General features: G+C 33.5%; 1 pseudogene; it reads right to left on the reverse strand.

The window, feature by feature from the left end:
• Positions 1-24,720: 24,720 nt before the first annotated feature.
• Positions 24,721-26,332, reverse strand: LOC105878054 (fumarate hydratase, mitochondrial pseudogene; annotated as a pseudogene).
• Between the last annotated feature and the right edge of the window lie 45,757 nt (positions 26,333-72,089).

Here is a 72,089-nt window from a genome sequence, read left to right on the forward strand (position 1 = left end):
CATGTTTCTTTATTAGGTTGCCTGTATATTTTTTTCTTATATTTTGTGTGAATTCTTTACTTATTTATTTTTTTAATATTATGGGGGGACAAATGCTTTGGTTAGGTAAATGGCCTTTGGACCGTCCAAGTCAAAGCTACATTTTTGATATGAATCTTTTATTAGTTGCACATGTTTCAAATATTACCTATCATACTGCAGCAGTTTACAATAAGAAGTTTGAATAGTTAATTTTGATAATCATTTTCTTTACAGTTAGGGGTTTTTTTGTCACCTGTTGAGAAAATATTGCTTTATCTTGAGGATAGGAATTTGTCCTCCATCACTATCTTGTAGAAGTTATTTAAATCTTCAGTCTACTTGAAAATCACTTTTTTTTTTTTTTTTTTTTTTTTTTTTTTTTTTTTTTTTTTTTTTTTTTTTGAGACAGAGTCTCACTTTGTTGCCTAGGCTAGAGTGAGTGCCGTGGCATCAGCCTAGCTCACAGCAACCTCAGACTCCTGGGCTCAAGCGATCCTTCTGTCTCAGCCTCCCAAGTAGCTGGGACTACAGGCATGCGCCACCATGCCCGGCTAATTTTTTCTATATATATTAGTTGGCCAATTAGTTTCTTTCTATTTATAGTAGAGACGGGGTCTCGCTCTTGCTCAGGCTGGTTTTGAACTCCTGACCTCGAGCAATCCGCCCGCCTCGGCCTCCCAGAGAGCTAGGATTACAGGCGTGAGCCACCGCGCCCAGCCTGAAAATCACTTTTGTGCATGAGAAGAGGCAGGTGTTTCATTTCACTTTTTAAAATATGAATATTTTAATTTCCCAGAGATCATTTGTTGAAAAGACTACCCTTTCTCTCTTTATCATATACCAAGTGTCTAAATATTTATTAGCCTTGTTTACAAAATCAACATTGTATTGTGTTCTATTAGCCTATTCTTGAACCTATAACCACACTGTCTAAATTATTGTAGCTTTAAAATAAGTCTGGAACTCTGGAAATGCAAGTTCTCCCTCTTGCTTATTTTCCTTTATGATGTTTTGCTTGTTCTTGGAATTTTTATATTAATTTTAACAGTAGCTTATACAGTTCTATAGCTATGCACACAAACTCACATGCTCATTCACACACGTTATTTTTAAGGATTGCTTTGTAATTATATATCAAGTTGAGAATAATTGACTTCTTTTTATGATCACTTATTCAACTCTATACATATGCCATATGTTTATTATATTGTCAGTTAATTGGTCTTTATGATGTTATAGTAACTTATTATAATATTTTCCTATAAGATTTTGAAGATCTTTGGTTAGAATTATTTATTGGTTTATCTTATTCTACACTGTTAGGTAACATCTTTACATTTCATTTTCTGTTTGCTGCTGTTCATAGAAATATAGTTAATTTCTATATATTGACTTTGTATCCAACAGTCTTGTAAAACTTTTATTGATTCCAATAATCCATCCATACATATTTTTGGACATTATACATAGACATTGTCTCTATATATCTAATACATCATATTCTCTAAATATCCAGAGTTTTTTTTTTACCTTTCTATTACTTAAAATCTTTATCTCACTGATATCCACTGATGTATAATTATCAATATATTTTGAGTTTAAATCTACCATATTTCAATTTTCTTTTAATTTTTTCTAACCCACTCTTCTATGTTTCTTTTCCTCTTTTCTTATATTGTTGGGTGTTTTCTGTTTCTTGTTAAAGAGATCTTTTACTAACTCAGTATCATACATTTTTATTTTCTCATGTTTTCTCCTAGAAGTTTATTTTTAACTCTCATCTTTAGGACTATGATCCACTTAGAGTTAACATTTTTGTATTATATGAGGTAAGTATTAAAGTTCATTAGTTTCAATAAGGATGTCAAATTGCACAGCACTGTTAGTTGAAAAGACCACCCTTTCTCCATTGATTTAATATGGTACTTTTGTCTAAAATGAATTGACCATATCTATTACTTGGGCCTACTGTTCTATAGGCCTACTATTCCTACCAGTATCCTCTTTATTTCTTTTCTTTGTTTAATAGCACTGAGGATGACCTCCAGAACAATGTTCAATTGAAGTGATAGGAACTGATATTTTTGCCTTTTTTCTGACATTAAATAGAAAGCATTTAGTCTTTCCCAATTGAAGTTAGGTTAACTGTAGGTTTCTCATAGTTGCTCTTAATCAGGTGAAAAATTTTGGTCTTATTCCTAATGTGCTGTTTGTGTAATAAAAGGTATTGAATTTTGTCAAGATATTTGGATCTATTGAAATATTTTTTTCTTTTATTTGATTAACATGGTAAATTATGTTGAATGATATTCACATGTTCAGCCAAACTTGGCATTTCAAGAATAAATTCTTGCAATGATTAGTTTTCTCCTTTAAATATTATTATATTCAATTTGTACATATTCCTCTAAGGCAGTGGTCCCCAACCTTTGTGGTACCAGAGGCCACTTTTTTCCATGGACTGCGAATTAGGGGAGGATGGTTTGGGGGTGACTCAAGTGCATTACATTTATTGTGCAGTCAAACCTCTCTGCTAATGATAATCTGTATTTGCAGCTACTCCCCAGTGCTAGCATCACCACTTTAGTTCCACCTCAGATCATGAGGCATTAGTTTCTCATAAGGAGTAGTGTGCATCCTACATCCCTCACATGGACAGTTGTGGACAGTAGGGTTAGTGCTCCTATTAGAATCTAATGCTGCTGCTGAACTGATAGGAGGTGGAGCTTATGCAGCGATGGGAGTGATGGAGAGCAGCTATAAATACAGCTGAAGCATTTTTATCATAAAGGTGTGTTGGACTTTGTCAAATGCTTTTTCTGCATCTATTGACAGAATCATATGATCTTCCCCCTCCCTGCAATCTCTGGTGAGCACTACCACCATTTGAGAACCATAGTTTTAATCAGTCAGTACCAATTTGATGAGGAGTACATGTGGAGCCCATTTTGCTGATCTTGTGTCACCTCACTTTGGATAACGGGTTAAGCTTAATCCAATTGGGGCGGGGGAAGACCCACATTTTAGGGATGTAGCGAGCATTTTGGAGGAGAAGGGCATACCTATAACCCTTCTTAGGGAGAGGCAAAGATATACAATGTAACCAAAATGTAAAAAAAAAAAAAACATACAAAAAAACACCCTTTTTATCTAGTGGTGGGCAGGTGGGGCAGGAGCAGAAGGGTGTGTACTTACATAATGTGTGCAGTTGTGCGGGCACCACCTGGGGATTGGACACGCTTGAATCTCTGGCACGTCTGGGGGAGGGCGGGGTAGCAGGGGCAATATATGTAACACTAACAATATTTTTATCCCCATAATATGATGAAATAAAAGGGAAAAAATACAGCTGAAGCTTTGCTCACTGGCCCGCCATCACCTCCTGCTGTGTGACCCAGTTCCTAAACGGCCATGGACTGGCACTGGTTTGAGGCTGGGAATTGGGGACCACAGCTCTAAGGGTTTTGAATCTATTTAAGAAACATTGGCTTGTAGTTCTCTTTTATTGTCTTGTCTTTGTCTAATCCTGGATTTAGAGTAATACTGACTTCACAAAACAAATTGAGGAGGGTTCTCTCCTACTCAACTTTATTAAAGAGTTTGTCTAAAATTGGTATTATTGCTTTTTGAAGTGTTAGACATAATTCACCATTAAAGCCTTCAGGGCCTGGAGTTTTCTTTGGGGAAAGTCTTTTAGTTACAAACTCAATTTATTTCACTTACTTAGTTTGTTCAAAATTTATATTTATTCCTGGGACAGATTTCTTAATCTGTATCTTTCCATAAATTTATCCACTTCATATAGGCTTTCAAATATATTGCCATAAAGTTGTTCATATTTCCTTATCATTTTAAAGTCTGAAAAATGCACAGTGATGTCCCCTCTTTCCTTCCTGATATTAGTAGTTTGTATGTTCTCTCTCTTTTTTAATTAATTTAGTTAAAGGTTTATCAATTTTATTGATTTTCTTAAGAAGCAGATTTTTGTTTTTCCCTATTGTTTTCTGTTTTACATTTCATTGATTTTTGCTTCTTTCTTCATTATTTAATTTCATCTATTTGCTTTGGGTTTCATTTGCTATTTTCAGTTTTTTAAGGTAGAGAAATAAACAATTGATTTGAGATTGGTCTTTTTACCTATGACATGCTATTATAAAACATTAACTTTTGTCAAAGTATGGCTTTATCTGTATTCCACACATTTTGATATATTGTATTTTCAATATTATTCATTTCACAGCATTCTAATTTCTTGTGTCTAATTCTGTTCTTTCTAAATCTAAATTCTTATTTCTTCACTGACCTTAGAAATATATCATTAGTTTCCCAATACTTGAGATTTTTATTTTAATTTTTTCTAATTAAATTCCATTGTGTAAACATTCTATCATTTCAAGCTTTGAAAATTTATTGTGATTAGTTGATTTTTTTATCTTGGGTAACATATAATGCACACTTAATGAGAATATGAAATGCATTGCTACAAGGTGCATTTTTAAAAAAATAAATATAAAATAAATCACTCTGGTTGATAAAAGTGTTTAGAAAATTGTCATTTTCCTGATTTTTCGATTAGTTCTTTTAAGTGCTAAAATATCAACTATGATTGTTAATTTTTTTCTTTCTCCCTTTAATTCTGTTAAAATTTGTTCCATGAATTTTGAGGTCCTATATTCAAAATATACATGTTTATGCCTGTTATGTCTTCTTGTATTCAAGTTTTGTCATTGTAAATTACCTCTCATGTCTCCTAGTAAGTTTTACTTTAAAGTCTGTTTGGTCTGATACTAATCTAGTCCCTCCAGCCTTCATAAGATTACTCCTTGAATGATATATTTTTCCCATCCATTCACTTTCATCAAACCATTTGTGTCTTTCTATTTAAAATTTGTCTCATGGATCCAGCACACAGTTGCATATTTTTAAAATTGTTTTTGTTTGCTTTATATTCAGTTTCTGCCTTTTAATTGGAGTTTTTAGTCAATTAGCATTTAATATAATTGTTGAACTTTTTGGATATAGATCTACCATTTTACACTTTGTTTTTTTACTTGTATGTTTCATTGATGATAGTTACAATAATCTCTAAAATTTATGCCTGCTAGTTCAAATATTTGGTTTGCCTTAGGGCCAATATTGATTGATTTTATTTGCTATTGAAATTGTGTTCTATTTTCTTGGACATTTCTATCTCAGATAATTTTCAACTTTATCTGGAACATTATCAATGTAAAACTGTGAAGATTCAGGATTTTATAATTTTAATTCATTGAGTATTTTTGTTTTGTTTTAGGAGATAATATTCTTGGCTGACTTTGAACTAAAAAACTTTGTTTAGTGTACAACATCCCTAGTCTTTGTTCTGATACTATTTCCCTTAGTTGGCCTTGTTGAGTCTGTTATGCATATGTACATTTTCGGGGACAGTAAGACATGTGGACAGACAGATTTAGGGATTCCACTCTCTAGCTCTTTCTCTTATGGTGTTCCCATACTCTCTTTAGCAACCGTGAGGCCTGGCTTCACTGGTCTGATCTTCCAGACAGAAATATGACGAGGTTTTTCAGAGAGTGCCTCCCCTCACCATCACCCTGCTGCTGTGCATGTCGCAAGGACTGCAGTTATCCCCAGTTTAAAAGTTACAGAGATGAGAAATTATTTGGATAGCCTCTCTGTACATTTCTCCAAGTAAATGTGCACTTATCACTAGAGTCTGTCTTTGTTCACATGCCTATATGGCGGGGTAACAGCTCCAGAATCATTTCAGATTTTTCTCTTTTTATCAGTTGCTTTGTTTCACATGTCATGAACTCCACAAAACAGTCTTATAACTTTAGTTTTTCAATAGTAATAGGTTTTATGTATAAAGTAAGAGAGAAAAAGCAAACTTAAATAGTTTTTTCCTTTACCCAGATTAGGGACAGCTACATAAAATACAGGGCCCAAGAAAATATGAAAATGTGGGACTCTGTTATTCAAAAGGCAGGAAAAACTTTTCCTTTCAACCACAATCTCTCTCTGCCTTAAACTGTCATGGTGTTTTTTTGTTTTTGTTTTTGTTTTGTTATTTAATGCTGGGAATATTCATGGCTGAATGCACCCCTCACAGATGCCCAGTACCCTGCCCATTTCAGTGCACAGGGCAGACATACCTGGTCCTGACCTGGTTCAGCACCCAGGCCCACTTTGGCGGCAGAGAATAGCCATGGATGCCAGATGTGTATGCAGAACCAGGTAGCTGAGAATACATTCTGGGTTCTCTAGGACAGGAGGTGTTGGGAAGTGTGACCAACTTGTGAGCTGAAATTCAAAGTGCCCCGGACTTCATATACAACAGAAGATTCAAGGATAAAATTATGAAGAATTTCTAGACCATGACCATAGAGTGTGAAACCTGGAGCACAGGACCTTCCACTGAGTGTGTGTCTATGTGGGGAGGTCCTATGCAAATGTTCTTCATTTACTTTTAGGTATTAATTTTTTCTAGTATCATTTCCATTCATCTTGAAGACTTCCTTTAGAATTTCTTACTGTGCTGGTCTTCTGACAGTCAACTTTCTTTCTTACTCCCTTTCTCTACTCTTTACTCATTGTTACTTTGAGGTAGCTGCTTTTAAAAATCATGACTAAGGTGTTGTTTTCTTCAGAGGAAAATCATCTGGTATGGTCTCAGTCTTTCATACCTAGAAGCAGGACTTGGTCATTCCTCATATTTGGATAAATTTTTGTTATAACCTCAGTAAGAATGTTAATATGAATTCCTTTATTTTCTGTTTTCATAATCTGAAGACTTTGAACAACAACAAAAATATTGTATTGATTTCTCTCTTTCTACAGAATAATAGTTACCTATTTTCTTTATTGCTTTTTTTTCTACTATAGATATCTTATTTTGAGGAACTACTCGCTTTATGTGTTTAAGTCAGGACTGAATATATTTTCTAAAATCTATGAACATTATGTTGCTTAAACCTGGTCAATCAAATTTCTCTAATTTGCTGGCTATATACATTGATTAAGAGATTGATAGATAACCTAAACCAAGGTAACTGTCAGAGGGAACTCTTTTTTCTTGCCAAGACCAATAGCTGAAAAAATAATATAATATGTTTTCTAAACTAAGGTAGCTACTACTGCTAACACTTGGTGAAGGCCTGCCTAAGAATGCCTCATATGGGTTTATAAAAAGATCTTCATTTATTGAAAGATAAATTCTTGTTATTACTTGAGATCTTCAATATAGTTGTGCCAAAAAGCCAATGTCATGGCTCAAAGTTCTCATATATGAGAGCCAACAAATTCACTTTATTTATTTGTTTAAGATACAGACATTTAGGTTTTGTAACTTTCAAGAAAATGAGCTCTGACCCATGATTTTTTGTCACCAAACAATACATATAGGAAGTTGTATCTTAAGCCGACAGATGAAATTCAATGTGATTAACTTTTTAAGAGTATTTTTAATTGATATTTCTTGTGTTATAATTTAATGGAATGATACTATATAAGCTAATTTGCAATCTATTTACCTATGTTATCTATATATATTGTAGATGTTTTATAGTATATATTTTTCTAATGGAAAAATATCATAAAGCTTTAGTATGCCCACCTTTCTTAATAATCATAGTTCAGTATCCACACTGTGTAAAGAAAGAGTAATATGCACAGGCATCCACCCAAAAGAAAAAAAGTCACTCTATGAAAAAGACATCTGCACTCGAATGTTTATAACAGCACAATTCACAATTGCAAAGATGTGGAAACAACCCAAGTGACCATCAATACATGAGTGAATTAATAAAATGTGGTATATATATACCATGGAGTACTATTCAGCTATAAGAAACAATGATGATATAGCAGCTCTTGTATTTTCCTGGCTACAGCTGTAACCCATTCTATTAAGTGCATACCAAAAATGGAAAAATAAGCACATGTACTCACCAGCAAATTGGTATTAACTGATCAACACCTAAGTGGACATATAGGAATAACATATACCTAGTGTCGGGCAGGTGGGGGGGAGGGGCTAGGTATATACATACATAATGAGAGTGATGTGCACCAACTGGGGGATGGACACGCTTGAAGCTCTGACTTGAAGAGGGAGGGGAGGCAATATAAGTAACCTTAACATTTGTACACCCATAATATGCTGAAAAAAAAAGAATAATTTATTGGTAAAAAAGAGTAATAATTTTGTTGAAATACTTTAATACTATATATTCATAAAGCATAAAGATATAATGTTATATATTTATATGTATTTATTAAATTATTAAACATTTATATGGATATAATATACCCATAAAATATAAACATATTTTAATTGGTACTCTAAAGCTATGCCATGTAAAACCATATGTACATTATTCATGAAGAAGAAATAGATACCTATATATTAATAGATAATAAAAAACTATTTCCTAATAGTATGCAGAACATAAGGCAACTAGAATCTTTTTTTAGTAAGTATTTTGAAATTTGTAAGTGATGTTAACTAAATGTTTGGTTTATATTTTGATCTTATCTCTTATACTTTTCTATTGTCTAATAAGCAATATTTAATGATTTTTTTTCTAGAATTAAAGGCTAAATTGTACCATTCCCACACTATACTGGTGCTCTGGATAGTCATTAGTTAATAATTCTTGAGTACCATGATGGACTTAAAAAAAAAAAACAGAGTACTTAGCATGTCGTCACACTGTGAATCAAGCATACAAGTTGCAGAATAACTAGAAATGTGTTGCCATAGGAATGTTGACTCATTCTCATAGCAGACAAAGTACTATATATTAAAATGTACATTCATTTAAAAAGGGAACTACACATTTAATGTCCTTTTATAGCTCAGCAAACTGTGTCTTTCACATGAAATTTCTGATGTCTTCAATCAAAACATGTGAAATGAAAGATCAGAAAATTTTTTAAAAACACTTAAGAAATTATGAATACAAGGGAACTTCCCTAAACCAATAAAGGCCATCTATAGAAAACTCACAAACTTTCCCTTAAAATTGGGATCCAGACAAGGATGTTTGCTCTCATCACTTCTATTCAACAGTGTGCTGGTGGTTCTAAACAAGGAAATTGTGCAAAAAAAAAAAGTAAAAGGCATATATTAATATATTGGAAAAGAAGTGGTAAAAGGATCTATACTTGCAAATATTGTATATAGAAAATTGTAAGGAATTTACACACACAATCACACAAAATATTAGAACTAATAATGAGTTAATCAAGGTTAAAAAATACAAGATCAATATATAGCTATCAGTTGTTTTTCTACATTCTAGCAAAGAACAATCAAAACAAAATTAACAAAGTAATTTTATTTATGATAGCATCTAAAAGAATAAAATTATTAGGAATAAATTTAACCAAAAAAAGTAAAAAATACTACACTGAAATCTGTGAAACACTGCTGAAAGTAATTGAAGAAAACCAAAATCAATCATTATTATGATGACAGTGTTTCTCAAATTGACATATAGATTCAACAAAGTTACTATCAAAATCAAGCTAATATTTTGCAGAAATTGACAAGCTAATCATAAACTTCACATAGTAATGCAAAAAAACCCTAAAAACGATCTTAAAAGAGAAGAACAAATTTGAAGTACTCATATGTCTTGATTTTAAAACCTAACAGCAAAGCTACAGCAACCCACAGGGTATTGTACTGACAAAATGAAAGACATATTAACAAATAAAATTAAAAGTCTATAAATAAATGCTTAAATTTATGTTCAGTGATTTCCAGCAAAGTTCTAAGACCCTTCAATGGGGAAAGAATAATCTTTTGAACAAATGGTGCTGAGACAACTGGATTTCCACATGCAAAAGAATGAAGTTGGACCTTACCTCAGATCATAAATTAAATTTAACTTAAAAACCACATACAGTTATGATTCAGCTTTTTTGGTATGTCCACAATGAAACTAAGACCTCAATGTAAAAACTAAAACTCTTAAAAGACATAGGATCAACTTTTCCTTACTTTGTATTAGGTAATAGTTTCTTAGGTAATGTGACCAAAAAATCAGAAGTCAGAAAAAACAACTTAGATAAGTTGGACTAAATCAAAATTAAAACAAAACAAAACTCTGTACTTCAAAAGACACTATTAAGAAAATGAAAAGACAAACCACAGAATAGATGAACATATATGTAAATCATATGTATGTATCCAAAATATATTTAAAAATCATTTAAAAATAAAAACAGATAACCCAAATTTTTAAGAAATGCAGAAAAGATTTATACATTTCTCTAAAGAAGATGTATAAATGATTAATAAATATATGAAAAGACAGCATCATTAGTCTTTAGGGCAATGCAAATCAAAACCACAATAAGATACCACTTCATACTTTTCCTCCTGGATGACTGTCATCATAAAGGTGATGATAAGCTTTGGAGCTGTGGGGGAATCAGAACCCCCTCATACATTGGTGCTGGGAATGCATAATGTTGTGACAGCTTTGGAAAATGGTTTGGAGGTTTCTGAAGTTACATAAAGAGTTGCCATTTGACCAAGTACTTCCACTCCTAGTTATGTACATAAGAAAAACTGAAAATTTATGCCCACCCAAAAACTTGGGTGGCATATCCAACAATGCGATGTTATTCAGTCATTAAAGAAATGTAGTATTGATACATGCTATATCATGAATCAAACTTAAAAAGATTATGCTGATTACTCTGTTCAATACTTATGTAATTGTATTGTGAAAGGAGCCTCACACAAACAAACACATACAATTATGATCCAGCTTGTATGATATGTCTACAATAGGCAATTCCATAAAGACAAAAAATAAATTAGTGGTTTTCAGCAGCTAGTAGCAAAGGAGAGGGAGGAGTGACAGCTAATGTATAAGGGGTTGCTTTGGGGGTAATGAAAGGTTCTGGAATTAGAGAGTGTTGTTGTCTATACAACTTTATGAATCCACAAAAAAACCCTACCAAATTATACATTATAAAAGGGTGAATTTTATGGTATATGAATTATACATTAACAAAGCTATTATTTTTTTAAAAGGCCAGAAAGAAATGATCCCATCTTGATGTGAACATTACATAAATATTGAACAGAGTAATTTTTAAATAAGGACTTTTTTCTCTAGATACCTGAAAATAATATACAGCTTCTTGATAGCTGTGGCAGAGACTGATGGCTGTTCAATAAACTCATTTCTTCTTATTTCTGTACAGAAAAGGGCACAATTACTATTTATTACATTATGAGTGAGCTCTGACCAGTCATGGAAAGGAAAGTGGTAGTGACCTGTACCTTTTCCCAGTTTGGCCCAGATAAACCTCTCATGCAAGTTCCCACGTAATCTTTCCCAGTCATCAGTTTGATATAGACAAAAAGAAGAAAATCATGTGCTGAATATGTCATAGATACAAGGAAAAACGTTAGCTTAATGAAATAATTACTACAAGAGAGCCTTTCTATCATTAACATTTATGTTATATTTAAATAAATAAGAACCAAACTTTTATTACCTTCTGCCACTAAGATGTTAGAGTTTGTTATTCCAGAGAGTGGCATTTTTTGTTTGTTTGTGTGTTTTGTTATGTTTTACTATAAAACTATTCTTACTAAAAGGAGATTTTAAAATTTGTTAAACAATTATAGAAAAATCAAAATAATCAGAAGCTTACATGGGGACAATTATTTTGCTTCAGGGAACAGAGTTTGTGTTCCAGAAAGAAAATGAGATTGTTTCAATAGTCATAAGAGTCACCTAGCATTCACTATGTATACTCTATACAAAAATAAATAATTGGTCCTTTAAATGTGGGGTTTATAATTTAAACTTCTAGGAAGAAATTCTTTTAAAATAAAATTTCTTACAATCATTGGTGGTAATATGAACTTTTCTATCATCTTAATTTCCTGAGAGGAGAAATTGTAAAAACTCTAATTGAAAATACTTGAAACCAGTTCTACAATTTGCTTTTTCCTAAATACTTTGTTCCTTCAAAATTGATATATTTTATGTTTAGTTCTATAAGTTCAACCTATAAAAAGCAAAGACAAATTGTTATACCTATTTCCTTCACACATGCAATTTTCAAAATTACCATCCAATATATTTAATTACTTAAAATTACTCTGAAATTATTCTTCAAAAATAAAATGCATTATCATAATAGAAAATCATACTTCATGTTTGAGAAGGGAAATCGTACTCAGAAATATCTACAAATTATATTTTATTTATTTGAGCACTAAGCTGTTAACCCAAATTACATATTTTATATCATAAAAATTGAGGTCCGTTGGCTTAATTCTGTTCAATTGTTTTGAATGGTTATCATGAAGACCTGCAGTCATATTTTGTAGTCTCAAATAAAAATACACAATTTTAAAGGTGAACAAAGAAACCTGACATGGTCATTTTGATGCAGCTTTAATGATACTTTAAAAAATAACCCCATAAAAAAGTGATTTTATTTTTTGTTTTTAATTACTAAAATGTGTAAGCATCACACTTCCATGATCCACATCCTATCAGTCACTACTCCCTTAACTCTAAGCCTTAAAGTTAAGACTTAAACATTGATTAAGAGCTGTGCTTAGTTTTGAGCAGTGGGTCAGAAATGGGATAATAGGGAGTTATTTATTCATATTATTTGTTAATAAAAGTGGCAAAAAGTCTAGTAACCTAATCACATCCATTAACTAATCTTGAAAGCTCTACTTTTCAAACTTATTCCAGAGCGGACTACTTTTTGCTGGTTTACCCTTCTTTATCTAATTTCTATGGTTTTTTTGCCTGAATTACTGTACAAGCATCTTAATTCAATGCTTTCAATTTCATCTTAAACACCAAGTCAACCTGGAGCATCCCTTAAATATAAAAATTTATTACAGTTTTTCTAATACTGAAAACAGTTCATTGACTTCCCAAGCTCTGATGCCAAGGCTTTCATGAGGGTGTGATGGGCCTCTAGGTACACCTCTAACCACACTGCCCGTGGCTCTTTTCCCTCCTTTCTCTAGGAGAGCCACACTGGCCTCTTCACTGTCTCTTCTTTTTCTCTTTGTAAAAACTGCCTTATTGAAGCATACATTACATACCACAAAATCCATCCATTTTATTGTACATTTGTTTTAGTAAATTTATGCCATTCTACAACTATCAACACTGTCTAGTCTTAGAACACTTCCTTTATTCCAAAAAAAGTATCCTGTGTCAATTTTCAGTAAATTTTTGCCCACACTCATAGTTCCAAGAAATTACTGATTTGCTTTCTGTATCTATATAATAGTTTTCCTCTTGTGGTAATTGAATATGAATGGAATCATACAATATAAAGAAGGCTTTTGTGTCTGGCTTCTTTCAGTTAGTATAATGTTTTTGAGGCCTGTCTATATTGTAGCAAGTATTGATAGCTCATTCCTTTTTATTGTTGAATAGTATTCCATTTTATAGATATACTACTTTTGTGTATCCATTCACCACTTCATTGTCATTTGGATTTTCTCTAATTGTTGGCTATTTTGAATACTGCTGCTATGAACATTAATGTCTAAGTCTTAAGTGTAGACATATATTTTCATTTTCCTTTATTATATGACTGGAAATGAAATTAGTAGGTTGTATGATAAGTGTCTATTTAAGTTTTTAAGAGACTGCCAAACTGTTTTTTTAAAGTAGGTTTACCATTTTACATCCCCACCAGCAACTTATGAAGGTCTGGTTTCTCCACATTCTTGCAACACTTGATACTGTCAGTTTTAATTATAGCTATCCTACTGAGTCTGATGGTAACTTCTTATAGTTTAATTTGCATTTCTATTAAGTATGTTTAAAATATTTTATGTATTCAGTTATCATTCATATATTTTCTTTGATAAAGTGTCTCAAATATCTCACTCATATTTTGAGAATTGTGTTATTTGTCATCTTATTATTAACTTGTAAATATTCTTTGTATACTTTGAATACATGTCCTTGACCAGATACATAATTTGCAATTGTTTTTTTATCCATCTTTAGCTTCTCTTTTTATGTTCTTACCTTTTATTAATTGCACTTATTTTGAGGAAGTCTTTACTACTTTTTTAACAAACTAAATATGCTTTAACTTCCTTACTCTCTTTTTTGCTAAAAGTGCTCCAACTTCACTCCCTCATTTTCTTCAGGTATCAGCTCAAATGTCGCTTCCTCGGAGAGTTCTTCTTTATCTGACATGCCTTCTTTGGTGATCATTAGTACTGTCCAATAAATATATTTAGGTCTCTCAACTTCCCCACTGGTTGAGTGGGCCGTGAGACTAGTTTAGGGCAATGAATGAGTAATAGGAAGAAGTAAGATGTGTCAAATTTGCTGGTTCTAGTTTCCCCAGAATTTTCTTTGCTCTTTAGCACAATGACCAGCATCATCAAAGGCTTATTCACCCTGGGCCTCTGAATGATTTCAGTAAGCAGAGCCTGGTACCATAGTGTATAGACAGCATGAACAGGAAAAATCCTTTGTTTTTAAAGCCACTAAATGTAGAGGTTCATTTGTCACCCTAGCATATCTGATCAATATGCCTTCCCAAAGAACTGTCCCATGGAAATTCTCTATCCACTTATCCAACTTTATTATTCTTTATAGCTCTCAGTACCTGACACATGTCTGCCTTGCCTACTAGCACATAAACACTATAAAGGTAAGGATGTAGTTTGGTTCACTGCTGCATCCGTACACCTACCACAGAGCCTTGCACATAAGAGGTACCTGTGAAATATGTGGTGAACAAAGACTGTGGTCCCAAATCAAGAAAGGTGTGATAAACTGGACATATACTACTTAAAGTAGTATCTGAGAATGTTGCCAGGTTGTGTTTTCTTCTAGCTGTTTGTTCAATGCAACAAAGTTTGAATGTGCTTATAATTGGGTTTCCATTGCCGAAAGTTCCCATATTTGATAAAACACGTAAATAAAACACTAAATTAATGGAAAAATTATTGAATTCCTCTAAGACTACTACTCTAGGCATTATATACACTGCTTATATAGCACAGAACTTGTACCAATGCTTTCCATTGTAAATACATGTTAGTCCTACCTTATTTTATAATCACCTCTCACTAAGGAATTCTATCCTCAGCTAGATATGGCAGTGCATATTATTTTACCTTGATGTGTCAGCATCTTTATTTATCTTGTTTCTTCAGTGTCTGCTGTCCTTCTCTGTGTCCCATGTTAATCTGGAGCAGATGAATCTATTTTTTTTTCTTTCTATTATAAATGAATGTACTGACTAGACCAGAGAAGGAACATAGAAGTTGCTGTTCTAGGGCATTAAGACCTCAATCCTAAGTCTATTCCTGCCACAGTCACCCAGGACACTCCCTCCTCAGGACTGCACACTTTTGGCACACTCTGCCTGCTCTGATCCCTCCCAGATCCCTTGGCTCACTTTCTGATTTTCTTCATGTATTGGCTTGAATATGTCTTTCCTATGTCGGCAATCCCTAATCACTCTATGTAAAATTAAAAACCATACTTACTCCTAGCACAATCTAGTACTATATCCTTGTTTAATTTTTCTCTTTAGCATTTATTGCTGTCTGACATGTTATTTCTTACACACTTAATTTTTTATTCTATAACCACTATAGAGAAAAAGCTAGAGGAGTTTGCAATTTTTTGTTTCTCTCTCTTTTTTTTTTAACTCTATGTCTGTGTCTTTTCCTAGTGTGTTGTGAATAATAAGTATGTATTTGTTGAATGGATGAACCAACTTATTCAAATAAGAACTGAGAATCTTCCTGAGAGCCTGAGCAGAGAAGATAGCAATACAAGGCTTTTCACAATGGTCTCTAAATATATACAAACATGTTTTATAGACCAAGATACCCTGCAGAGGATAAATTGCAGGGTCTACTGAGGGAAAATTCATTCTAGGGAGAGATACAGTGACAAGGACTGAGAACATGGTTCAGTGCCAAAGACTGAGATTAACCATGAGTGGTAGTTCTATATAAACCAAGATTTCAGTATAAAATCCACCCTTGGATAAAAGTGGTAGCACACGCATATTAAAAGAGATGCATCATACTTACACATGTAACACTTGGAGAAATCATAAAACTTTACTTTGAGAGCTGAAGCCTCCACCTCACTTCATTAAGGCAGTTATGAGCAAATCAGGTGTCCTTACCCATAGGTGGCATCTAGTGTCAGTGAGACGTAGCTGAATTTAAACTCTACCAGCACCAGCCCTGAAAGGATGCAGTAGATCTAGGTTTTGGTTCATAAAGACAGAAATCTTATGACCCAGAGCTGCACTTGTGTAAAATTGAGATTACCGAGTACACACCTGACTAACTATGAAAGTGACTGAGAAAAACTCATCATTGACTAATGGCACATTGAAGCTCAAGTAATCTGGTTGTGAAAGTTGGCAAGGAAGAGTAACAGAAAAGGCAAATCCTCCTTCCTACTTCCTAGCAGTGACAATACAAATACATGTGATTGAAATACAAGAGTCGATGTCTGGTTCTGCTGGCACTGGGAATGGTTTATCTCAAGGTACTGTCATATGCACAAGGTGGGAATGTAGGTGGCAACTGATATTCTTGATGATGGCTACAATGTTCTAGCTGAGAGACCATTTCTGTTGAAATGTTAGACACTCCTGGTATAATTATCTACACTCGACAACAATGAACAACACTCAAAACAAAACTGTAAGTGCTTGGGATTTCTGAAATTACTTGGGGGAGAAAAACTCTCCTAAAGAAATCAGTATCCCTTCAATCATGGAAAAAAATGGCAAAAAGGTAAAAAGTACAGCCACCAACCGGTGAAGACACAGACACTTGAAACATAATAGAAACCATAATAAATTCTCAGGGAACTAGGCTTTATGTGTTTATAGTTTATATTTTAAACAGAGTTTTTTAAACTAAATTTCTATACTTGGCTGCCACCAACGCTAACTTTCAGCTGTATATATACAAGCAATGTAAAATCTTAAGGAAGTATGCTTTTCAGCTTAGTATTGCAAAATATTTAATGTGCCTGTCTGTTTTTTCAAGAATGGCTGCAAAATCTTGCCTGCTGCAGCATAAAGGGTGGTAGGTAGAAGATTTAAAAAATATCTTGGAGTTTAGGGTTGGAAAATTGAAACATCTCCTCCATTACCATTACTGAATCTTCCTTATTGAATAGAAATTATTACAGTGATTGTTTTTATGCCACATGCTACTAAATGATATCTCTAAGCATTACAGTCCTTGATTTGTTTGCTGATTAATAATTTAATCCTCACTATGTTTGGTAGTCTGGCATGAGAAAAATTAAGATTATTACCTACCTCTTCCTTCAATATGGATTTATCTTCATGCTGAAAATTGTATCCTCATTATTAGCAATTAAGTCAATAAAGAGTTAAGAATAGTGAACCCACAGTTGCCCTTATACTCATACTCTATCTTGGAGATAATCTGGAGTGAATTTTAACCACTTGACCAACCTTTATTATTTGTAGGGCTACAGAATTTATCTATTTCTCCTTATACTATCTCTGTGTGTATAAACTCCAACTCCTTGAAAATGAGTTCAGGAGTAAAGATAAAGTTATATGACATTGCATTGGGACTCAAATGTAGACTAAAGAAGACCTCAAACTGAAATGATTGGATATATCCAAAAATTATTACAATTAATCTAGAGTTTAAAATGCCAGAGGGAGATTTACATAGTCATCAAATCTGACTCACCTACAAGGAAAGGAACAAAAAGATTTTGCAAAGATTTTTTCTAGAGATGCAAATACAGAGTGAAAATACAATTTTTATTATTTTCATGAGCTGCCTCTTCAATGTGATTTCATTAAGAGACTGCAATCCTTGTGTATATAGGGATTATAATTATACTGAAGACAACCTAAGAAAGAAAGGAATATGACTGTGGCCCTTTAAAAAGAACACAGACTATATTATATTTCAATGTTTGGTATTATATATCCTTTTTTACACTGAAGTGAATAATCAAGAATTGATATTTTGGCCGGGCGCTGTGGCTCACGCCTGTAATCCTAGCTCTTGGGAGGCCGAGGCGGGCGGATTGCTCAAGGTCAGGAGTTCAAAACCAGCCTGAGCGAGACCCCGTCTCTACTATAAATAGAAAGAAATTAATTGGCCAACTGATATATATATAAAAAATTAGCCGGGCATGGTGGCGCATGCCTGTAGTCCCAGCTACTCGGGAGGCTGAGGCAGAAGGATCACTCGAGCCCAGGAGTTTGAGGTTGCTGTGAGCTAGGCTGACGCCACGGCACTCACTCTAGCCTGGGCAACAAAGTGAGACTCTGTCTCAAAAAAAAAAAAAAAAAAAAAAAAAAAAAGAATTGATATTTTATAACTGTCCTATAGTACTACATTTTTATAAAAGAAATGTTTCTATGTTATTAGGCAACAAAAACTTCCCCATTTGCAGACTTTGTAATACATTTTAATAGAGAGATGTCAATTTAACTAGAAAAACATGAAAACTCATGTATTTTTTTAAAAATCATTTTGCTTTTAAAAACCTTCCTTCAAAAATAATTTTAAATGGAGAGGTTATAAATTATTTAAAATATTTGGGTGTCCTCAGGTTTAAAAATACATATACACAATTTTTTCCTAACTAACTAAATTATTCTACTTTAAAGAAAACTTTAGTGAAGGGGATAAAATAATGGTTCAGTTCACTTTACATAATTAAACATAACCTTATTTTAGAGCCTGATACATACTAGCTTAATTTCAAATATCACCAAAAATCTTATCCTTAGCTATTGTCATTGTACCAAATTGACCTTTTTGCTCTTACAAATATTCACCATATTGACAATGAAAATAGAAAGGGTCATTACGAAGGTAAATAATGAGTGCCACAGTTCACACCACTATAAAAAATATAAAAAGAGGATGCATCCAACATCAGAAATCATCAAATGCCATCACTCATGAGAAGTTAAGTAGGTACTTTAATATGACATTAGCCCTTCTCTATGGTTTAAATTCCACAAGATGATGACAGGAGAAGGGAGCTTCTCAGCAAGCCAGATTGCTGCTTTCATCCCAGTTAGATTACTGCTTTCATCCCAGTCATTCATAATAATCCGCTATAATGAATTCACAGTAAAGATTCATAAGACATGCATAGCAGCTGCCTTTTCAAACTTAAAACCTCTACTTTGAAAAATTCTATCCTATTAGAGATGATAGAATTATGTCTTTATAAAATATCACAACATTGATTGTATGGTTTGTATTGATAAAATAACAACCAATTTCTTGCTAAATATTTCCCCTCTTAAGATTTCAACTAAAATATATTTTTAAGGGGGAAGAAAAAGCCCAACTTCGATTCTGATTCATTTAGCATCAATTCGTCTAAATGCTAAATTATGAGACACATTTATTGTTCATGAAATCCTCTGTTATTTCTTTGGTTCATACAATCACGACTATTTACTTTTGCCTGTATAAAACTAATTTTAATTCCATGCTGATAGCTATAGAATATACTCAATGTTACCTTTAAAGTTTAATAATAAGGTCTGAATTTTGATAGTTCATACTTGGATCAATTACCACTAAGGAATTTGTTATGTCTGAAGCTTTTGAAACATTATGAGGTTATAAAAATTACTTTCTTTCTGAGTAATTTTTCCCTAAAGAGCATTTAAGTTATTGAATAGAATCAATGCAGGTAAAAAGATAAGTTACCAGTCTCGAGTCTTGGGTTACTCATCTCTTTTACCAACATCTTCTTCAAAAGGGTTTAAAATAATGTTATCAATGGATATATTGTATCACCTAATTCATAAATGTGACAATATTGCTTAGCCATATACTTGTTTGGTATGATTATAAAGAAAAAGCTCTAGATAGTTATGCACCAAAATGTAAATAAAAACCCATTTATCTTTGCTTTCTATATTGTCTATTTGTTGTTTGTTTGTTTCTAAATTAAAGATGTATAACACAGACAATATGGAAAATTCATCTAGTCATCTATACACTAAGATAGCCTAAGAGAAAATGACTCAAAGATTTTGATATATCCTTGAAAACAGACAACAGGTGAATACATGGTAAACCCTTCAGATTTTCCACTGACTGGAAAGTCTTAGTCTGGGAAATGAACAAATGCTAAATCTTTCAAATTCACTTACAAATTGCAAAATAGAAACTGAAAATAATTTTATCAAAAATTGACTCAAAGTGTGAAGATATGACAAGTTCAGTTTTCATACTATCCAAACTTTCCTGTTATATCTTGCATTTCTATGTCTTCAACACATAATTCAGAATTTTGTGCCAGTGGACAAACATTTTTGTATTTTGATATACCTTTTTTAAGTGAATGTAAAACAATAACAGAAAAGAATCTATTGTTATAATGATAAAAAGTATGTCTCTTAAACTGAATATAATTGAGGTAATGATTACAATCATCAGGTATGCCAAATGTGAAAATCATTAGGCATGAAAAACTTCAGACATACAAGACTTAAGTTTGTCAGATATGGATTAAAATGCTAATTAAAAGAACAAAATTAAAGCATATGAATGAAAGCCTTGGATATATCATCAAGGATCTTAAGAGTGAGGTATAATTAAGTAAATTATAATATTTTTTAGCCTTCTCAGTAAAGAATTTTCTTTGCATAACATATAAATATATTTTCTGACATATTTAAATTCCCATTACATTTGCAAGTAGGCTAAAGGAAATATTTCTGTACAGAGTGTGATGAGCATTAAATTATCCCACTACTGCCTTGCAAGTTAGGTATTATTAATAGTTTGTCAATTCTATAAATGAAAAACCTGAGGAGACATACTCAAGATACATAGCAACAGACAGGTTTAAGAGTCAAGTCCTTGTCTTTCTGATTCCAAAATGCAGATTATTTCCGTCATACCATTCTTTCTTCCAAACAAACAAACAAAAAGTGTTTTTTATGGTTTAAATTTCAAGATTCTAGCCAATTTCAAGAAAAATCAAGACAGTTACAAGTGAACACATGGAACGTCAAATCTGAAGCAATCTTGGAAGTTATCTAATCCATATATCTCATTTTGTGACTTAAGAACTGAAAGAATTATCTTAAAAGATCAGAGGATATGAAGGATGGGGTACTACCATTTTACTGTCAGTCTAATCCCTTAATAACTGCTTGGGTTTTCTCCAAAATGAAGGTGTAATTGGAATGAGATGTACTTTCAAGTCCTCATTTCCTTCTCTTTTACTTGCTTCCATGCTTTGCTTCCAGGGAATAGAGCATCTGTTGCCAGTTAGGCTCATCAGCACTCTACCATGGAGTCCCTGCTGATCCACTCATTCTTGTTAGTGGAACAGCAGGGGCATATGGCTGCTTGGGATGGGATTTTAACCTCCGCCCTGCCAGACTCCAGGCAGGATCCATTCATCCCACCGCAGTAATCTCTAAGACTAGGTACATATGCACACCAAGGTTCTGATGCCATGGTAACCATTGGGTAAAGAAGTCATTAAGAACACAGTGGTATTTGGAACTTCTGCACATTTTCATGGCTGCCAGCTGAGAGAGGCAGATACTGTTTTCTAAACACCACCTACAGCTATTAGGAGTCATCAGGATAAGTATTTCATCAGGATGTAGTATTTCAGGTTGAGATAGAAAAGACTATTTAGTTTACAGTTTGATGAGTATATGAGAGGAAATCCTTTGTGGTATGTTTTGATTTTTGTTACATTTGCTTTACACAACATTTAGACACTCCTATATAATGATAGGTTTGCATGTTATGGAATAAACATATTTCCACTTATTCAATAGTCGGTGTGTTGACATATCACATGATAAACAGCACATACATTGGGAAATATTTTTTAAAAGGTCACATAGTTTTCCTCAATTCCATTCTAGATCATTTTAACTAACCTATGAATATTTTAATCAGTTGTTTTGAAGTTGACATAAATGAGAGTAAAACATTTAATAAATCTTATCCAATCACATTGAGCAACATCATTATTATCAGCATTTGCATTGTAAAAAATTTTTTTAAATTGATCTTTTTCCACATAATTTCATCTTTGACATTCAAAATGATGCACAACCTTCATCTGGATTATATAACATGGTATGTGCTCACAATGATCATACAAACAAATATTTATCATCTATTCATTTGCACATAGACGTGCATATGCAAAAATATATTCATTTCAAATGTTATTTGAATTTAACATATTTATACATATACAATTAATTTAATATAATGTCTTAATGATCAAACTGTAAGAAATTTTGAAAATAAAGAAGCAGAATATGGAGAAAAGTACAGATTTTGCTGGTAATGGCTTCTAAAAGTTTTCTGTTCATGGCCTTCTAATTTGAGAGAGAGAGCACAGTAGCAGTAGTTCATCTGCCACCTTTTAAAACTATATCTGAAGAGACTTTTTAAAACTCTTTTAAATCCTTTTGGAACGAAGCAGATTATAAATAAATATATGAATATAATAGTTGATTTGGTTGTTAGATTAATTGGATACATACCCAATTTTAAGAGAAAAATCAAAGGATAGGATTTCATTATCTTGAGAAATATTCATTATTAAAAACTAAATGTAGCCCTGATAAACTAATCACTTAGCAAAAAAAAAAAAAAAGGAGGGGGGTAAAACTATATTATCCTTGTGAAATATTTGCCTTGTCTAAATGAGTAATATCAATGAAATCATTGAAACATATAGTGATGGGCCCATCACCATTTGTTCTGTGAAAAGTAAATATCCAATAATGATGAGTTTTTAATAATTTAAGGCATATTATGAAGTTTATACATTTAATATTCTTCTATAGTAATTATAGACTTACTATAATTCTGACACCTGCACTGAGTGTCTAAGTGTTTGAGATAAACAACATTCATTTTTGAGAAAAGTTTGGTCCTGTTTGGGGCACATTTATTGACCACACTTATGCAGATTTTGGATGGTTTCCTCATAAGAGAAATAGTGATGTCATGTTAATATCTAGCCTTTAGAATAAATGATATCTCTTTAACCAATTTCATTGCAGGTCAGTGCCAAAGAATTCAGCAATACAGTGACTGACATTCATCACATGCTCTCTGATATTTGAGAGGGCCCATCTAAAAGATATGTGAAATTTCCATTTCTCTAAGCCTAAACTAGATTCCTATATTATTACATCTGGTCTGTATTATGTTGTCTCCCAGAGAGTTATGCTTTCATAGTTAAGCTGTAAAGTTATGTCTTCAGCTTTTCTTTCATTCTTTTTCACTAGAAACATCAATTTAAAGTGTTAATATCTTTTGAAATCTTGCTGTCAAAGATATTTGGATATTAAATTATGCTACATTTCTTGTAGAACAAGCCATATGATTGGTTTCTCTTGAAACTTACTACTAGGAGAAAGACTATCTCTACAAATAAAATTCTTTATTTTATAAGGATTGTATATAGCTTTAGTGTGTGTGTTTTTGTTTTATTTTGGCTTCCAGGATTTTGAGATTTAAATTCAATACTCAGTGAATGTAAGTAACCATTCTGAGTTACTGGTACAATGATCTTTCTTCTCTTTATAAAGTTGTGATGGCTAACATTTCTAGTCCTACTATTCCTTTGAGGAGATGATTAAAGTTATGAAGCCACTCCTCAGATTAATAAGCACATACACATAAAATTGAACATCAATTTTCAGAGATTTCATGATTCCAACAATGAATACTAGTATAAAAACTTTTCTTTTAAAGTATTTCTGATGTACCTTTCTTTCTAACTTTATGGTAATAGTCTTTAATCTTATGAAGTTATTAAAGTTATTATTTAACATTCAAAAGTTATTTAGAACTATTTTAACAGAAAACAATGTATACATTATAAATTAAAATAATTTCAATTATTAATAAAATAAATAGTAATATAGCAATAATGCCAATCATAAATAATATTAATAACTTACTAGGGTCTCGTTAATCTCAAACACAATTAATAAATTTATGCCTCATTCACACCATTATTTTGTCTTCCTTCTGTTAAGAGCATGATAGACAAGGAAATAAACAAAGACCCAAGGTTTTATATGCTACATCCCAAATATTAACAATATATTTCTTTATACTCCCTTCACCGAATTCCTTATTTCAAACTGCCAAAATCTAGATATGCCGCGCAATAGGCTTTGGATTCCTTGATTGTTCACTGTGCACCTTAATATGAATGGAATCCTAAGAATCATTTTGAATCATTTCTCAGGGTTTATACTTAGAAAATCAATGCTTTCTTAGAAACTGAAAATTACATATACAGAACAATCTCTCTGAAATCATCATCGGGCTCATATGGTACTTTTTAATTCTATCTGATGTACTGAAATGCTCTAAAGTCGTATTCATTTATTTCTACTCCTTTTCTCAATTAAAAGTATTCTGATAAATGATTTTTTAGAAAACAGCTCCCTGATTTATTAATAAATATTTCATATAAAGTCCAATTCACTTTTTTTTTCTTTTACACAATGTATTTTATTTTATACTTATGTAATTCACCTTGGATCTAGAACATCCTGGGGTTTTATACACTGATCAAATCGCTCTTCTACAGACACTTAAGTTCAATAGCAATTTCCTTTCAAATTTATCCATTTTTTAAAAATAGAAGGAGTCTGTTTTTATTTTACACAACATGTTTATTTCCATTATAAATGTATTTAAATCATTTTGGACCCAGCATGTCCTTAGGTTTTACCCACTCATCAAACTGCTCTGCTGTGAGATAGCCAAGTTCAATAGCAGTTTCCTTTAAGGTTGATCCACTTTTGTGTGCTGTCTTAGCAATCTTTGCTGCCTTATCATACCCTATGTGAGGATTGAGAGCTGTCACCAACATTAGAGACTCGTTCATGAGCTTGTTGATCCTTTCTGTGTTGGCCTGGATGCCCACCACGCAGTTTTCTGTGAAGGAAACTGAAGTGTCCCCCAGCAGCCTGGCTGAGTGTAACACATTTTTAATCATCATTGGCTTGAAAACATTCAACTCGAAATGTCCATTGCTGCCTCCAACGGTTACAGCAACATGATTCCCCATGACTTGGGCTGCGACCATAGTCATCGCTTCACACTGAGTGGGGTTCACCTTGCCTGGCATGATACTGCTTGCTGGTTCATTTTCAGGCAAGATCAGTTCACCCAGACCCGACCGAGGACCAGAACCCAGAAAACGAATATCATTTGCGATCTTCATCAGACTGCAAGCGGTGGTGTTCATGGCTCCACTGAGCTCAACCAGAGCATCATGAGCAGCCAGAGCTTCAAATTTATTTGGAGCAGTGACAAAAGGCAAGCCTGTGAGTGCAGCCACTTTTGCAGCAACCTTTTCTGCAAAGCCAATTCTAGTATTTAAACCGGTACCGACAGCGGTGCCTCCAGCTGCAAGCTCATAGATTCTTGGCATGGCAGCTTTTATTCTTGCCATCGCATATGACACTTGTTGAACATAACCACTAAATTCCTGCCCAAGAGTAAGTGGAACAGCATCCTGAGTAGGAGTACGCCCAATTTTGATGATCTGTGCAAACTCTTTGGATTTTGCATTGAGAGCATCATGTAGCTTCTGTAGTCCTGGTAGCAGTACTTCATGAACTTCTACTGCTGCAGCAATGTGCATTGCTGTAGGGAAAGTATCATTTGAGCTCTGGCTTTTATTAACATGATCATTGGGATGCACAGGTTTCTTGCTACTAAGTTCACCTCCTAACATTTCAATTGCTCTATTGCTAATGACTTCATTTACATTCATATTTGTCTGGGTTCCTGATCCAGTCTGCCACACCACGAGAGGAAAATGATCATTTAATTTACCTTCGGCTACCTCATCTGCTGCCTTCATTATTGCATTAGCAATCTTTGGATCAAGACCATAATCCTGGTTTACTTCAGCGGCCGCTCGCTTCAAGATGCCAAAAGCTTTAATAACTGGGATCGGCATGCGTTCCGTTACACCTCCAATCTTAAAGTTCATTGTAGATCTCACAGTCTGAGCGCCATAATACTTGTCATTTGGGGCCTTGAGTTCACCAAAGGTGTCATATTCTATCCGGAAAGTATTTTGACTCGCCGTTCGAGCCGCGTTCGGGGGCCAGGATGGAGGGACGGCTGCGCCACTCCAGCCCGGAGCTGAGGCTGAGGCTGGAGCCCGCGGGAGGCGCCGCGAGCGCGCGAGGATCCGGAGTGCTCGGTACATGGTGCTGAGGAAGCCTGGGTAGATTTCTGGGCTCCCAATTCACTTTTGAATTTCACAGTTGAAAAAAATAAAAGTTGCCATTTAGGATTTACTAAAAGAAGAACAATATATAATTTCAATGAGAAAACAAAATAAAATACAAAAATGTCTACCTAGTCCACCCATAACACTTGCAACGCACCATGTGAGGGCACAGTAAGAAAGCACACCATTGCTTCTTTCAAACATCCTTCAAATATTAGTTTTCTTCCTTTTTGTCTGTGGATGTTCAGCACAAAGAAAACAAAGTAAATCCTTTGTATAAGTCTCTCTTGTTTAGTCATATTTATCTTGTCATCATATTTGTAGAGTTAGCATTCATATTTTTGAATATTCCCTTGAACATTTTGATGTAAATCCAAAGTAGGGACTGATCATCCAAGGAGGTAGTTTTGGCTCTTATCCACCATCTTAGTTTCCTAAAGCTTCTGTAACAAATTATCTCAAACTTGGAGGCTTAAAACAGCAGAGATATATTCTCTCACAGTTCTGGAGGACAGAAATCCTAAATCCAGTTGTCAGCAGGGTTGGTTCCATCTGGAGACACTATTGGAGAATCTGTTCCCAGTCTCTCTCCTAGCTTCTGGTGTTTGAGGATGATCCTTATTGTTCCTTGGCTTTGAGCTGAACAACTCCAATCTCTGCCTCTCTGCCTCCCATGCGCTTCAAATCTATCTCTCCTTTCTTTCATAAAGACATTAGTCACTAAATTTAAGGCTGAGTCAAATTCTGGTTGATCTCATCTTGAAGTCTTTACCTAAATTACACCTATAAAGACCCTTAATTCAAAGAAAGGTACATTCAGGCTCTGGGTAAACATGCTTTTCAGGAAGACACTATTCGATCCTCTACACCACCTTAGAAATTGCCTCTAAAATAAGCTTTAGGATCACCTGTTCTTCTTCTTCTTTTTTTTTTTTTTTACTAGTGCTGTTGCTGCCTCCATCAGACACTGCTGTAATAGTGTCTTTTAAAATAGCCTTCATGTTTTACTTTAAAATTCTTTAAAATTTTATTTTAAAAAAGCATTCGTTCTTATTCTTTTTACCAAAGCAACCAATGTTCATTGTAGAAAATTTAGAAAATATAAAAAAAACACAAAAAATAAAATAAAAACCACCTGTAATCTCATTTCTCAGAGCTAAAGATTCTTAATATAGTCATATAAATGTTTTTTACTGGTTTATGCAAACATCTATATACATTTCTTACAAGTTTGAAATCATACTGGGCATATTTCCCACAAGATATTTTGCATTATCTTAAATATTCCATTTTAGAACAAGAATATGTAGTTTCCTTATATCAGAATTAGGGATCATAAATAATTGTGCAATAACTCTATTTAAGGAGGTTGACTGCTGATGAAGAGGACTCTAGAAGAAAAAATGTCTTTAGGGCACACTATCTGAAGGCAGAAGCAGAGGGGCTCTCCAGGAATTCAATCACTAAGTCTATCAGTCAGTCATACACAAGATGCACTATGGGAGTCCCAAAGACTGGGCTCTCAAAAGAACAAACAAAAATATCTCAGAAGACACATATAGTGTGGGCAACTACCACACAAAGAATGCCTACTGCAAGATTCCAATACCACCAGTGTCTTTTGAATACTCCTTATTCCTGCCCAATCCTGGATGAGTCAGAAGCAGTCTAGCAAGTGGACAAAATAGAAGAGAACTTATTCTAAGTGGGGGGTGCAGTGGAGGAAAGGTAGATTGAACTGATGAGAGAAACAAAAAGTTTGATTTATACAGTATTAGATTTTTTGATTACATATAGATGAGATGGTTTTAATGCTGCAATTGTTAAGGAAACAAAGGACTAGGATCTACAAGGGATTTGCCAGAAAAAAAAAAAAAAAGGAAGATATAACAGAAGCCATCAAAAGCATTAGGAGATATTTTTTGAATTATATACTTCCCATTTCAGCTTTTCCAATGAGCATTTAAAGAATAGTTGTGCTTTTGTTTATGCCCCTTCACATTTCTAGATGAATTCTAGAATTTATATGTCAAGTTTTAAAGAGCTCTATTGTGAATTTTAATATTTATCTTTACTATATTTTATTTTAAAACTTCTAGATAAAGAATTGAATCATCTACAATATGGCAAGTTACCCTAAAACAGTTATTCCTCTTACTTCTTCTTGGACTTAACTTTTAAACATTCTATATGCTTCCCAGCTTTAGAACAGGTGTCATTGCTACAAATATTCTATCACCAAAATTATGTGGCATGTACTTTCTGAAAGTTGGTTGATAAAATATTACTGTTTTTTAAAATTTATTGCAGTTTATAGAAATATTTGTATGACTAGTTTTCATGCATTTTTCAACTAATTTTTTCTGTGATTACTCTGAGAGATGATTGTGCAGTAAGATTTTAATGGATTATGAGATGAATAAACTTCTACCCTCAAAAGTTGATAACCTAATAAGGGAAGGAAATTTATAAACAATTGCAGGTAATAGAAAGAGAAGGAATTGAATGCAATGGACAAGAAAACAAAGTTCCATGAGGAGAAGAGAAGAAAACAATTAATTTTGATGAGAGCAGTCTAGGTACTACCGGAAAATGGGGTGGGCTATGTTCAGACTATTTAAATTGCTCTTTTGAAATTTTCTAGATAGGTGACCTACAACTTGACAGACATAATACTTTTTATACTCTCTCTGCCACTGTGATTAACAGACACCCTAAAAATCATGCTTTTTTAAATTTTGAATTTTTGTATAGTCTCAAATACACAGCACATGTCCTTGAAAAGCATTCCTTTTGCATTATCTACTCATTCTTTGTTTGGTTAAAACTTCATGTTTCATCATGCATCATCACTTTTGATATTTAGCTTGAGCCCAGATTAGTAGATAGAATAAATATTTCCTCCAACATAACTTGGAAAATAAATAATTTTACATAGTTTTATTTGGAGAAATAAAGCACAGTGTACATTATTCCCAAAGCAGTGACTATAAAACCTCTGTGTACCTTCATGTTCCCAGAGGGTATTAAGAATGCCAAAGCTATTTTTAAGGGCATGTATAACTAATTGCCTTTGAATACAGCTCAGAAATTCTAAGGATTCTGGTTTACTAAGAAAAACTATTCTCAGGCACAAAAACTGGTAAACTTTGTCAGAGAAGACAATTTTTATAGGTAAGTAATGTTAAAATGGTAAAAATGTGATCACAATATGATGCCATTTTTCACCTTTGCAATTACATTTCAATAAGTGACAGCTTTTAAAAGCTACTTCTGTACCACTCTTAAAGGTTACACTTTCTTAGCATAAATAGCATATTCCAATGGAATCTGAGTTTACAAAACACATAAATTAGGATGTGATTATTTACACTACAAATGATTCACTCTGGGAGTTTCTTTAAGACTCTACCAGGAATTTGTAGTAATTATTTCCAGTTCATTAAAAGGAGTAAAGAGAGTAGAGAGCCTTCATTCTAGAGATCAACTAGAAATAAAGGATAAAATATTTTGAGAATCTGAAGGGACCTAAAGTATCAGGTATAAAACATCCTATTTGGGGGATAATGAGGTAAGAAAATGTAAATTGGTCACCCTGTGTCATCCAGCTGGTTACCTGCATGGGCAAAGCAAAAACTCAGCTTTTTAGACCCACTGTCTAAAAGTCCATCCATTATATCCAAACCATTAGATATGGTTTGGTATGCAAAAATGTGATCCCAAAAATTTTTTCAGTAAGCTATCTATTACAGAGTAAAGACTATTGATTTATTATTAAGTTTAAATAAAGAATTATCAATCTTATCACATGTTTTATTAAATCAAAATCTAGGGGCAGAAAGTTGAACAGAAAGGATGCATAAATGTTATTTGACAGCTTAGCATTAAAGCACCTCTTCTAAAAACACAAAAATTAAAATGATTGGAGAAAGTAAGAGATGCTATAAAGTATAGACCACTTTCTAATTGATACACTGTGTTGCAGGATAGGTTCTCTAGGAAATAAATCTTAGATTCACTTTAGTGTTCAGAATGCTTTAGGGAATACCCTTTGAATCAACTCATGGAAGAGTGGAGGAAGAAGTAAGACCAGGTTGTGAAAGACGTCAGGCTACAATACAGACAAGCCAAGAGCCTCAACTGAGCAAACAAGGAATTGTATGATTAAAATATTAATAGTTCATCAGAGTTGTCCCATCTGAGGATAAAATGATGAAGATATCTTTGTCTCCATCGGTCACTAAGTATGGGCCAGTCTGTGAAGGGCATGGCCTTGGACAGAAGGGCTCTCAGCCACTGAGGGACCCCCTGAAAGAGCTGGCAGTTGAAGGCTGACACTACCAGCAGCAGCTGGGGTAACATACCTTTCCTCTAAGAGGGATCTGGGCAGCACATCTCCATGCCTGTCAAACCTCAAACTCATAATTTTATACATAATCTTTGAAGATAGTTAAAGTTAGGTTCAAGTCTCTGCTTCCTCCTTACCAGCAATGTGAGTTTGGACAATTCATCGAAGCACTCTGACTCTCAGTTTCCTTATCTTTAAAGCAAGGCAAATAATGCTTCTCTCATAGAATTACCTAAGTTTCCTGATTAGCCCACAAAAGGTGGTCAACTAAGGGCATCTATTATAAATGTAATTTACTGATTATTCTCTTGCTAGAAAAGATGGTGTTTTCTTTATAAAAGTTTCTTCCTAATACTTATCTCTTAGAAGAAATGTTACAGACTCATGTGGCCTAGAGTTGCTTGGGCCTGGGCTAATAAAAATTATTTTAGGATCTTAAAATTATAAAACAGAATAACAAGTTCTTAAGAATTCAAGAATATATATATGAACAGTTGCTATGTCTGACAAATTGCATCATTCCCAATGATTGTGTGTAGTACCATTTTGCAGGTGAGGAAACACAAATTTAGTTAGATTAACATATTTGTCCGTATCAGTTTTGGTCTAAAGTCCCAAATGTAATACACTGTACTTCCTGGTTAAGAATGGAGGACTTACCAAATCTTTGGATGGATATTTATTATACGTATCTCATCAAAGATTCAAATGCAAATTGCTTTATTTAAAATGTTTTATTTGTATCAGTTGAGTTTCTTCTTTTCTAGGTTTACGGCCTAATTAGTTCAAAGATCATAAATAGTTGAAATAGTTATAGGAGATAATTATAATCTCAGATATTATATGTACCTCTCCTAGGACCCCATTCTATTATATTTTTATTAACTATATATATGTATTTTTTTCAGATATTGCATTTAACTACACATTTATGTTGATACTCACCCAACTCACTTCTGAAGAACCAGTCAGACTTTTCTTGTATGTATTATCATCCATTCCATATGATTCTAAGGACTTTGCCTTTTTTATTTACCACCATGTTATAAGCTTGGACTACAGCTGGCTGACACATAATAGACAGTAAATCAATTAATAATCATTTTCACTTGTGTATATGTGTGTCTCTGCAACGAGATCTTCAGTTCCTGAAAGGCATATATCTCCAACACCTAGACTGATGCTTTAAACATAATAAATGCTCAATGGTACTAATTTTATGATTGAAAGCCTGAGGAACTATGTTATGCTACCTTATAATATTAATAATGTCTTCTCAACATTTCATATAAGGCATTATTCAGTAGAATGGTAGGTGGTCTTTAACCACGTCTCTATAGATTCATCATGGGAGCAAAACAGAAATATTTAGGTGACGGGTTTTAGCCAAAGTTCCTCAATAAGTGATACGAAATGATATGGAAACACTGTATTTTTTAAAGTTCTAATTCACTTAAAATAAAACCACAAAAGTAAAATAAAGCTAAGTTAATTAAATACTCAACTTTTCTTACTTTTGAGTTTGTTCTGTTTTATATTTTTAAATATGTTATTAGTTTTAATTGTGGTGTGCAACTAATTGACTCCTTACATTTCTTTGTGGTAGTCTTTAGATAGTGTTTTTTTTCCTGCTCTAGTTGCTGCTCTATTTATTTGGGGAGACTGAGTTAGGCTAATGAAAATATGCATCTTTTATTCTTTTGAGAGTAAATGACATACTATCATATAGAAGTTGAGCAAAGACTAAAAAACATGGAAAATTACAGGAAGACATAGTTCTATATTATTCTTAAAATATAAGACCCTTTAACCCTATTTTAAAATAGAAATATACTTAGATACTCCTATTTAGTAATTCATTATTTAAAACAAACCAAATAATTGAGCAAAGTACTGAAACAAGTAGACCAAATAATAAGCAAATAGGAATAAAGGCCACATTTTAAAGATTGATGAGTGATGAGGTACTTTTAATATTTATTGTTTCAACAAGGCAAAGATTAGCAAACTTAAACTTTAAGAAATTGTTGAAAGAAAGAAAGTAGCTATGGGGACCTGTGATAAATGTTTTACTAGAAAATAAGTGGAGCATAGAGGAGCCTTTGAAGTAAGCATGAAATGAGCAAAATATTCCTGAAAGAGGTAGAAAACTTTAATACAACAATAAAAGAGAAAAAAATAAGGTGTATGAAGATCATGAACTTGTTTTGCACTGAAATCTTAACACTGCAGCAACACTTAAAAGCTATTTTTGTAAGAGATTTGCAATACTCTGTACCACATAGAGTGGTATTTGAACATTTAGAACAAGAGTGGAAAACAATACCAGATACCATTTACTGAACTTCATCTATATAAATTTCACCATAACCATATAACCAATTTACAGATAAGGAACATGAGGGCCAGAATGATCAACAAAACCCCCATAGTTTGAGAACAGATGAGTCACAATTCTATACCAGGTATGACAACAAGACAAACATCTGAATGACTTTGTATTTCAGGCCAAGGAGTCTGGACTCCTCAGGTTGGGCTGTTATCCATTAGACGTACCATACGTGCCATTTCTCAAGCAACTGCAGGATTGATTACACAGTGGACCAGGAGAAAAGAGTGTAGCTACATCAGTTCAAACCCATCTTTATCCCTGGAAAAGCTGTTCAAAAATAAGCGAGAGATAACTTTCCTATTAGTATTTTTAACCCTTAGAGCACTTGACCCAATGTCTTACATGTACTACACACCCATAAATTTTTCCACAACTGTTTTAAAATTCAGAATGCATGATAATCTAAGAAAGATAGAATAATTGAGACAGAATAATTTCTTATTTTTAAAAGAATCCTCCTTTTCAATTAACATTCAATGAAACATTCTGATCCTCCAAACTTTACCAGGATAAAACTTTAGGGGTAAGTTTAGAATTATGAAATCACCGATATTTCCTTCTCAAAAATCAATGGAATTTCAGCCTGAGGAAAAAAACGCGAGGCTGAATAGCTTTGGAATGTGATCTGGGGCACTTAAACCACTTAAATCAGTGCTGAATATCACTAGCATTACAGAGAAAGAAAAACACGCAGCTGATAGAGTCAAAATACAAGGACTAGATGATAAAGAAACTCCTCACAGATGAATTGCAAGGGCCACCTAGTCCTGGTGTGACAATCAAAAGGGATATTGTGGTGCAGAGCAAGCCCCTACAGGTTAATAAAAAGGACAGAAAAACCTGGAGGGGAAAGGGTAGCAGAGCAGACAAAAAGGTTGAATGATAAAATGTAGAGAAATACTGAGAGGGCAGCATATCACACTAGGAGGCCACACAAAAGATGGCTAGTAGACACTTGATCACAGTCTATAACTTCAAGTTAAAAATATAAATGAAGTAAGGGAGTTATTCGCAATCTCTCAATATAGTAGAGAAAAGATCAGTGCCCTAGAACTAAAGGAAATGTACTTTAAACTTATATTTGGGGGGCAAAGGTTTTTCAATACTTTGAACAATTGGACAATAGACTTAACTACCAAGGGAAGTCTCTGAGTGGATATTACTAGAGACACCCTATAAAAGGTCAGAGAAGACATCAGCCAGACCCAAGGTCTAAGTTGTTATCACAGTGGGAGGAGAAGTTGAGAGTGTCATTTTGCAAATAACAAAGATTCTATAATATTTTAAAAAGAATTTCACATATTTTGTCTCCTTGCTCAAATGTACTAAATCCTTTGGTGTCATTTGAAGATTACTAGGTCACAAAGCAAGTTTAAATGTAAATGGGTGTGAATAATACATGATCATGCATTGGGTATTAAATGCATTTATAGAGGATTCTACATAATGGATTGTGTATAGTGAAGGCTAACTCTCTACAGATTCAGTAAGCATATATTTGGTTTATCATGGCTCCTTAGAACACATTATTCAGCCACATCAATGTAATAATATAACTGGACACCTCTCTATACTCCCACCTGTTCATTATCTACTCTGTCTTGAAATATTTAGTCATTTTGTACTTTTCTGGGTTAGAAAAGTACACAAGAACTCTGCTGAATTATACTTACTTGCCAACACATGTACTGGCAATTTCACCCAAGTTCTATAAGCACAGAAGATTACAAAATAGTTTAACTAGAAATGAGTGAATTGAAAATGTCCTTCACGTGTTTAATCAATCTCAAACTAAATGCATGTAGATGAAGTTCAGTTATGTGAAAAATACTTCATGTCCATCTTATTTCCTTTAGGCAGGGAACTTGGCCTTTGGAGAATTTGTATAAATTCAATGTATGCTGTTTATAAGAGAGCTCACAATCTTTATTTTGTTTTCTTAAAACTAGACAAAAACAAAATTAATGTTTATAGAAGCATAATTCACAATTGCAAAGGTACAGAAACAACCCAAGTACTCATCAATACATGAGTGGATTCATAAAATGTGGTGTATATACACCATGAAGTACTACTACTCAGTCACACACACACAAAAATGGTGATCTAACACTTCTTGTATTATCCTGGTTAGAGATGGAGCCCATTATAAGTGAAGTATTACAAGGATGGAAAAACAAGCATCGCAGGTACTCGCCATCAAATTAGTGTTAATTTATCAACAGCTATGTGCACATATAGTAGTAACATTCATCAGGTGTCAGGCAGGTGAGAAGGCATGGAGGGGATGGGTATATTAACACCTAATGGCTGTGGTGTGCACTGTCTGGGGGGTGGACACACTGGTAGCTTTGACTCAGGTGGGGAAAAGATAGTATATCTAACCTAACACTTGTACTCACCATAATATTGTGAAATAAAAAACAAAACAAAACAAAATCACTTTCATCCTTCTGCAGCTTTGCAAATTATCTTTTATTCTGTCTACCTATTAAGCACCTACTTAAATTTTTTTTATTATTTTTTTGACATTTTGGTTACATTTTATCTTTGCCTCTCCCTATCAAGGGTTAGAGGTATATGCCCTTCCCCTCCATAGTGTTCACCACATCCCTAAGATGTGGGTCTACCCCCTACCCCTGAATCCCTGGTGAGCACTACCACCATTTGAGCACTATAGTTTTAATCAGTCAGTACCAATTTGATGGCGAGTATATGTGGAGCCCATTTTCCTGATCTTGTGTCACTTCACTTAAGCTTTATCCAGGATAGTATAAGTGGTGCTAGCTCGCTGTCGTTTCTTAGAATTGAGTAGTATTCCATTGTGAACATATACCAAATTTTAATTATCCACTCATGAATTGACAGGCACTTGTGTTGTTTCCATGTCCTTGCAATAGTGAATTGTGCTGCCATAAACATTCGGGTGCAAATGTCTTTATAATAGAATGTCTTATGGTCTTTTGGGTAGATGCCCAACAATGCTATTGCTGGGTCGAATGGTATTTCTATTTTTAGCTGTTTGAGGTATCTCCAAATTTTTTTCCACAAAGGTTGCACTAACTTGCAGTTCCACCAGCAGTGTAAGAGTGTGCCTGTCTCTCCACATCCTCACCAGCATTTGTTCTTTTGGGATTTCTTGATACCAGCCATTCTTACGGTAGTTAGATGGTATCTTATTGTGGTTTTGATTTGCATTTCTCTAATGATTAGAGATGTTGAGCATTTTGTTATATGTTTGCAGGCCATTATTCTGTCTTCTTTGGAAAAGTTTCTGTTCATTTACCTACTTAAAATTTTATACTTACTGTAACCTATACACAATGATAAATTGTAAAACAATAAGCAATGTTCTATATTGCAAGATATATAACATCTAAATTAATTTTCAAAATAATCATATGAGTAAATTACTATTTTCCCAATTTCACAACTGAAGAATTTAATGCTAAGAGAAGTTTATAACTTGTCTAGTGTCTTATAGCTATGAGAATAACAGGGTCAGAACTAGAATTCATGCTCTTCTCATAACCAATGCTCATGCTTTTTAAAACCCTGTTATACTGTCTCATATTTGTACTATAAACACTTATAATTCCTATAGCAGGAAATGTATTTGACTATGTTCCATCTCCATTAAGGTAGCAATCTTCTTTTGAAATCAGAGACCATTTCCTGGTAATCTCCATATCTCAGTGTAACATTTGACATATAGTGCAAAATAAACAATTGATGAATAAATGGTAACTGCTATGGTTTGAATGGTTTTGGTTCCCTCCAAAATTATTTGTTGGAAGCAATCTCCATTGCAACAGGGTTTGGAGATGGGGCCTAATGGAAGGTGTTTAGGTCACAAGGGATCTGTCCTTATGAATGCACTAATGCTGCTATAAAAAGGGCTTGCAGGAGTGAATTTTCTCTTCGTTTTTCTGCCATGTGAAGAAGCAGCAAGAAGGCCCTCACCAGATGCAGTGTCTTGATCTTAGTCTTTTCAACCTCTAGATATGTCAGAAATAAATTTCTGTTCTTTATAAATTACCCAGTCTCAGGTATTTTGTTGCAGCAGCACAAACAGACTTAAGATAGTCACTAAAGACCTGAATAGAAATTTTATTTTGCTTTCAGAATATAACTGGTAAAACTTTACTTCCTTGTGATTATGATATATATGTCTTTTCCTTTCCTAAAGTCACTGGCTTTGTTTTAACTGCAACTTTCTCCCATAATAGAATGGCTTCAGAGGGCAAAGCTGTGATTTTGAATCCCAATTCCGTAGGCCCTTTGTGAAACTTCTTAGGTTTCTAAACTCTGAGGAAAAAAAAACAACTTTCTAATGTAAAAAATAAATGAGGGTATAGACGTAGGTGTTATTGTGATGTTTACATGCTTAGAAACAATACAAACAGTAGGCACTCAATAATATAATAGATAATATCCTATTACCAAAATAATCTTAATTATATATACCCTACCATGGGAAATATCTAATTTAACAAATGTCAGGAAATATATATATTAGTAAATGATATCACTCTGGATAAAGGTGTAGTCTGAATTTTTACTAAAGTTAGATGTTGATACAATAATTAAAGATACCAGGCCTCTGCTCTCAAGTGGTTTCAAGTGTAATGGGGAAGACTAACAATGTAAACAAATAATTATAGGACAATATGTTACATTAATTGTGTGAACAGAGTGTTACAGGAACACAGAGAAAGGAACAATTAACCGTTCAAGGTTAGAGTAACCTCAGGTAAGATAATTCAGGGGAACAATTAATAAAATACCCATAATTTTCCAAAGAACAGAAAATATCTCTTGTGAGCTCATTAGACAAAGAAAATACTAAAAGCTCTGAATTTTCCATAAGTTATAAGATAACTTGCTTTCACTGTAACATAAAGGACCATAAGCACAAGAGCATTTTCTTCAGTATCAATTTCATATCAATTTTATAATGTAATTTATAGGCAAAAAGTTTTGAGGTGCACAAGCCAAAATTCATGAAAAGGATTACTGAACCAGAGAAATGAAATGCCAACATCGCTGATTTAAAAAGCACCAAACTCCTTATCGAAGAACAATGACTTTACACACTTTGAGAATGGATACCATGAATCTTAATTTTTTAAAATGTCTCAAATTTTGGCTTGGTGCTACCACTGATTTTTATTTGAATTCTCATGTAAAAAGAAAAAAGTAAATGTAAATATTATCAAAGAGAGAAAAGGGAGGAGTTTTCCTATGCATAGGAGGTCAAATTTCAAATATCTTAGCAGCATAAGTAAGTGGTATGAGAATGTCACTAGAATTCAGTGTGTTTACATAGATGTACTCAACTCTTTCTGTGTTTACCTTTTGTGGCTTTAAAGAGAATTGCATGAAATTAAACAAATGTCTAAAGAGTATTAAGGAAAATTATATTTTCTTCCAAATTTTAAATTATGGAAAGATAATTATAAAAAAGAAATAAGTCTTTGAAATCCATAGCATGTACAACATCAAGAGTGAACCCTAAAAAAAACTATGGACTTTGAGTGATTATGATGTGACATTGGAGGTTCAAGGATAACAAATATAATACTCCTGTTGGAGACATTGATAATGGGAGAGGTTATGCATGTGTAGGTACAGGGGCATATAGTAAATATCTGTCCCTTCCTCTTAATTTTGAGGTGAACCTACCACTGCTCTAAAAAATGAAATCTTGAAAATTTAAGAAAAGTCTTGGTATCTTTCATTTCTCAGCTTTCTGCCTATTTTCTTAACTTTGAAATAAAGTGGTTTGACCAACATTCTGATTCTATTATTTATTTCTATTAATAGAAAATTGAAACTTTCTGTGTCACCAGTCACACTGTTTGCTTTGGAAGAATGATGGTGGCACTTTCTAAATTACAAATTAAGAGAGTCATGATGATAGAATAATTTTTTTTTAATTTCAAAGTATTATGAGGGTGTAAATGTTTTTGGTTACAAGAATCGCTTTTATAATGCTTGAGTAAGTGTTATAAGTATGCCCATTACACAGACAGTGTTCATTGTACCTGATAGGTAGCTTCTTTCCCATCCCCTCTTTCCCACCCCCTCCCATGGTTGATTTCCATTGAGTTATACTTCGCTCTATGCACGTGTGTGCATCATTTAGTTCCAATGTAAAAATGGATACATGTGGTGGTTATTTTTCCATTCTTTAGATACTTCACTTAGAATAATGGTCTCCACTTCCATCCATATTGTTGCAAAAGACATTAAGTTATCCTTCTTCAGGGATGAGTAGTATTCCATGATATTCATATACTACATTTTGTTAATCTACTCTTTTGGTTGATTACACATCTTTGCTTTTGTGAATTTTTTTTTAAAAAACTATGTGATTATTTGATCTTTTCTACAAATTGAGTGATAAAGTTATCTTTTATTTCTATTGAGTTGACATAGATAATTTGGTTTAAAATGCAATAATGCAACTGTATGATCATAACCTAGAAGAATTACTGAGACTATTCGCAAACTGCTATTTTTTATTTTGTTTTTACTTTTTAGAATTAGTTTGATTATTTGAATTCTTTTGTATTTCCATATCAGTTTAAGAATAAGGTGGCCAATATGTCTAACAAAAGATAGGTGAGATTTTGAGAGGAATTGCATTTTTTAAAAATTACTTTTATTTGTATATATTCATGGAGTACAAGTGCAATTTTGCTACATTGATATATTGCAATGTAGCGAAGTCAGATTCTTCAGTGTATCCATCACTGGAGTAAGGCACATTGTACCCACCAAGCAACTTGCCATAATTTATCCCCTTCCCATTCCTCCACCCACAAGTCTCTATTATCTATCATTCTACACTGTTATTATTATTATTATTTTCTATCATTCTACACTGTTTCCATGTGTACACATTATTCAATCACACTTATAAGTGAGAACATACAGTATTTGTCTTTCTATGTCTGGGCCTCCAGTTCCATCCATGTTGCTACAAAAGACATGATTTCATTCTATTAAATGGCTGAGTAGTATTCCATTGTGTATACATACATTTTTATTATCCAGTCATCCACTGATGAACACTTAGGTCACTTTTGTATCTTTACTATTGTGAACAGTGCTGTGATAAACATATGAGGTCTGCCCAGAAAGTATCCAGCCATGTAATATGAAAAATAGAGACATTTATTGAAGAAGATACAATATATAAGAAACATTGCACATAGGATAATGACACCTCAGTCCCCCTCACAGTTGGCACCTTGGAATCTCACACAGTTCTCCCAGTGTCTCTTAACCTCATCCGTACACATTTAACATTCTCAGCTGTTCTGCTTCTTGCAGGCCTTCCAGAACATGGATCACTTTCAACAGATTCTCAACCATCTTTGAAGCATTTGTCACACTTTTAGTTGTGCTGCACTCATTGCATTTTCCCTGAAAGCCTTCTGAATCATCCAGATAGTTTCTGAGGAAGATTGTTCAAGCTTAATGCAAATTTGATACAGATTTGTTGCTCTACTTGTTCAGTCATTTTTAATGCGATGGCCATACAGTACAAATGCTAACTCAGTGGCATCTAGAGCCCCACTGACTAGTACAGAGAAGTTGTCATTGTTCATGCATGCACATTCCAGTCCATTCTCCTTGGCTGCCAGGTTACATTCATGTCGCACAAACTGTTCTTGTGATATTAAAAATGGCGAAGGCCGGGCGCTGTGGCTCACGCCTGTAATCCTAGCTCTTGGGAGGCCGAGGCGGGCGGATTGCTCAAGGTCAGGAGTTCAAAACCAGCCTGAGCAAGAGTGAGACCCCGTCTCTACTATAAAATAGAAAGAAATTAATTGGCCAACTGATATATATATATAAAATTAGCCGGGCATGGTGGCGCATGCCTGTAATCCCAGCTACTCGGGAGGCTGAGGCAGAAGGATCACTCAAGCCCAGGAGTTTGAGGTTGCTGTGAGCTAGGCTGACGCCACGGCACTCACTCTAGCCTGGACAACAAAGTGAGACTCTGTCTCAAAAAAAAAAAAAAAAAAAAATGGCGAGATACTTTCCAGACAGACCTCATACAAGTACAACTGTAGGTATCTTTTTTATATATTAATTTATTTTCTTTTTGGTAGATACTCAGTAAAGGGATTGCTGGATCATATGGTAGTTTTATTTTTAGTTCTTTGAGAAATCTGTGTACTATTTTCCATAGAAGTTGCACTAATTTACATTCTCACCAGCAGTCAATAAGAGTTTCCTTTTCTCTGCATCCTAACCAATATCTGTTAATTTTTGTAGTTTTTATAATAGCCACTTTGATTGGTGTAAGATGATATCTCATTGTGGTTTTAATTTGCATTTCTCTGATGATTAGTGATGTTGAACATATTTCATATGTTTCTTGGCCATTTTCTTGTCTTCTTTTCAAAAATGTCTGTTCTTGTCTTTAGCCCACTTTTCAATAATATTATTTGGGGAGTTTTGTTGTTGTTGAATTGTTTGAATTCCTGGTAAATTCTGGATATTAGTCCCCTGTAAGATCTATAGTTTGCAAATATTTTTTCCCATTCCACAAGTTGTCTGTTCATGCTATTGATTATTTCTTTTCCTGTGGAGAAGATTGTGGTTTAATTAAGTTCCATTTCTCTATTTTTGCTTTTGTTGTTTGTGCTTTTAGGCGTCCTAATGATGAATTATTTCCCTAGCCCAATGTCCAGAAGAATTTTCCTTAGGTTTTCTTCTAGTATTTTTATAGTTTCTGACCTCATACGCAAGTCTTTAATCCATTTTGAGTTGAGTTTTATATATGGTGCGAGATAAGGATCCAGTTTCATTCGTTTGCATATGACAATCTAAATTTTCCAGCACCATTTATTGAAAAGTCTCCTTTCCCCAGTGTATGTTCTTGTTGACTTTGCTAAAGATCAGTTTGTTGGATATGGCTTGGTGTCTGGGTTCTCTATTCTTTCCCTTTGATCTGTTCATTTTTATAGCAGTGCTATGCTGTTTTCGTTTCTATAGTCTTATAGTATAATTTGAAGGTAGGCAATGGGATGCCTTCAATTTTTTGTTTGTTTTATTCTGTTGTTTGTTTGTTTGTTTTTCTCAAGTTTACTTTGGCTATTTGGGCTCTAAATTTCCATATGTTCTTTAGAATTATTTTTTCTAATTCTGTGAAAAATAATATTATTTTGACAAGGATTTCACTGAACTTGTAAATTGATTTGGGCAGTATGGTCATTTTAATAATAATAATTGTTCTGGTCCATGAGCAGGGTATATTTCCATTTGTTTGTTTCAGTTGTTTTAATTTTAATAGCTACTAATTATTAACTGCTCAGTATTACTAGGTATTACTATTATCTTTATATGTATTATTGCATTTTATCCACAAGCAAACTTATGAGGTATTATAATTGTTTCTATTATAAGATGATGCAATTTAGACTCAGAGAATGGAAATGACTTGCCAAGGACATAAACAAATTCATGTCCCAGGCAGAATATTTACTCAGGTCTTCTTGATTCTATACCTCCAATCCCTTCTCTTAATCATGGCCTTCAGGTTTAGCATTAATAGCTGGTTTTTATTCTTTATAATTCTATATTGTTTGGATGTTTTCCTAAGCGCTTATTACACTTGTGTATAGTAAAAATAATAGATATTTCCAATTGTGAGCCATTTAAATTTTTGATAACACATGTATACCAACTCTATGAGGGCAAAGAATCAGTCTGGTTGTGCCACCACAGTTTCTACCATAAGTAACAAACACCTAGTGAACTCATAATAGGCACATAATATACATATTTGCCAAATCATTGAATTTTAGTGGACTAACAAAAACAACAACAAAGAATATATAAAATTTACTCACCTTCTATTTTACAGTATTCATGCAGGGGTAAAGATAAGCATGGGTTTATAAGTACGACCCAAATTACCTTAATAACATGGCAATAAAATTTAATCACTATTGCCTATGGCGGATATGTGCTCCATTGACTGATGACTAGGGCTGTACTTCCATGTAAGCATGTTAATTGTATACTCTACACCTAATAGTGACTCAGAAGTCGATGTTTTCCTAAATGGGTGGTTTTATTACAAAACAAACAAACAAACAAACAAACAAAAAACCCAATGGGACTTTAAAAACATTCTCATGTAGAATAAGTGAGTAAAAATGGCAGCAGTAGACTCAAGGTACTTGGTTTTAATGTTAATCATACCCTACCTCAGTCTCATATTCTACTGTGGCTATGTAGAACCTATTAGGACTCTGAATTTGACTTTAAAAATCAAGTCTTCATTAAACAACTGAAATATAGACAAGACTTCTTGCCACAAAAAGCTCACACATACAACCTTTATTTGATTTTCATAACCTATACAAAATTGTTATCAAAGAACCTGGCTTTGGTCTCAGATTTCCACCAGTTAGTTTATTCCCTCCACCAAAGTCTATACTTCAAAATTGTCTGTTTTACAAATTAGAGCTACACAATATTCCTCATGAAGTTTTATGTTATAGGAATCCTACTCCTCCAGTACAATGAGACACTCCTTTCTCCTCCTTATATTAGGGGAGGGGGTAGTGCCTATATCATACTCCAAGACGTGCTCGGTGTTGAAGTAGCTTATTAAAAGTTCCTTAGTGACATGTATTAATATAAATTAGTAGGTAGAGAACATAACCCAGCACAAAGTACAAATTTTTATTCAAATCATTCTATTAGCATAATTATCTTTTTTGAGGAAATTAAATGTACATTATTATACTTGATGTGCCCCAAATTATAAAAGCAAAAATTTCACTTGTAAGGTTCTGCAGTTCTCCCTTTAATTAGCCATATTGCACCCTGGAAACCAAAATTAAATACATAAATTAAATCAGTGGGGGAGATAATAACATTGTAAAGGGGTTCCAGATTTAGGATAGAATGTTATACCTGAAGCTCAGCCTTTAAAAAGCCACTATAGGCTTGATCATGTAAGACTCAAACCAGGTTTCCCATCAATCTGAGTGAGTGACTGAAGTGCTCACTTGGCACACCACTGGAGGAAAATTCTACCTCTGATCAAATAGTACTTATGCAAATAGGGTCTCTTTTGCCTACTTTCTTAACACTGTTCAGTCTCTTAATCTTTTTGATACTCAAGGTATGAATTCAGCAGCAAGGTGTTACATAAATTCAGAACTATAGCTAATGTGTTTTTCAAATTCGACAAATGAAACTTTCAGCTCTTAGTTATCTGAAGATACACACATAGTGCTATAACAAGGACATTCCCTGGAAGTTGCTTTTGGTTGAATTTATAATATTTGTATTAGATCCATTTCATGATAATTACTCCCCAGTTGACAAGCCTAGGAATTACTCTTTCTACTAGCTAATGATAGTTAGTTGGATGGAATGATAAGTCTGACACTAAACTTAAAGGCAAAAAGAATATAAAGAAACTTGAAGTTTCCATAATATTTTATAGTCTTTCTTTCTGGTAAGAAGGGAGGTAGGTAAAAAAAAATAACAAAGATATTCATTTCAGCCACATGTGAATTTCATTAACATCTACATTACTATAGTGGAGATTTTTAGGGTACAAGCTCCATATCAGAACTATTTTTTTTTATCATAGCTTAGTCTAAAACCAATGAGAATGGGCAGCAAACATGGAAATCTTTGTACTCATTTTAATGCTCACTGGAGAGCATCCTTCATTAAGGAGGCTAAAATAACTAGTGCTAGCATAATGGGACACATGGTGGCAAGCATGGAAACTACATACAGATCTAACATTATGAACTCATATTCATCAAGTCTGATCTAGATACTGTTGTTTCCTAATGCCCAAGCTGCCAGCAACAGAGACCAATACTGAATCTTTGATATGACACTATACTTCAAGGTGACCAATGAGCCTAGTAAGCTGACTTTCAATCCTGGAAGTGTCAAAAATGTATCTTGATTAGAATTAACATATTATTATATTCTAAATATGGATTTATTTGCTTTTTTCTGACCATATTTTTTCTTTCTTTCTTTCTTTCTTTCTTTCTTTCTTTCTTTCTTTCTTTCTTTCTTTCTTTCTTTCTTTTTTTTTTTTAGAGATAGGGATCATAGCACACTGTTGGGTGCAAGTGATTTTCTCATCTTGGCTTCCCAAGTTGCTTGGACTAGAGGCTCATGCCAACACACTCAGTTAATTTGTAGAGAAGGGGTCTCAGTATATTTCCCAGACTGGTCTCAAACTCCTGTCCTCAAGCAATCCTCCAGACTTGGCCTCCCAAAACTCTGGAATTACAGCTATAAGCCACCATGCCAGGCCCAAAAATTGTATTAAAAGATGCTCAACAACTTTAATCCTCGAAGAAATGAAAATCATTAGGAATAAAGGAAATGCAAATCAAACACAAAGAGATTCACCAACTAGAAGGGAAAGATTTAAGACTGACAAATAGCCAATATTGATGAAGATGAACAGTGAAAAATGGTATAATCATTTAAAAATATTATTTGGCATTTTCTTACAAAATTATACATACACCTACCATATTATCAATAGATAGGAATTCCATTTATTTATCAAAAAGAAATTTAACATATATATACACAAAACTATTAGTACAATAATGTCTATAGTAGCTCCATTCATAATCTATAACAATCAAGACAGTGTGAAATTGTATGGATGACAAATAGTTTAATGAATAATCCATTGACTCTCTAAAACACACAAAGGCGATTTAATAGTGAAAGTTTTTTCAACGATTTAATAGTGAAAGTTATTTCAACAAATCGTGCTGGAGCCATTTGATTAATATAGTAACTAGAAACAACTTGAATTCTCATCAAAAGAAGATAAATAAACAAATTGTTATGTATGGAGTTTTACTTACAATTATTTTTAAAAAGAATGAGTTTTTGTCACATGTGAGAACATTCATAGCTCTAAAAAATATTATTTTAAGTAAAAGAAACCAAGGACAAAAGAGAAATATTTTATAACATCATTTGTATGAAGTACAAGAATAGGCAAAAATGGTATATGGCATCAGCAATGAGCCGGATGGTTGACTATAAGGGGCTAGGAATTGGGATTGAATTAAAAGGCACAAAAGGGAAATTCCAGACTCATGGAATGATCTCTCTCTCAATTAGGATATTGGTTACATAGATATATATTTGTCAAAACTCTGAGTTGTCCAATTAAGATCTTTGCCTTTACTGTGTATAAATTTTCTTACCAATGAAATAAAATAAAATAAATTAATAATATTCTAATTTGGGAAAGGAAATTATAACAAAAACATTTTGGTTATAACAAAGCAGTCAGTAAGTAGAAGAGGGAAATTTCAAATAGAAATAATGAATAGCTTTGAGGAATTTTTGAAAATTTTTTATTTCAAAGTATTATGGGGGTACAAATATTTTTCATTACATGGATCACTTTTGTAATACTTGGTTATAAGTGTTCCATTACCCAGATAGTGTTCATTATACCCATTAGGTGGGTTTCCACCCTTCCCCTCCTCCTCCCCACTCCTGCTTGATTTTCATTGACTTTTACTTTCCTCTATGCACACCTGTGCTCACTGGTTAGTTCCAATTTAATAGTGAGTACATGCAGTGTTTGTTTTCCATTCTTTAGATACTTCATTTAGGTTAATGGTCTCCAGTTGAATTGATTGGAACTTGGGTTGTTTCCACCTATTTGCAATTGTGAATTGTGCTACAATAAGTATTCAAATGCAGGTGTCTTTTTGATAAAAATAACTTCTCTTTCTTTGGGTAAATACTCCTTAGTTGGATTGCTGAATCAAATGGTAGGTTTACTTTTAGTTCTTTGAGGAATATCCATACTGCTTTCTATAGAGGTTGTACTAATTTGTAGTCCCACCAACAATGTAGAAAAAAAGAAACACTTATACATTATTGGGTGATTTTACACTGATTTTATTACTGGTGTTTGACCATTGTGTTAATGTATATATAATGTAATTCTGAGTATTTTCTGCAAGGCAAGCCTGGTTGTGACAAATTCCCTCAATGTTTGCTTGTTTGGAAAAGTCTTTATTCTGCTTCCTTGTGAAAAGGAAGTCTTTATTCTCCTTCCTTTGTGGAAAGTCTGTATTCTCCTTCCTTAGTTTTGCAAGATACATAATTCTAGGGAGACAGTTGCTCTGTTTAAAGAAGGCTGAAGATGGGTCCCCAATCCTTTCTGGCTAATAAGGTTTCATTTGTGAAGTCTGCAGTTAGCCCGTTGGGTTTTCCTTTATAAGTTACCTAATGTTTTTGCCTTATGGCTCATATGAGTTCCTACTTCATGTTGACTTTCACCAGTCCAATGATTGTGCATCTTAGTGATTGCCTCTTTGCAATGAATTTCCCAGATATTCACTGGGCTTCTTGTATCTGAATGTCTAAACTCTAGCAAGCCTAGAGAAGTTTTCCTCAATTATTTCCTCAAATAGGTTTCCCAGCCATTGTGTGCTTTCTTCTTCACCCTCAAGGATGTCTGTGATTCTTATATTTGGCAATTTTCCATAATCACAAATTTCTTGCAGGCTTTGTTCATTCCTCTTAATTCTCTGTTCATTATTTTTGACTGATCGAGTTAAGTGAAAAGATTTGTCTTCAAGCTCTGAGATTCTTTCTTCTGAATGGTCTAATCTATTCTCAAAACTTTCCACTGCATTTTGTAGTATTTCCTTAAATGATTTTTTCATTTCCAGAACTTCTATTTGGTTTTCTTTAATACTCAATCTTTTTAGTGAATTTTCCATTCATTTGCTGAACTGCTTTTCTGAGATTTTTTTTTAGTTGGTTTTCCATTTTCTCTTTCATTTAGCTTCATTACAATCTATATTTGGAATTCTTTATCTTCATTACAACCTATATTTGGAATTCTTTATCTGTCACTGCAATATTTTCATTTTGGTTAGAATCCATTGCTAGATAGCTGATGTTTCCTTTTGGGGTGTTCTTTTGCTCTGATTTTTAATATGTCCAGAGTTCTTTCACTGATTTTTTCTCATCTGGACAAGCTGTTGCTTATTAATTTTGGATTTTCTTTTGTTTAGCTAGGGCCTCTCTACAACACACACAGTGATAAGGATGTTTCTATAGCATATGTTGGGTAAGAACTTTGGCCTTGTTTGTAGGTGCTTTAATGGCAATCTAGATTCTGGATAAATGCCTTGGTTATGGATATCCCTAGCATGATGGTTTTTTCCATTGCTAATTATAGGCTATAGCAGTGATGAGCTATGTGTGTGGGCCCATTCCCCATGCCTCCTTGATGAGAGAGGATGGAGACCTTTAAATCTTTTCTCTTTTCCCAGCACCTGGGCTTCTCGCTTTGAGGATATTCACAAATAATCTATGTAATGAAGAAATGAATCATTGGACCAAGATTTGAATATGTTACTGATATGACATGAAATGTGACAGTGAAAACTTGTATCAATGAAGGTAACATAACATGCCACAACAAAGGCATTGATGACACTAAGGGCAGAGTGGTTTATGAATATCATGAATTATAGAGATATTCAATATCAGTCAATACACAAAAGAAACCTTTAATTTTCTGTTCATTTAAAATATAATTCAAAGAGGTTTTCTCATATTTGACAACAATTCTGAAATATTGCATAATATTACCAGTAATAAATTATGAAGCAAAAAGAAACTTTTCTAAACTATCAATAATAAAGAACAATTTCAGATCAACCTTGCTAGAGGAAAGACTTAATTATCTTTCTATTCTCCATGGAAGATGATATTACAAAAATGTTTATCATATGAAAAATGCAATCAAAGTGTATGCTGCCAAAAATGTAGGAAAAATGATTATAGATGTCTGTCACGCTTTTAATTAATGAATATATTAGGTTATTATTCTGGATTTTGCAATGATTATAGTATATTTTAACATTTTATACATTGCAACTTGTTATGGTTTCATGTTTTAAATAAATATTCACTTCCCTGCCCCATTTACAGCCATAATTTTATAATCCTTTTTTTCTTAATGAAGGCACACAAAATGACATAAGACTCAATCTCTATGAAACCTGGGTGTACCTCTGCCATCACTCCTTCTAAGTGGCAGTCAGTCTTATAGGTGATAACAACCCATCATTACATTCCTAGAATATTGCACCAACCCTTTTTCAGCATTCTTTCTACCCCAGCCTAACTTCTCCTCACTCCTACTCCTACCTTCTACCAGCTACTCTCCTCTGTGACTTCCCTATTGCATTAATATATTAATTCTGTTTCAAACACTTGAACCTAATGTTTGAGAATTGCGTTATAATATTCCTCCCAGCTCTTCTTACATTGTACTTTTGCTACAATTTTTCAATTGAGTCTGTTGCTGTTTATATGCTGTCTCCAAAACTTTACAAATAGTAGCTCTATTTACAGGGAAAGGAGTAAAATTACAATATTGGATCAATATCAACAGCTATTCCATAAATAACTTAATACCCTTATAGCTCAATAGATATTGCAATACAAATAATGACAATAAAATTTTATAATGCTACTCTGAATATTCCAAATAGGTAAAGGGAGAAAGTATGGAGATCTTTGTAAATTCTTCCTCCTTTTTCTCCTGGACCTTATAAAATTCAAAATGAATTTCAAAATGTCAAGATCTATAAGATGGTATTTCTAGCAGTGAATGAATAGAAAATTTAATCATGGTGTCCTCAGCTTGGTTGGTAGAACAGTTTAAGAATGAATAATCAGATCATTATGTAGTTATTTAAATGATGTTTACAACAAAAAATTATGGCAAAAAATATTCAAAATATATTAAATTTAAAAGTTGATTACAAAAGAATTTGTACAGGATGATACTAGTGTTTATTTTGAAATAATTCTACATATGTATAAAAAATCCAAAAGGAAACAAGAAAATGTTAACAGTGAAGGAGATCTCTGGATGGTATGATTGCTGAGTTTCTTTCTGTACATTTGTCCATAGTTACTATGCTTCTACAATTACTGTGTTTCATTTATAGTAAAGAAGTTTTAAAAGGATGCTTTTAAGAAGGCTTACTAGTGTGGGGCTTATTGACATTATAATAAGTGAGAAATATTTACTAGGGTAAGAAATATATATATACATTGATCCCGAGTATGCAAATATGTGTGGATATATACATAACTACATGTATATGCGAATGCATTTTATGTAAAAATTTTAAGATATTTACAAACTAGTGGTCACACACACTGGGAAAAGATCAGAAGACACACACACTGGGAAAAGATCAGAAGACAATTTAGCAGTAGGTTAACAGAGGCTCTTTCTAGGAGTTGAGCATACTGGTGATTTTCATTTTCTCATGTACACTTTTATATTCAATTTTTCCACAATTAATATATCATTATTTTTAAATTAAGGCGAGAAAAAAAAAAGGGAGGGAAGAAGTACCAGAAGACAATTTCTGTTTTAAAACAATAATGCTCTCTAGCAATACTGCATAAAGATAGATTTTACTATCTCAGTGATGTGTTTTTCTCCAAATTTTAAGTAAATCTCCCCTCCTCATTTAGAGAGTAGAAAAGAATAAACCTCAGAGTTTCACTTCTAATATGGAAATAAACAACTGGAGAAAAATTAGATGAGTATGGAGAAGTAAAAAACAGCAACACTGACCAAACAGATTGCAAAGATATGTGTAAAGATGTGCATTTGGCCGGGTGCAGTGGCTCACGCCTGTAATCCTAGCACTCTGGGAAGCTGAGGTGGGCAGATTGCTTGAGGTCAGGCGTTCAAAAACAGCCTGAGCAAGAGCGAGACTCCTTCTCTACTAAAAATTTGCTTTTTTCAATATGTGGCCAGGTGCAGTGGATCATGCCTGTAGTCCTAGCATTCTGGGAGGCTGAGGCAGGAGGATCACTCGAGGTCAGAAGTTCGAGACCAGCCTGAGCAAGAGCAAGACCCTGTCTCTACTATAAATAAAAAGAAATTAATTGGCCAACTAATATATATAGAAAAAATTAGCTGGGCATGGTGGTGCATGCCTGTAGTCCCAGCTACTTGGGAGGCTGAGGCATCAGGATTGCTTGAGCCCAGGAGTTTGAGGTTGCTGTGAGCTTGGCTGACGCCATGGCACTCACTCTAGCCTGGGCAACAAAGCAAGACTCTGTCTCAAAATAATAAAAAATAAAAAAATAAAGATGTGCATTTAGGTAAGCAAGCTCAGGAGTGATTTGAATTTGAGTTGTAGAAGGTGCCTAAGGAACTTCAACACACACATAACCTGAACAAAAAAAAGCATTGTAGGAAACCATTATCAACTCAGCCAATAGAGTCAACAAAGAGTGAAACACATACATACACACTCATACACAGTCATGAATTATGAATCAAGACTCTGAAACATGGATAGGCTGGAACACAGATCTGACAAATGATTATCAACTATTTAAAGGGGGAAAGGGTTGAAGAAAAGGGAATTCTCAGGTATTCTTGGCAAAATTAAATTTATGTAGGGACTGTTTACCGGTAATAATATTCACCCTTAAATGAGTAATATTTGATTTATAATCCTCTCACATGTGCTTATTGAGCTATTTACGGTTATATTTTTTCAAATGATAAATAGACATAGGTATGCTTCACCAAAGAAATACTTGAGTCTGGTAGATTTTAAGTACCATCATTGATATAACAGTGCCTAAGAAAGAATCAAAGTTCTCTGATTAAATTAAGCTGCAACCTAGTTTACCCGGTATATAAAGAAATTTAAGTAAGCCTGATTATAGTTTCATCACTATAGATTGAAGGCTACATCATTCTAAAAACAAAACAAAAAAGCTGAAGTGTCCTAGGAATAGTACTTCATGGCTATTAATCTGTGTGTACTATCATATGGTTAATACAGAAGTATTTATTGATCTAAGTGAATTGAATTGAAGTCATGTATTATGAAATTATGAAAAGAGCATAAGAAAAGTTTTCAGCTGCATTTCATCCCTGAGTTAGGATGATTTTTAGTACTGGACCCTAGGGACAATTCATGTAACCCCTTTCAGAGAAGGCTCCCATCAGCAGTGCTAAATTAAGTATAATTATTGAAGCCGGATGCTAGCACATGGGAAAACTAGGAACTGGACCAAAATCACTACTTAACTTTCAGAGGGTAATAGCTTTTGTCCATTTCTAACTTACGCTATGTTTGAACCAATGATTCGCTTCTAAAAGGCTATTTTCAAAAATCATATTAACCATTTACCCTTCACAGAACCTGAACCTAATCTATTTTTTAAATCTGCTATTTATACTAATAATATATATGATTATTTCAAGTAAGTATAAAATATCTAATTCTAGGGTAGAAGATGAGGTAATACATATATATAACTTTTGAGAATATTTGCTGTAAAAGACAGCAGAGCGGAAGGCAGCTAGAGCTGGGTGGGGCAGAGGGGGTCAGGGGACTTTCTTATTGTCTATTATTGTTGTTGTTTGCATACACTAAAGTTAAAAGTGTATGGTACTAATGAAGCATGTTTGTATGTTAATAGGAATCATACTGAAGAGACAAAAATAATGAAGATTTCATGATTCCAGAGAGTGAGAGGACAATTGCTAGTAGGGGATCCCTAATAAGAATAAGGGTAGAGGGTGCAGAATACAAGGGAATAGGTTGATCCAGAATGAAAAGCAAGAGCTCTTTTTCTGTTATAAAAAGTGGAAAGAACAGGGTATGGTCCACATGCAGAATATGGATATATTCTCTGATAGTTTCCAAATCCAGTGAGTTCTGAGATGAAGGGCATAGACTGAGGTGAAGCAAAGACACCTGAGTGAGCAGGGTAGCAGCATAAATTTCAGGGGCCAACTGCAAAATAAAAACACAGATCTCCTTGTTGGAAATGCAGGAAAAGAGTATTTAAAGTACCAAATATACACTTTTCTTCTGCTGTCTATCAGCTTTCCATTGGGTGTTTTATTTGTTATTTAGATTGTACATAAAGAAAAATTAAAATATTGAATTATTGGCATGAATCTAACCACTCATCATCCTGTTGTACAATGCCAGTTTTATCTGAAAATATTAAAATATTTAAAGAAATATCAAAATGCCACAATTTGCATCACACAGCTAATCTTCAGAGGGTGCTTCAAGCTGGCTGAAATAAACAATGCAGACTAAATTTAGGAAAGTTGGAAGTCAGAAAAGATGGCCCTGTGAGGCATTGAGCCAGCGGGAGAATACTCCTTTGGAAACTAGGATTTTCATGGGGCAGGTTCCTGGGAGCTCCACCCTGTGACTCACAGCAGGCTGGGTTCCCCTTCCTGCCAGCTGCTAGATTGACATAGGGCACCCTAGCTGGGGTGAGCTTGAGGGAAGTCAAGCCAGTTATCTACTCTTCCCACAGACTATTGCTCCATGGCGAATGGACCATACCCAGGGTCCTTAAATTCCCACATGTGCCAGGATGCACTCAGTACCTGGATCAGGGTGGGTTGGGGAATTCTCCCACCCATCCATGGTCGTTTCCAGGTCTGGGTGCATGTGCAACTGTCAGCTCAGGGTAGAAAAGCTGTCACCACATCCCCCATCCCCCACACCAAGGAGATGGGGCATCCCTCAAATAACACAATTTAATCACTGCTCCAGACACACAGTAACAGCCTTCCTGGGGTGAGGCACGGAGGGGGAGGCTGGACAGCATATGAGTGTCAGGTTGGAAGGTGCCCTAGAACCCTAGGAGGCATGTGTCAAGAGGCACGATCATGCATAAGTCAAGACTCCAAGTGCCGGGCAACTTTTCTGTTAGCCCATATGATTTCACTTACAAAACATAAGTTTCAAGATAACATTAAGAGTTTGAAGGCAGCAATCAGAGATGACCGAAGACCATTAAACTACAGTGTGGGGTGGATGTGAGGGGTTTCTGAGCATAGAGCTTTGTGTGTTTGCACTGGTTGTACACTCATTAAGATAATCCTGCGCTCGAGTGTTTGCAAGAGATCATTCAGCTAGATATAGTATATCTTGGTGTAATTTTTAAAAACCAACTTAGTAGTTTAGTTTAATTGAGAGACATATATTTCTCCATGAATCTCATGTATCTATCTTGTGATCTTGTGAGCAGAGGCTCTGTCTTTTGTTCAAGACTTTATTTAAGAATATTTGTGTAGTGAACTGCCTGTGAAGCTAAAGATAGTGTCTTTACCTGAGGCAAAGGGGAAAGATACTTCTTGCTCATTACAGAAGATTCCCTAAGCCCAGGCTTCCCTTCCTATAAGCAACTTGTTCTGAGCAGATGCCTCTTCCTGTGTCTCTGTGGGAATTGGAGCTTAGGGAACAGAAAAAAATTCTCATGCTCTGGCTACAACTTAGTCTGCCCCCATTCATCCATGAACCCCAATCTCATACCATCTATCAGTAGCATCCATTAAAGTGTGGCAGGCTAACTTGCTAGCTTACAAGAAAGATAAAAATTCCAGTTCTTGCAACTTCTGATTTAGTTCTGTACTCTCTGATGAAAACTTTCCAGGAATAATTGAATTTGCAAATCGCACTCTAAAATTCAGGTCATTATCCTTCCGCTTTTAGCAGATCCAGTAAATGCAGGCATACTGTCTGGAAAATAAGCACCTGGCTTCTGAAACAGTGCGCCACAAAGCGTTTCACTGGATCATAACTGATGATACATACATATGCAAAAAGTTGCCCATGGTGATATAAGTTCAAAGTAATATTGCTCTACTGAAAAGTTCTAAGATCTTTAATGAAGGAACCTAGGCCTCTTCCTGAACTTACTGTAATAATGTAATATATATTATAAAATACACATAAACAAAAGAAATTTAAAAGGTTATAAAAATACATATGAAAAACTTTCTCATATTCACTTCCTACCTGCTACTGAATCATCTGTGTACCCTCTGATATGGACACATCCAATTTAGACACCACTATTTCAGTGTGTTAATATATATTACAAATCTTCAAAGTGTAGATATGTGCATAGTTTTGCTAATACATATGATTATCATGAAAGTATTTTTCCCCCCTGGGGAATCTTCTAAGACGAGTATTTCTTAGGACATACCTGCAATAAACTGAATGTTTGTGTCTTTCCCTTCAAAAATAATTCCCTGTGTGATTATGTAGGTAGGTGGGATCTTTGGGAGGTGATCGGATTATAAAAATGAAATCCTAATGAATGGGTTAGTACAGTTGTAAGAAAGACCCCTGCAAGCTCTCTTGCCCTCTCTGCCATATGACGACACAGCAAGATGACAGTCATTTGTGAATCAGAAAGTGGACCCACACCAGACTCTGAATCTGCCAGAGCCTTGATCTTGGACTTCTTAGCTTCTAGAACTGTGAGAAATAAATTTTTGTTGTTTGTAAGCCATCTCATCTATGGTATAAGCCACCTCATTTTATTATAGCAGTCTGAAAAGACTTAGTACCTTAAAAATATTGATGTAATTTTCAGAGGTTTGAAACTGGTGGCCCAGAGCAGTCTCATTTATTATAATTGAGTTTGCATAACTTTATTCAGCAATGGAATTATTGTCTAGTTTAGGTAATCTTAAGATATTTTTGAGGTATAAATCTATTTTATTCAATTCTTAATTTAGCATATATATAAAGTGTTTTCTGTATTTTGTCTTCACTTGGATTGGTTTTGAATACCACACAAAGTTTAGCGGGAAGCTTCATGGCTTTAGAGGACCATAATTTCTTCAGAATAGACAGACATTTTTTGACCAGGGACAAGTAGGTGATAACTTGCTTGAATTGGACCTATACCAAATGGCTGTGTGAGGTAAGAGAATCTTTAATGCCCCTCTCCACTATTGTTTTAGGATTACTTGTGCCAAAAAATGATCTCTATATTATTTATGATTTTCACATTCAAGAAGGTTATATCTCTGCCAAGTTCAGGGGAGATAGGTTGTTGGTTGATGGAAGAACTAAAGAATAAAAGACATTAATTTCTCATCTCCCTTTCTATACCACCTCCATTAGCTAGAGATCAAATTTTTCACAGTTTAAAATTTTAATTTCACTTCAGAGTTTCCTATTAGATTTTAAATCAGCTAGAAAACAAAAAATCATTTCATTTCTTCTTAAATTCTTACAGTGAAGGTAAGTTAAATATTGCAAAGTACATTACAATTATATTAATTCAGTATAATTTGCTCTGCTTCTGTGATCCAGTGAAAGAAGTGAAAGAAGAGAGAAAGAAATATGTAAACAACAGAGTTAGTGCCTTCTTTTATTTGAAACATTTTCAGATGTTAACCAGGAAAGGGAGGCATTTTGCAAGGTGTTTTGCCAACTGGAATTTTATTGCCATTCATCCTTCTCCCAACGGGAGAGAGTGGATGAGACAGTAATTGATTTCTTCCAAGAGGAACCATCACCCGTGACTCTCACTGTTCTTATACATCATTAGGTAGACAAGAGAAGGTTTCCTAATGGGATTTTAGATTCTCTTGGACCTGAAAAAGTGTATTTCCACGTTTGAGCCACTAAATTTCAAAATTGTATGATACATCATGTTTTTGCTATTCTCAGCTACCTGACAGAGATGAAAACAGTGGCAAGCAATATTGGACAGAATCAAAATTGAGAGTCTAGTTTATGAGGTGTCTAGGATGAGGTGTTGTGCCACAGGTTAAACACAGTTGTGGAGTGTTCATAATAATGTAATTTAATTACCCTATAGAGGGGAATGTATTGGAAACAGATAAAAAGTAAGATGTTTAAATGTTTGAGCAACAAACAGAAGGTAAGGTAGACATAAAAACTGTCCATGCTGAGTGATTTTAGTCCACATCCAAATTTCTCTCTTGAACCTGTAAGAACTAAGAGGGCCTGTTTGGTACTCCCTAATTTATCCTAACACTTGAACTAGAAAACTGGAGTGAACAGCTTAAAGGAATCAGAAACAGAGAGTACAATGATGACCATTCAGTCTCACGTTCAAATAAATGAATAGACTTGCATTAGGTTTTAAATGGGTTCTGTTACACACAGAACTTCAAAAAGTGGACAGTTAAAATTTTACCATCTTGCCAAAATTCTTCTTCTCTTCTCTCCCTCTCTCTATAAATATATATAATATATATAGACATGATTCCATATACATGGAGAGAATATGTAGAAATATTTAATATTTCTATGTAGACAGAATATATGGAAATATTTTATATACTACTTTATATGTAATATTTTCTATATAAAACAATATTTCTATATATAATAAATTTCTCTATATAATAAATATATATGTTCCTACATACATATTACTACATATACATAGTGAGAAATATATGTATAAAAATATGTATATTTAATTGTGTCTTTGTGGGAATAAGATGTAATCCTCTCTTTCAAGCTCTATTTTTATGGCTTGTACTTTCACCTAGGATGAAGAATCATATATGGTCAAACCACTTGTCTATAACAAAGCACAAAAGGAGGGGAAAGAAGCAAGTTATCAGATGAACAGTAGAGCTTTTCCTTTCCCCAGGTATTGATAGTCTAAAACATTAAAGGACCAAAGATCTATTTTTCAAAATGTAGAACATAGGGCTGGTGCATTCTCTCTCTCTCTCTCTCTTTCTGTCTTTCATGCTGCTAAGGTGGAAACTAAATTAATAATTTGAGTGCAAGGTATGAAGTTTATTAATAGCACAGGAGAGGCATATAAGCAGAAAGAGATTACAGAGCAGTGCTGATGATAGTTAGCACTAAATTTTAAAACAACCTCCTCTGCACAATTAAATTTAGTGCTGAACATTTGAAAACAAAAGTAACTAATAACAAATTTCCACAGCTTTCCCAATGTGGGAAGCTTCCAAAACTATGCAAATACTGTGTAATTGATGAGGGCAGAAGTCAGGGCAACAGGCTCCTGATTTAGTTGATGTGTAGACTCACTAGCTGGAAAAATGCAATTCCCAAAACAGCATTAATAGCTTTGGGCATCTAAGAGGCTATTCTGCTTAATCAAATACTGAATAGCTTGATTTGAGTTTTTACTTTGTTCATCAGAGAAAAATCAAACCCTATTGTACCTAGGTTGATTTCCCCCATTTTCACCTGTAATCACAAACATAGATTCCTTTCATAATATCAAAATGAAGTATAATTCATAAATCTGGCAATGTTAGTTGTTTCCTCCTTATTTGAAAGAATATTTGAGTAACCCAACTTCTGATCACTATCAATACTGAATGCCCATGTTAACCTAGGCAGTTCTAGCTTTACTTCTTCTCAGCATAACTACTTTTTTGCTGATAAATTAAATAGCAAAATGTTGTTTCAGGTTGTGTTTTAAGGTTATACCCTAGAGAGAAATTCCAGAATCAGCTTAGTCAACAGAATGACATTTTCTAGCCTACATTGGATTGGATGTGATCTGTCTACAAAATGCTTTGGAGCAAAGATGGTAGGTGATACATAACAACTAGATAGACTATAGAATTGTATTGGGGCACGTAAGGGCAGGAAACAGAAGAAACATTACAGCCACTTAGTGATATTGCCATCAAGCTGTCCTAAAGGAACCTTATACAAAATATGTTTTTGAGAAGAGGAGATTCAATTATTCATTATTATTAACATAAGCAAAAAAAACCCATCACTTCTAGAAAGATCATTTTTAAATATTTATTTGATCCAAGTCTTGCAACAAAAGTGCTCTTGTTCATTAATTTCCCTTCTACGGATTAGTTTTTATGCCATTGTAGTCTTCTATATTAATACCTTAAAAGCACCAAGTTATTTCCTTTCAACAAATTTTAATTGTCCCCAATAATACTAATACAACTTCTAAAAAGACCAGGAGAAGAACCATCCTGTTGAGAATAGTCAACACAGAGAATTATCAGACATAGTAATAAATTATTGTTTTAAGTCACTAAAATTTGGGGGGATTTGTTAAACAGCAACATATTTCTAAAACACCTAACACATAAGACTTGTTTTTTTTAACTTTAGTAATATGAATCTAGTACAGACTTTAATCTAGGTCTATGTGAGCCCTACTCTTTAGCTGTGGTCTTTCTGGGACTCTACTAAATGCTGAACATTTTTAATGATGACTCTTCACTCTGATTGATCTGAATATGAACATCATCCAGCCTTGTGTGAGCTCTATAAATTATTCTTTCACCACTCCATTGTTGGTCATGGTTTTTACTCAACAGTTGGCTCTCTCTCTGGCCTCGTAGTATCTCACTGCGTACATGCACAGCTTAATATTCAGCCAAAGACTCAAGGTTCTCCTATGGAGATAACTGGAGTTTCCTCTTATCAAAGGTCCTTATCCCCACTACCTGACACTGCAAATGCTAACTGTTTCTGTAGGCTGGAAATCTGATCTCTCTCTCTCTCTCTCTCTCTTTTTCCTTTTTTTTTTTTTTTTTTTTTTGATGTGAGAGTACTTCACCAGTTTTGGTATAGCAGAACAGAACACCCTCACTTTTTTTTTTAAGTTTCATTTTTTTATTCATTAATAAGATCAAACATCTTTTAATGTATTTGCTAAACAATTTTGCTTCCTTCATAAATTACTTTTTCCTATCTCTTTTTTTTATTTATTAATAAAATAAAATAAAACGCCTAACACAGAAAATAATAAAACAATTGAAATTTAAAATGTTCCGACTTTTCTGTATTGATACTAAAGTGTGACCAAAAAATTACAGCTTATCCTCCCATGAAATAATAATGAAAATTTCTCTCTCTCTCTCTCTCATTCTCATTCACATATGTATACAAAATATTATTAAATAGAAGTAAGCCATACATTAAAAGAATAATAAATACAAATAACTGTGATTCATCCCAGCAAAGCAAAAATAGTTCAATGGTAAGAATACGATGAACATCTGAGTAATCAAGCATTCTCACTTATAGTCGTGTCGTGAGGAAATAAACTGGAAGAACTTTTGGGAAGGTGATAGTCTAATATCAAAATATAACATATATGTGTGTTTTAATCTAGTTAATTCCATCATTAGGTGTTTATCTGATGGAAAGACTGAAATAAAAAGGGACTAAAATAACTTATATGCAGGCAGAGGGTTGATTGTAGAATTGTATATAACAATTAAAATATGAAAAATAAAGACTGAATACCCATAAATAAGAAAACAATTACATTATTTATAGAAAAAATCCATATTAGGCAAAAGTTTAATACATAAATTAAATAAATGCTTATTTATGTAAGAAAGATTAACTGAGGAAAACAAAAATATGTTGTTAAACAGTATGGAATATGGGGAGTACTTGATACTATCTGCAAAAAGGGATGTATTTTTCTTTTCTTGAACAAACATTAAATTTTAAGAAGGTTACACAGGAAATCATTAAAGCCATTAAAGTAATTAACTTGGGGAATGGGACAGGGAAAAAGAAAATGGTAGAGAGGAATTAACTAATCACAGTAAACATGTCTATTACTTTTTACTTGTTATATGAATGAGATTATATATAGATATATATTTTACATATATATATATATATATATATATCCCATGTTTATGCATTGATCCCAGTACTTTGCCATGTTTTTAGTCCCTTTCTTCACATTCCTCCTGTTATTACTTTAGTCAGGTAGACAAGAGCATTTCATAGTATTTCTCTTTCAATAAAATTTAACAAACATTTAACTGTCTATTAAAAGAGAGGCATCATAAATGTGTTTATTTTTGAAACAAAAGTATCACTTCCAGGAATATAGTTCTAGGCATTTTATTTCAAACTATAGTTTTATTAACTAGTAGTATAGAAATCAATGTATTTGACAGAAATCAACATTTTATATAAAATATATTCAATAGAATATATTTTATATATTTTCTATATTTCTATATTTTATAGATGTAAAACAAAAATATCAAAATTGATCATATATAGAAACGGTGAGTGTTGTGTTGGTTAACTTTTGATATATACGTGTATGTTTGTGGGCATGCACGTATTGTGATGAATGCTCTTGTCCTGATGGTTTTCCCTTTAAATAACAAACTATCAGCTGCCAAAGAGAATGCAGCCATTTTGCCACAGGTTGTGATTATTGGCAAGTAGACTGGACAACCCTATCTTCTCTTTGTTTTACATATTTCAATGTTGTATCTCGTGGTGCTGAATGAGTACCTAGAACTCTAACAATGATTGAAACAGATGATTAAATTTTAAAAATTATAATTTTTGAAACATTTTAGATAGTTGAAGTCACAAAGAGATCAGATAAACTGTATTTTCAAAGGAAACAAGCCCCTGAGAGGAGAGGTAGAACACACTTTCATTTCGTGTGGGGTAAGACAAGAAGAGATTAAGAGTCTGCCTCTGTAAAAGCAGGTAAAAAGAACATAATTGAAATTTAACAAATTATTCAAGGGTTAGTGTGGGTTAATGTGACAATTTAGAATACTTGGGAACCTCAGGTACAAAAGCATTTTTCATCCACTCATGAGGTCTTTTTCACAGGTTTTTTGGGATTCCAACAGAAAATTGGAGGCAAGGCAGCAGATCTGTGAACACTACCTGAGTGTGTGGACTTTAAGAGTTGGCCTGGATTTGAGGATGGAACAGCAATATCTAGAAGCATCATCTGTGCTTTTTTTCAGGACCTGTGTGAGTATAGGTTAGTCAAAGTCAGCTGCCACTGCAAGAGAGGCCACAAATCTGCTCACACATTTGCATCCTTCTCTCAAAATCCATCTTCTTCTGGGGAAGAAGCGGAGACTTTTCATTCACCAGGACTTTCCATGACCCCGGCAAGCTCAACTGCTACTAGGCTAGACCTGTGTTAACATGGGCAGAAGCATTCTGCCACTAGGAAAAGGACAGGATGTGTAAATGTGTTCAGGATCCTGCACTGATACAGGCAGAGACTTTGCCACAGGGGAGGAGAGAATGGGCTCAGAGAATATACTTGAATAAGGAAAATGGATTATTTGTCTTTATAGAAGGAGCAGGAATTCTGAGAAGTTCTCACCATTACACTTCACTTGAAATGTCATAAAAATATTTGAAAATATACTCTCATAAATTCAAGATCTCTATTTTAAACCCTAAAGCAAGAGTTTCTCAATGTTGGTACTATTAACATTGTGAACTGGATGTGTCTTTTTTTGTGGAGCCTTTCCTATGCATTATAAGATGTTCAATAGGCTGCCTGGCCTCTCTACCTTACGGATGCCAGTAGCATTCCCCGGTTGTGATAATCAAAAAGATCTCCAGATATAATATGGCTAAAATAGCATTCCCTGAGGAGTGCAAAATCATCCTATGGTGAGAAACACTGGCCTAGATCAATGATTTATAGGTAGAGATAGATAGATAGATAGATAGAAAGATAGATAGATAGATAGATAGATAGATAGATAGATAGATAGATAGATAGAGGTATAGCTCATAAGCTAATAACTAAATTTCAATTATAAAATGTAATCAATTTTTAAAGAGGCAGGAAAAAGAAAAAAGGAACAAAGAGTAGGTAGGTCAAATAGAAAATGAATAGCAATCTAATATACTTAAATCATTTAAGTACCTGAAATATAAGTTAATGACTGTCTTCCATTTAATTTAAAGCACCTTTCAGGTTTAGTATTTGGCATTCGGGATATCCCAGACATCAGAGAAGCTGTACAGACATTCTACCCTCACCCCTAAACTTTTTGTTTCCACCTTTACAGGTCTCGGCCCCAAAGTTAACCACCTCCAGTCATCTCAATTTTTCAGGTAGATCACGGAGCTCTTCACCCAAATTCAGGGTTTAATCTTATCTGTCAAAAGAGTCATGTTTTCTGTTTCAGTAATATGTGTTTTATTTACTCCAGGTTTTCTCCTTAAGATGATCTTTGACATTTCTTCATCTGTTTTTCCTACAGGCTCCAAACCCAGATTCGTGAGGACAGGTACTTAGTCCATTTTGTTCAAAAATTATCATCAAGTTGTTAGAACAGTGCCTGTGACAATGTCTGGAAGCTACAATTCTAGGAAAAAAAGCTTTTTTGAATGAATGAATGGAGAAGTGAATAATTGAAATGCAGTAAATAGATATGTATTTCCCTCTTAAAATTTATGTGTCACTTCCTTATAAGAAAAGTTTTCACCTGTTATTTTATGGTTTTTATTATTTTTATTCTTAATATATATGAAATAAGTATGAATTAACATACATTTTGAATAAAAATTAATATCCAAAAATAATTATAATTACCAATAAAGAATATGATTTTAAAAAATCAGCAAACAAGGTTCCTGTCCTTCAAGAGACTAAAACTTTATTTATGGAATCTAAAAAATCTTAGTATGTCTAGAGAATAGCTACAAATCAATTTGTCAGCCAGTAGAGAACAATCTACTGTAAAAATGAAAGACGTGATGTAAATGGTACAGGGAGTGAATCCAGGGAGAGTCCCTGGAAAAAGTTATTTTTTGACTAAAGTATTGAATGAAGTGTTGGAACAGGGATTGTCAGCTCAGACAAGAAAAGACATTCCCCTAAGATTAAAATGCTGATACTAAACCTCAGAAACTTCAAGGAGATTTTGTTATAATGGAGTTAACTATAGGGAATAAAAAACAAAAAGGAAAATATGGAAACATTAGAAAAATGATAGGAGTTGAATGCTAAGGTGAGAATAAAAGGGAATTTGCCAATCAATTCAATATGTGGAACTAGAATTTTAAATTAAATTAACAATATCTCCTAAATTGTGTTCAGTAAATGTTATAAGGTTTTCCTTAAATATGTATTCCTTTGGAGTACAGTAAGTCAATACATTGATATACCCTTTTACTTCAAGCAAACAGCAATGATAAAATAAAATATAAAAAGTGAAATCCCAAAAGGAAAACATGGCTCAAAACTATGATAACAATCTCTGTAAACAAGATATGTAACAAAATTATGTGCTGCTGGGGGCGGGGGCTAAACTGCATAGACATGCTGGGCTCAGGCACAGACAAGCAATGTCGGATGGGAATTCAGTTCCAGCTAGGTATTAGAAGCTAAAGTCCTGCATACGGGACAGAGAACACTTGCCAAGGTTTAACAGCTCAGCTCAGGGAAACCGGCTTGCATTCAAACCCTGGCTCCATTACTAATTGTGATCATGGGTAAAACAGGATGGTAATAACTACTTCATAGGGCAGTGTGAGAATAAATTGAATTGACACATGTAGAGCCTTCAGAAGAGAACTGGACAGTCAGTGAGTATATTAGTGTCCAACTCTCTCATCTATTTAAAGATTCGACTTCAGCATTGCTCCACTTCTTTCATGTCAAGTTTGTGCTTCCTGCGGGATCATTCATAATAGCACACAAACATGTTGACCTCACTATCCCTGCCAGCTCTTACTCCGTTTTTTGCTTTCTTTGTACCAAAACTCCTGAAAGAGTTGTTATATTGTCTCCAATTTATCTTCTATTATTATCTTTTAAATCCATTTCCTATTTTCCCCCAACAACAGCTCAATGAAATTGCTTTTGTCAAGGTCACTAAAAACTTCTTAGACCAAATCTTATCTGACCAATCTGCAACATTTGAAAAAGTTGATCCTTTTCTAATCCTTGATAAAATTTTTCTCCTTGGTTTCCAGGACTCTCACCTCTTTTACTTTTCCCTTCCTACCTTGTTGATAGTTCCATTTGACTTCATTTTTCAATGATGAAGAGCTCAGTTCCAGGTCCTCTTGTCTTTCCTATCATGCATTATCAACTATAAATTTCTAAGAATGAGTGCAAAATGACCAAGATTTTTTAAATCAGCTTGTATAATCAGGATTTAAGGCCAAGAATGTACAAATAGACCAATATAAAAGAATACGTAACAAAGATACAGATCTTAAAAGTAAGCCCACATGTAGATAAAATTTTTATATACATAAAGAAAACATTATAAATCAGTGGTAAAAGATTGAAACATATAATAAATGATATTGGTGAGTATGGTTAGCCACATAGTAAATAAAAAAATAATTATCTTTCTCACATCATACCCCAAAATAAAGTCCGATTAAATTCAGGAGCCAATAGTGAAAAGCAGTTATTTCAAAACTTTGAATAGACTTTATGGAAAACTTTTAATAAATTAGTGATAATTAATAATAAATTCATAATAGAGAAAAATTTCATAGAAACAAAAAGTTAAGAAACTAAAGAATATGTTGACAAGTTGGACTGCATTAATTTTAAAATTCCTGCAAACTAAGAAAATGGTAAACAAAAATTAAAAGAATAGATTAGAACATTGCGTTTGCAATTTAACATCACCAAAGTATACTAAGAAAAAAGTATTTTAAATTTCCATAAATACATAATAAAAAGACATAAAACTTTATTGTAAAAACAGAAAAGATATTAACATACATATCAAAGAAGAGAAAATATAGTCAATCTCAGTACTACTTGTGGAACTGAAAATTAAAACAAACTATGATGAGATAATACAAGAAAAATTTCCATGCAGTAAGTTGTTTTCAAATATTTAAATTGTACTTTCAACCTTCCAGAAACTATACCAAGTACTCAACTTTTATTAAATCTTTTTATTCTCATGACAAACCTTTGAAAAAGGTTTTATTATCATTCTCATTTTGAAGATGAGGAAATTGATGTAAATAGAAGTTAGGTCATTGGCCTTGGACACAAAGCTGGTAAGTGGCACAGCTTGAATTGCAATCAATTCTAGCTCCAGGGTATATCTTTTATCCCTATTTTTTGCTAATTCCTTGAAGAACCTGATGATTCTAAGTCTGGTGAGAATGTTGAATAGAAACTTTCACTATTGGTGGAGATGTCCATTGATATAAACAAACATTTTAGAGAAGTAATTGGCTGTGTTTAACAAAGCTGAAGATTTTCATTCACTAATATCTAGGAATGCTCTTTCTAGAAAATATCTTAAGATATATTTCACATACAAGCACAAACAGCATATATAAGAATATTTATCAAAGTGCCTTTTATAAAGATGAAAAATCAGAAACACTGTAATTATTAGTATCTTCAGTACAAAAGAATGGATTTTTTGCAAATGTGATATTCCAGCAATAAAACACTTCAAAGCAGTTAAATCGAATAAAATGAGTAAAGGTGTTTGTGATGGTTACTTTTATTTATCAATTTTAATGGGCCATGGTGTGACCAAACATTTGGTTAAACATTATTCTGGACATGTCTGCAAGAATGTTTCTGGATTAAACTAATAGCTAAGCCAGTAAACTGAGTAAAGCACATTGGACTCTTTGGTGTGGGTGGGCCTTATCCACTTAGCTGAAGGCCTGAATGGAACAAAAAGACTAACTCTCTCAAGACTAAAAAGGTGTTCTTCTTGCCAGACTGCTTGAACTGAGACATTAGTCTTTTCTTGCCTCCCAACTTGAACTGAAAGTGGCTCTTTTTAAATATGGATCCCACCAGTTTTCACACTAAAACTTACACCATCAGATTTCTTGGTTCTCTGGGGCCTTTGGACTGAATCTGCATCGAGCTTCTTCCATCACCAGATTGCCACTGACAATTTTATGGAGGATGAGGATTTCTCAGCCTCATAATCATATGAGCCAATTTCTTATAATAAACCTTTTTTTCTCTATATATGTATATGCCTTTGGCTTCGTTTATCCGGAGAACTCTCATTAATACAGTAACAATATGGATAAACCTCACCAACAAAAACTAAAAGAGTTGAAAAATCAGACACAGTGGATGATCCCATTCACTTAAACATTTTGGAACATACAAAGCTATAGTCTATGTTTTTCACGTTAATCAATAGTTATATATAAAATAATGTATGATAGGACAATGAAAATAGAGATTATATTAAAGAAGGAAGAAGGAAATGGGACTGATAATATTAAACATTATTTATTATTTGGGTAATGTTCTAAAGTGATTATGGCAAATATTAAGATTTAATTAGACAAAGTAGCATATATATTACTATTTTTAACATTATGTTCTAAATTTACTGATTCACTTGAAATAGTTTACAATAAAAAGTGAACATATAATAGTATAATTTGGAATATATAAATAAGAGCATGTAAAAGAAACCTTATTTAATTCTGAAAATATTTAAATTTCCTTTTATTTTTAGCTGTGTTCCCAAATATCTAATAAAAATACACACACACACACACACACATATATATATATATTTTTTTTTTTCTTTTTTTGAGACAGAGTCTCACTCTGTTGCCCAGGCTAGAATGCCGTGGCATCAGCCTAGCTCGCAGCAATCTCAAACTCCTGGGCTCAAGCAATCCTCCTGCCTCAGCCTCCCAAGTAGCTGGGACTACAGGCATGTGCCACCATGCCTGGCTAATTTTTTCTATATATATTTTAGTTGTTCAGCTAATTTATTTCTATATTTAGTAGAGACGGGGTCTTGCTCTTGCTCAGGCTGGTCTCAAACTCTTGACCTCGAGCGATCCTCCTGCCTCAGCCTCCCAGAATGCTAGGACTACAGGCATGAGCCACCGCACCTGGCCACATATTGATATAAGCAAATTGCTATCAGGAATTCTCCAAATTATAAAAGTTCTGAATTACTCAATAAGCTATTGAATATGTACATTTGTTAGATTTTAGATTTTGTGATAGTAATAACTATGACATTAGATATTTATGTGAATATTAACTATATAAAAACATTGACATATATGCTCAATAAAATCACTAAAAATTTAGATTGTACTAATTTAAAGTATACAAATATTTGTACACAAATGAAACTTGCTCTTTCTTCACGCTGATACAACTTAGCCAGCAACAATGGCAGAGGTGTTTAAAATATACAGGTAAATAAATTTTGAAATGTCATTCAGTATCTAGACATGAGGAGTTTTTATACAGTTAAACATGTATTGGGAAACATCTCCAAGAACATTTTCACATTCTGCATAGTTCAGGCTTTCTGAGAAAATCGCATAGGTTAAAGACATTTGATTACATTCCATGGCAGAGATCTTCTTCCTTCCATAGAGAACATTTGAATACATCCCAGGGTAAAGCTTTCTCTGTCATTTTCTCCAGGGTGGAAGAAGGATAAAAAAGCTAACTGGCCTACGTGAGAACTGACTGTTATAATTGTAGGGTTCCTCCCCTCGGTAGCCCCCACTGCACGCCCAGGTATATCTGGCTATAGCCACCCTGTCACCTTTGGGTATTAAAGCTTGGAGGGAACTAGTATGAGATGCACTTCTGGCTGCTGTTTAAACTTTAACTGATAAATGATATGTTATTTGTTTCAGAAATAATGTTTTATATCATGAAATGGATATAGATCTAAACTTAATATGCAGTATACATTTGATTAGGTGTGTGTAATTTCTATACAGTCAAATATGTTTTAGTTGTTAATTGAAGCATACAGCCTATAACTATATTGAAACATATAGCCTATAATACTACTAAAGGAAACATATTAGTGAAATCTTAATAAATTTATTATCTTATATTAATTTATAACATAGTATATTTTATATTTCTATTTATGACAAATAAATTATAAATAAAATAATTTTTTGCAGCTCATTGTATTAAATGGGGCACACAATCAATAAGCAAAATCCATTTTCCTTATAATGCGATGGAAGAGGGGAAATTAAAGCTTTATAGTTTACTATCTATCCTTTAAACCTTGTCACACAGAAATTTATTATAAATTCAGCAGAAAATGAGCCATTGAAGATTTATGTGAAGATAGTGGTAAAATCAGAGTTATAAATTAGAACAACTAATCCATTACTACATAGGATGCATTAAAGTCAGGGATGATGAGATATAAATGAAGTAGGTGAGAAGTTCTTAGAAAATCACAGTAAGGTACCAGATTAGTATAGAGACAGTGAAGTAGCTATGAGAATAGAAATATAGTAAACATTGGAGGAATAGATATGGCAATTGAATAGAAGTTAGATGATCAAAGGCTTTCAAAATCCAGAAGCCAAAAATTTAGATAAATATGGAAAGGAAACAATCGTTAGCTATTTATTTAACCTAGACATCTATTAGTCCAAACCAAAGTGATTTTACTACACATGTATGCGTTTATATATGGGCATAATTTTGGCAGTGTGCCACAATATAGACTAGTAGACCTTCCCAAAATGTTTTCTTTCCTCAACTCCAGTGTCATTCTTCTGATATTCTTCTAAGCTTCCCTTTCCTAGTCTTCTGTGCTAGATTTTCCCTTCTAGTTAAACCAAATATTATATGCCTTAGGTATTTCTTCTAGACACTCTCTTATCTAATCACTCTATACGTTCTTTCTTAGCAAACTCATTCAATATTCTAATAACCTATAAATCTGTATCTGAAGCCTATATTTTTCTACTCTACTCTAGAACTATATATATAAACTGAAAATATTATCTCCATATGCATGTTTCAAATGCATTCAAACTCAACATGATGAGAACTAAATTATTACATGTCAAAAAGTAGAAATAATTTTTTAAAAATTTCACAACTACCATTTTCCCACACTTGCCATCTAATCAATCACTTCTCATTTCCACATGACAATTATTTCTCAAAATGTTGCATTTCTTGCCTTTCTGATTCCTGCATATTGGTGCAAGTTACTATCCTTTCTCCTAATGAGTCTATACTTCTCCTATTCTTTTCCAATCTGTTTTATGCATTCCAAAAAAATACTTTTGACATATAAATTGGATCATGTCACCCAACTTTTTAAAAATGTTTCAATGGTTTTCTATAAAATAAATAAAATAAAGACCAAAATCCTATTCTCATACACAGGGTTTTGAATTTTTAAATTCTTTTTTTCCAGCAAAAATCCTATGTTTTTGCCAAAGGTCTTAAATGAACTCTCACATTAGATGCACCTATACTGTTTTATGTTTCCATAGTATCCCATACTTCTACTTTTATGACATATTAAACTTCTATTTTCTAGATCAATGTTTATCTTCTCCACTAAACTGTAACACAAATCACTATTTATTCACCATTATATCCTGAAGGCTCAACACAGTGCTTGAAAAATAGTAGACCCAAAAGTATTTGCCTATTTACTTCCTTAATTAATTAATATTGTGCATAGTTGTTAAACTTATTCATTAATATAGATGTAATACATTTCTACAAAAGTACTAATGTTAATAAATAACAAAAACACCAGTATTAAGGTTAATTTTTGTTTCTAATTAATTTTTCTACAATTTGATTAATCAATAGAAGAAAAATGAACCATGGGTACCTTTATATTCAAACACTACTTGATAGACACCCAAATGAAATGAAATCAGTATGCCAAACAGCTATCTGCATTCCTATAGTTGCTGCAGTGCTATTCACAATAGCCAAGACATGGAAGCAAGTTAAGAGTACATCAACAGATGAATGAATAAAAAATTTGGTATATTTACATAATGAAATATTATTCAGCCATAAAAATAGAATGAAATCTTGTCATTTGTGGCAACATGGATGAACCTAGAAGATATTATATTAAGTGAAATAAATCCAGGGACAGAAAGACAAATATACTACGTGGTTTTACTCATATGTAGAATCTAAAAAAGTTGATCTCATAGAAGCAGAGAATAGAATAATGATTACCAGAAGCTGGGAAGGGTAGTGGGAAGAGGAGAATGGGTAGAGTATGATCAATGGGTACAATGTAACAGCAAGAAAGGAGAAATAATTTCTAGAGTTACATTGCAGAGTAGAATGACTACAGTTAACAATAATATATTGCATATTTCAAAATGGAGGAAAAGATTTTGAATGTTTTTACCACAAAGAAACAATGAATGTTTGAGGAGATGGATATGCTAATTATCCTAATTTGATCATTACACATTGTACATATGTATCAAAACATCATACTCTACCACCACAAATATATGCAATCATTTTTCACATATTTATTGTATAATTATTATGTATCAAAAATTTTTGAAAATATCCCTTCTGTTCAAACAAGTCCATGGCACAGAAGTAGCAGCCTATTTTATTATTTCTTAACACCACTTTGAATCAAGGAAAACTAAGTTACAAAGAGGTTTGCTTAGCCAACAACTTCCCTAGGTCAGACTCTGGCAGGTATTAGGCTATAAGTCAGGATAAGCAAAGAAGGGTTTGAATAATACATATCAAAGCATTGTAGTCTCAAGTGTCACTAAACAAGGAAGGCTGATGAACATTTTCAGGCACTGTTAATAATCCTACCATATGCTTATGCAATTAGTGGGCTAGAGCAATTCAATGACTCACCACCCACACCAGTAATCTTTCATTTCCAATGCTATTTATTCAGAGGATAGTATTAATTAAATCAGTTATATAGAGATATAGTTTCATCAAGTATAAAGGCAAACACTTCAAGTACTTTCATCAAGACTGATATTAGTATCAGGTTCATCTAAAAAATCCCCTGAGTACCTGAAGAACATATACTTTAGGTTTGTAAAAATATTGGGTTCCAACATTTCAATTTATTCAAGTATTTTGTTTCATTTCCATAATCTGTTTTTATGCACTGCCTTTTTATTTTTAAAAATTAGAGTGAGTTGAAATTAATTGCTCAGTTGCATGAGCTCTAATAATTACAGAAGTCTCACATGGTTTGTAAAGCATACTTCATTTTAAGAGAAGCTTCTGAGTAAAAAAAAAAAGAAAAAACCAAAAAACTGACTTTAATATGGTTTTATGTATGAATGCCCTTTCAGTGAAAAAAGAGTATCCCAAACTTTGGGCTCATTTTAATAAAATTTTATTAACATATTTTTCCATTACAATATTCTAAATATTGTTTACTTTCAATTTTCCTTTAATGCTTAAACAGTCATAACGCATAGTCTTCAGGAAGTCCATTCTTCTGCAAATTTCTTCATGTCAAATAATTTATAAGAACCCCCAAAGCATGTACCTCTGTGCCTCAAATTCCTCTTGTTTGTCACTCTCACCAGCTGCTCTCATTTGGGACCACTGACGGTGACTAAAACATGCATGTCATCTCCTCCCACTAGTA

This window comes from Microcebus murinus, chromosome 1 (assembly GCF_040939455.1).
Source record: "Microcebus murinus isolate Inina chromosome 1, M.murinus_Inina_mat1.0, whole genome shotgun sequence".
In the NCBI taxonomy this organism is placed as follows: Eukaryota; Metazoa; Chordata; class Mammalia; order Primates; family Cheirogaleidae; genus Microcebus; species Microcebus murinus.